Source organism: Durio zibethinus, chromosome 8 (genome assembly GCF_047325235.1).
Source record: "Durio zibethinus cultivar Kanyao isolate XHJ-2024 chromosome 8, ASM4732523v1, whole genome shotgun sequence".
Lineage (NCBI taxonomy): Eukaryota > Viridiplantae > Streptophyta > Magnoliopsida > Malvales > Malvaceae > Durio > Durio zibethinus.
The window spans coordinates 27446485-27518573 of record NC_143169.1 but is presented as its reverse complement, the minus strand read 5'-3'; the positions used below and the strand labels follow the sequence as shown (position 1 = coordinate 27518573).

Sequence of the window (72089 nt, the reverse complement as noted above, 5' to 3'; positions counted from 1 at the left end):
CCCAAGGCCAGAAGGGGTTTGGGCATAGAGGTAGCCTTGCCCACACCCTCGATGTTTTGTTAATAGGTTCGTAGGTCATTCATTAAGCAAGTTTCAACAATGATCCTTCCACAGGTTCACCTATGTAAACCTTGTTATAACTTCTCTTTCTTCTAAATGATAGGGTCTAGTGGACTTTTTATGACATCGTGGGTAGTTAACCATCCACATCACTATGATCTAAACACTTCACTAGACCATTCAATTAGTAGAAGCAGCGGGTGGTGTGTACAAAGGGTAGGGACATAGTCAACATGAGTTGATGACTTACGCTTACTAAGAATTCCTCATTGAAGACCAACAATTGCAATGATCTATCCCTATCATGATGAAATTTCAAAGATGACCCAAGCCTATCAACAAAGGCTATAGATTTCTTGAATACATCAGTTTGGGGCATGTGGCCCAAAACATCTGAAGGCATCACAAACCTATTATTGCCTTAAACTTTCTTAGCCTAAGTGGCCATAGTCCCTCTAAGAAGCTAGCCACAAAGGATCACCTCAATGTAGTTGGTTAGTAGACTGAGGTCTCATTTGATAACGAAATTAACTAAACAAATTGCTCCACCAACTAAGAATGGCCATGCACCACCACCTATAAAATCAGGAAAGAGCGCTCTCAATCTATCAATCTTTACCATGTCTAGACCTAGAAGTTTTTTTGTGTTGAGTCAAATTAAGCCTAGGTTCCACTACTAGCATGCCTTTCTATGAATTCCTTTAAGTTTCAACCTTGTGACCACACTCCCCTTAGAACCCAAAGACTTCAATTTCTCATAAAGTGCTGGCAAAGTCCTAAAAGTAACATCCATCAATCCCTGGTTAGTATTCTTTATGGTTAAGACTAAGATAGTATCTGGTTGTCTTCAAGCCCCTAACTTTTGTTCTTGATTAATGAAAACATCATTGGCAAATGCTTTCACAATTGTTCATTTTTCATAAATCTAAGAATTTCGCCTTTGACTATGAAATACAAATGCCTTCGATTATCCCTATTAATCATTACTCCAATGCCAAAGGCCAACACAATAGGATCGAAATCCTATATTGTTATCAAATCCTAATGTATACAAGCATAGGCATACTTTGAGAACTCTAATTTCTTCAAAGTAACAACATCGAAGTTACAACTCAGCCAGTTAAGGTTAGGAGCACATTATTGATAATAGGGATGAGTAGACACATGCTTACCATGAGGTGAATCAAATAACCCAACCATACCTCCAACCATGAGCTTTTTAACTACAACAACTTAAATATATGCGATTAGAGCTAGAATTACAACACCTACAAGCAGTAGACTTACCTTTTAATAGATCCTTATTAAGGGATTTAGATTGTACCCATTCCAATTACTAGACTCATAAAGCCTAGTATTGCTATTTATTGTCACTACCTCCCCTTATCAAGATTGAGTAATTAGCACACTTGCTGTCTTCCACAGATGCAGTAGCCATTTCTCATGCTTTCTCTCTAGAATCGAACCCTAATTCTCCTTTATTTGTCACCACTGTAGTAGACCACTATCCAACCATTGAAAGTTGATAAGGTAGAAATTTGAATGATGTGTCACCGACACAAAGGTCATGTGATTCGTTGAGTTATCATGAATCATTAGAGTAATGGGCAAAGCATGCATTGACCTTTTTATCCAATAAATGCATCCCTTCCAAAATTTAAGGCTTGTTGCACAAATTAGCTTTAGAGTTATTATGATTATCTGAGTAGTAAATACCATCAAACACACTATAATTGATTTAACGACCCATTTATAGCTTCACAGTCTAAATTAGTTTGTACTTAAATGTGCATGGCTAAACCTTTGAGACAAGCATATGACTACTAGTAAGATTAACTAGGTAGCATTCTTTTGGGTTGTTGGCACTGCAAGCCTCAACGCATCGACTGAGTGATGAAGAGAGCCAACATGGAGCACAAGTGTCATGCATGTTGAGCACATAAAATCATAGCATTGGATGAACAAAGGTCAAAAGCCCACACCCATAAAATTTTTTGTGTTTGATAGCATGATCGAACACCAGTGTACTAAAGTGGCCACAAAGGTTTGGGTGGTACACTTGGGACACAAAGCATGATTGGGATCTGATAGATTGTCCTTAAGGACACAAGATAGATGAGGGATGGCAAGACATCCGATTTCCATCAATTAAGCTCAGGATCCTGATTATGCCCCTAAGGTATGTAACCACACGAGGGAGATTAAAAGGGATGATGGGTCAACAATTTGATGCACCGATCATAGAGCCTACCAACATGCACAACCATAACATGACTCATATGCCCATAGTGTACAAGTGGTAGCATCCATGCACACCAGTCTACAACTCACCGAATTGATTACTCGATGACTGAATAGAGGAAATAATGTATGAGGCCATGCCGTAACCATTTAGCATGAGAAAAACACAAGTAAGGGCCATGAGACTACCCCTACCATCTAATAGGCAACAACAACATGACATCACCAATGCCTGGTTTGGCTAGGACTACATACACAAACTTTATTATCACTACCCTAGGGGGACATTCTTGATTAAGGGACTTGTTCTTGGGGGGTTCTTTGGTAGCATCGATTGCGTGTGTCATGGGCTTCAATCTTAAACCCTACAATTGTGTAGCCCTAGGTGGGAAACTACCATTGATGTATGCCTAAGTTAGCCTTTAACTGGGTTGAGTGTGCCACTCACTAAGGACTAGTTAGACCCTAAAAACAATCAAACACTATAGCACACCAAAGAGGCATTGCTAAAAGAATACAAGATCTTTTCTATTACTGGAACAATATGGCTTATGTACAAATGTGCTTAAATAGCTTTGTGGGTTCACAAGCTCATTAGATCATAAGTTGGTCCTATAGGGGATGAGGCACCCCTATTTATAATTGAGCCCTAATGGCTTAAGTGGTTATCAAAGAGCTAATGTATAGCTCTAATATACATTCTAGAGGGTTCTAAGAAGGGAATTTTTTTTAAAAAAAGTTGGTTCCAAACACTTTGTGGCACACTGAGTCCAAAAGTTTCTTGGCTCTCTCATAAAGTGCTTGCACTTTGGGCCTTCCAGAAGCTTTTTTGCCTAGTGCGACAATAACCATACCATTTTCATATTTGGCTCTTCTAGAAGGTTTTATGTCCATGCACCTATCTTGTGTCTAAGGTTATCTAGAGCCTTCACACCTACAGTGCTTGCACCTCTTTTATGCTCTTTCTATAGGCTTCTCCTTAATAGTCTTCAAGCTTAGTATTAGGTAACTCTAGCAAGGACTCATTCTTGTAACCTGGTGCTTTAGTGAGGGTCTGGCCTCTATGCACTGGTGCTTGGGCCTTGGCCTCAATGGTGCACATGAGAGGTGTGACATTTTCCTCCATCTGTTTCATTGATGCCCTCATTGTGTCTTTTTTGTAGAACCTGTCGACCTAATCCTAAAACTAGCATAATGTTTTAATTGGCTTTTAGCTTATCTTAGTATCTAGCTAACTTTTCTATTGTACCAAGTACTCATGCCTAGGCATTTGTTGCAACTATTGTACTATGTGATTGACTAAGATGCGTTCGACCTCTCGATCATAAAAGGCCTTAATGCCCACTAGTGCTTTCTTTGATTGGCCTTAAAAAGGATCATTTGAGTTTTTGTGGTTGGGTTTAAGCATACTTACATGGAAAACCATATGTACCTTAACTATAAGAGTAGCTCAAGCTTGTATGCAGCCTTGCCTACTAGCTTAAAAACTTTGAAAGCACCTTCATACCTATGAGTAAGCCTCTTATGCATCCTTGGATATCGTAGCATCAAGTGTAGCTTGACTAGTACCATGTCACCTACTTGATATTGCATGTTCCTCAACTTTTAATCAGCCCACTTTTTTGACTACTTTATGGCCTTGTGTAGACACACCTAGGCTAGATCAACTTTTTCTTGCCATGCTTTGGCAAATTTACAAGCTGCTAGGTTCAATCTTATGTACCCCAAAGTAATAGCACTGGGTGCACATGGCTACTGCCCTATCACAATCTCAAAGGGTCTTTGATTCATAGCCTCACTTTGCTAAAGATTGTATGAGAATTGAGCTATGTCCAACAATTTGGGCCAATTTCATTAGGAGGCACTAATATAATGTTGAAGGTACCTCTTTAAGAAGCCATTCACCCTCTTAGTCTACCATCTGTTTAAGGGTGCATAATGGTAGAGAACCTCAAGTTAGACCCCTGGAGCCTAAACAGTTCACTCTAAAACTTGTTAATAAATCAACCATCTCAATCATTGATGATGGATTAAGGAACACCTCAGTACTTGACTATGGTTTTAAGGAACAATTAGGTTGCTTCCTTTATTAGGCATTCCTTAGTTGCTGAAACAAAGGTTTCATACTTGGAGAACTGGTCCACCACTATGAAGATGTTGCCATACCCATCGACTTTGGGTAGTTCAGTAACAAAGTCCATGGAGACACTCTCCTATAGGTGTTTGGGAACTATCAGTGGTTCTAGGAGGTCTACTAGGGACTTTTGCTCTATCTTGTCTTATTAGCACACAAGACAAGTTCTAACATATGCCATCATATCATCCCTTATCCTAGGCCAATAATATAGGTCCTCAATAAGGACTAAAGTGTGGTGCACACCTAGATGGCCTACCCATCTGAGTTGTGAAACTCCTTCATGATTTCCTTTTATAGCTTGCTAAATTGTGGGACAAAGTTGGTTTCCTTTGGTGTAGAGTAGATCACCCTTAAGCTAGAACCATCTAGTATTCCCTTATTTCATATATTCAATTAAGGTTTTGGTTGTGGGATCTTAGATCAGCCTTTTTTTGATATGCGCAAGTAGGGAACCTTTTGGCCTACTAATCATTGCTAGTTTAGCCTTGTGGCTGAGTGTATCTGCCATGACATTGGCCTTTCTTAGCTGGTACTCCATGGTAAAATTAAACTTAGCTAGGAAGTCTTACTAGCAAGCTTGTTTATGAGTAAGCTTCTTTTGACTTTGGAAGTAACTGGTAGCCATGTTGTTGGTCATCACCACAACTTACTTCCCAATAAGTAAGGCCTTCACATACGCAAGCAATGCACCATAACAATCATCTCTTTCTCTTGGACTATAAATTAATGCTCGATCTCATTAAGTTTTCTACTCTCGAAGGTAATTGGATACCAGTCTTGCATCAACACACTATTAAAAGCAAAGTTGGATGCATTAGTGCTACCTAATATAGCTTGGTATAGTCAAGGAGAGCTAGGACTGGCTCCTCAATGATAGCTTGCTTCAGGCGATTTAAGACCTCCTGACTCTTAAGACTCTATTCCTAAACTCTTCCCTTCTTGAGAATGTCAATCAAGGGTGCCATAATGGTTGAGTACCCCTTTATGAATCATCAATAGCAATTTGCTAAACCAAGGAATGATTGCAACTCTATGACTTTGGTTGGTAGTTCCCACTCTTGGATTGCACCGACCTTGTCACCATCCATCTAGATTTGACCATTTCCCACAATATGGCCTAAGAATAAGACCTCATGCTAGGTGAATGAACATTTCTTCTTTTTTATGTATCATTCATTCTCTCTTAGTACTTAGAACACTTGTTGTAAGTGATCCATATGTTCTTCAAGTGATTAGTTATGGATAACAATATCATCAAGGTACACTATAACAAATCGATCAAAAAAGGGTTTTAGTACCTTGTTCATCAACATTCAAAAGGTTATGGGGGTGTTTATCATACCGAAAGGCATTACTAGGAACTCTATGCCTTATAGTGAGTCACACATGGTGTCTTTGGTTCATCACCTTTAGAATTTTAGATCTAGCTTGGTAAACCACCATGTTCCTCCCAACTGGTTGGACAAGTCAACAATGAGGGGAATAGGATACTTGTTCTTCATCATAAGCTTGTTTAGTGCTTGATAGTCAATGCACATCCATAAGGCCCCATCATACTTTCATGAAATAGGATCGATGCACCCTATATAACTTTTGGGGGCCTGATGAATCCCTAAATCTATAAGCTTATTGAGATATCTCCTTAGCTCTTTTAGCTTTAGGGGTGACATCTTATATGGGGCTCAGGCTGGTGGCTTGCCATCGAGCACTAATTAGATCTTATGGTCTACCTACTTTTTGGGTGGTAGTCTCTTAGGCAATTCTACAAGCATGACATCCTTGAAGGACTCCAACACCTCCAAGTGGGTGTTGTCATGCAATTCGTAAAGGTTATCATCCTTTAGGGCCACCAAGAAGCTAGGCTCTTTTTTTTACATGCCCTTCATAAGCTAGATGGTAGATACTGCTTTGGTTACGGTCTTTTGCTCTCATTTCACTGGGACAATACAATGGCATCGATGGTCTATGATACAAATGTAGTTGGTGAAAGGAACAAGGAGTTCATTGATCCTATCAGGAAAATCTAAGCCAATGACAAAGTCATAGTCATTAAGATAGATTACGTTAATGGATTCCTTGCTTTTCCACACTTTAAGTCGTAACTTGACTCCTTATGCCATGCCAATGACCAAAACCTTTTTGGAGTTAATGGTCTTGATCCATCCCACCTTTTTCTTGACCTTAAGCCCTAGTCTCTCAGCCATTCCTTTGAACATGAAGAGATTAGATATACCTATGTCCACAAGGGCTTTCAAGTGCTTCTCTGCAATTAATATTTTGATGAATATGAGCCCATTTCTCTTATGCCCCTTCTTTGCTAATATAGAACTTAGCATGATCGAACCAAGTCTTTCCTACTTGGGTTGCTCCTTGTACCCCTTGATGATGGCCATAAGCTTGGCTTTATTAGGGTAATCCTTGGCTTAGTGTTGAACATCACACAAAAAATTGGTCATGTGTCCATCCCTTATCATTGCCCATTTGTTCTTCTTCTTGTCTCCCTCATTGAAGGACTTCCATTTATGCATTGGTGTCTTACCATTGCTACACTTATCCATGTCTCCCTTACCTTTGCCCTAGCCTTTGGGGTTGGAAGACTCAAACTTGTCCCCTTTGTTGAATTCCATAAAGGATTTAATAGTAGTCACGGCTCGGATGATGTTTTAGGCACCCATCCTTATTAGCTCTTGCTTAGCTCATGGCTTGAGCCTATCCATAAATTTGTAAAGCACCCCATCCTCTCCAAGGTTGGGAATTTGAAGCATAAGTTTTAAGAACTCCACAACATAGTCACATACCTTTCCACATTAGGTGAGCCATCATAGATTGGTGAGTGCAACCTATATGACATATTATGGGTAAAACTATTGCCTAAACTCCCTTTGGAATTCCTCCCACTTTCCAATGGTAGCACCCCTATGCCTGGTCTCTTTGGACCTACGATGCCACCACAGAAGTGTGATGTTTACAAGATACATAGAGGTGGTGTTTACATTAGTATCATCCCCTTCAATGCCCATTGCATGGAAATACTATTTTATCCCTATAAGAAGTTATCTACATCCTTTGCAGACCATGTCCCCTCGAACTCCTTAGGCTTAGAAACCTCCAGCCTAGTCCTAAGAGCTATTACAAGTATACCTCCCCCTATGATTGCCTCACATACGAAGAGGATTCTCTTAAGCTACCCCATTTCCTCCCTCATGGCCTCTACCAAGGCCTTTAAGGTAGAGTTCTTATGGGTAAGGCTTTTGATTTCATCAAAAAGAGTTTGCTTTAACTTTTTTTGTGATATCTTTTCCAACTGAGACCAATTCCTCCATTTGGTCTTTATAATTGTCCCATATTTTAGCCATTACCAACTCCAGCTTGGCCAACTAGGCATCGAAGGCTGAGATCATGTCCCTACTAGTGCTTTTCTTACCCTTTCTACTAGTGCATGTCTTACAAGCCTTTTGCCCTTTATTATGCTGATGGCTCATTTTAGAAGTAAACATTATCTTGGATTGGGGTCGCACACTGTGCTTTGATACCAACTATCATTGACTTTCATCTTAAGCTTTGCAACCATGCAACCTTTGATAGGAAACTACTATTCATGTTTGCATAAGTCAGTCTTTAACCAGGTCGAGTAAGTGTGCCACCCACCAAGGACTAGTTAGACCCTCAAGAAATTGAACACTACAGTACACTAAAAAGGCATTGGTAAAAGAATACAAGATCTTTTCTATTATTGGAAAAATATGGCTTATGTACAAATGTGCTTGAGCAGCTTTGTGGCTTCACAAGTTCACTAGCTCATAAGTTGGTCCAATGGGGGAAAGGGCACCACTATTTATACTTAAGCCCCCATGGCCTTGATGGTCACTAAGGGGACAAGTGTATGGCTCTTCCATACATTTTAAAATGTTCCAAGGCCTCTAGACACATATAAGGTCAGTTAGGAAATTTTTAGTAATAAGTTTCAGACACTCTATGGCCCACTAGGTCCAGAAGGTTCTAGGCTCTCTCACAAAGTGCCCTTGCCTCGGGCATTCCATAAACTTCCCTGCATGGTGTTATAGTAAACATACCCATTTTTGCATCTAGTTCTTCTAGAAGGTTCTACACCCATGTACCTGGCCTATGTCTAGGTTTATCTAGAGCCTTTACACCCTTTACACCTATAGTGCCTGCATCACCTTTTTGGGACTTTCTAGAAGCTTTTCCCAAATGGTCTTTAGGCTTAGCATCGGGTAACTCTCGCAACGACTCATTCTCGTGGCCTGGTGTTTGAGTGAGGGTCTGGCCTTTAGGCTCAGGCACTTAAGCCTTAGCCTTGATGGTGGTCTTACAGGGTGTGACACATGCACAGGCTTGGCCAGGCCAAGGCATTTTTATGGTTGATGAGAAGGGACCATGAAACTACCAAATACCCTAAAGACTTGGCTAGACTAAGCCTATGACCACAGCTTCTACTTGCACCCTCTAGGAGTTGTTGGTTGTTTCAGGGACTTGGTCTGGGGTCTGGGGTAGCATCAACTATAGGCACAAGCTTGAGCTTGGCATAGCTAAGCCCTTTTTCCACATGCATGCCAATCGGTTGAGGCCATAGGCACTTGTAGCTCACTAAAGCAACCAATCACCGGATAGCATGACTAGAAGGCATGCACGGCTTAGATTTTACTCTAAGGATGTTGCCATGGATGTACACAATGACAGGCCCATCATGCACACCTTTGGATAATCACCCCCTAGAGAGCATGATAGATTTGATAGATTTGCTACCAATAGACATTAAAGTGTCTGTAATGGGGAACTTTTTCAAATAGGCATATCTCACACAACAAGTCCCCAGGTGCTAGTGGTGGTCAAAGCATGTGCTGACACCAAGGCCCCGCATGTGCCGATGGAGTTTGAGGGAGGTGCCCATAGCAGGGGCTAGCATGTGCTAATGGTATTCAAGGCAACTACCTGTACCAAGGGCCATCTTATGCCAATGTTGATCGAGGCATGTGCTCGCACAAGTCTAGATTATGCCAATGTTAATCAAGGCATACGCCCACACTAGGTTTAGATTATGCTAATGCTGATCGAGGCATGTGCTCACACCAAGGGCCAGCATATGCCAATGTTGGTTGAGGTAAATGTCCATACGAAGGGCCAGCTTATGCCAATGATGGTCAAGCCAAGTGCCCATACCAAAGGCTAACTTGCACTAATGATGTTTGAAGCCATGGCTAAAGTTCAATTTTAGGCCACAGTGCACGTGCTGGGCTTAAGCATGTGCTGGTGCCACATTTTTTTGGTTAGGGCAGTATCATTGGAGCATCGTCGAAGAACCTGATCGGGGGTATTCAAGCTTTCGGTGATTAGGGGTGGTAGGCTGAGGGGGCGTGCACACATAATGTGTGATGGGTGCTAGTCCTTGGCCCTTATATTGGCCCTTTATCCCTTAAGCAAGCTTGACAACTCACACCTCCTTAAAGAGCATAAGAGCTTTTACAGGTTTGCTACTAGTACCCATTCAAGTGTTTGAAATTGAGATGCTTTTTTCAAATGGCCACAAATTCTATACTTTGATTTTTTAGCTAAATTTTTTTATGGATGCCAAAAAAATACATAGATCACATATACCAAATTTGGGGCCAAAACTCTTTTTAAAGAAAATTTCAAAAAATCTTAAACCATAAAAAAATTTAAAAATCATGAAAAATAGAAAACAAGTCATCTATATCTGTGCATGGTGTTCAACAAAGCATGTGCCAATGGTGTTCGAAGGGGCTACCCATACAAAGGCCAACATGTGCCTATGGTGGTTGAAGTATGTATGAGTATAGAGGGCCAACAAGTCTTGATGGTGGTCGAGGCATGTGCATGTGTCACAAGCTGAGACTTAAGCTCCAGGCTTACGTGGCTCCAGAACACGAGAATGAACTCTTTCATGTCCTAAATCAATCTAATGCAAGAAATGATGTTAGACACTCTAGATTGTGGGGCTTGGCCTCCCAGTACACTGCAAAGTGAAAAGGCATAGTAAGTGCCAGAAAAAAGGCTAACAAAAGGAAAACAAAAAAGTTGAAGGCTTAAGTAAAGATGTTATTACTCAATGCTTCTGGTGTGTATGATAAGGGTGGGGGACTCTATATTTATAGTTGAGTTCCCCTTACATTTAGTGCCTGAGATACATTTCTAAACTCTAGAGATTTATAATCCTTTGATTTTAAGAGCTAAGATACAATCCTTAATTCTAAGGGATTTGGTGCTACTGCATAATCATTAACTCATTAAAATCATGCTAAACACCAAGACTTATAGAAGCCTCCAAATTTGATCCTCTCATAGGCATGCCCACACTTGGGCCTAACCATACAAACATACCTCAATCATCAGTGCTCCTTCCTAAGTCTGATTGGGTGCCCACGCATTGCTCACCAGTGCCACCCTTAGGCCTAACTCAATCTTACAAAACCTAAACACCTTCCTTAAGCCTCTGGAGTCTTGATCACTTCTTGCCTCATTGTTCTGGGCTAGTTTCGCATGACTTGGACCTTTAATGCACCTCAGCACATGGTCCCCTTCACTATCAAACTCTATCTTACTAGAACTGGAACTACACTCAACTCAGAGAGAACCCCACTGGTCATAAGCCGAGACTCAAACACTAGGCTCGCATGACTCTAAGACATAGGAATGGACTCTTTGCATCCCAAATCAGCCTAACACAAGAAATGGTGCATGAATAATCTAGAATGTAGGGCTTGGCTACCTAGTATGTTGCAAAATGAAAGGGTATAGCAAATGCTAGAAAAAAGGCTAACAAAAGAACAACAAAAAGGTTTAAGGCAAGAGTAAAGATGTTAGTACTAAATGGTTCTGGTGAGTGTACAATAAAGGTGGGGGACTCTTTATTTATGGCTAAGCTAGTGCCTAAGATACATTCCTAAGCTCTAGAGATTACAATCCCTTAATTCTAAGATCTAAGTTATAATCCCTAATTATAGGGGATTTAGTGCTGCTACACAATCTTTCACTTGCTAAATTCATGCTTAGCGACAGGCTTTCTAAAAGCCCCCAAATCTGGTCCTCCTAGGTTTATGATTAGGCATGCCCACACTTGGGCTTAACCATGTGCTTGCCCCTCGATCATGAGTGCTCATAGCTAGGTCTAACTAGGTGTCTGTGCATTGCTCACCACTTCTTACCTTTAGTTTTGGCTCAATCCTGCCAAACTTGAACACCTTTTTTGAGCCTTTGGAGTCTCGTTCATTGCTTGCCCCATTATTTTGAGCTAGTTCCTCATAACCTGGACCACTGGTGCACCTTAGGGCTTGGTCCCCTTAGTTGTTAGACTCTATCCTACTAGAACTAGAACTATCACTTGACTCGAAGAGAACCCCTAGGTCTAGACCACCTTGCAAACCATGAAGTTCTCCTCCACTCTTTCTAGCAACACCTTCATTGCTAAGGGGATGATGTGCCCAACTTTTACATTGGTTCCAACTCCTACACCATGAACCAATTTTCCAACATTTTGTTCCTATACCCAAACATGTACTCTATTGGCTTTCGTTGTTCTCAATCTTATGTTCTTTAGCACTTTGTTATAATAGCCTCTTTTGCCCATGATGCCAATACTTCCTATGCTTCCTTCGAGTTGCTCATGACATACTCTCTTATGAAGAATTTGGTTGCACTGTGGGACTCATGTTGAGGCACTCAGCTACCACTAATTTCCTTTCATTAGATCCTCGAGAGTTTTAACCCTTTGGCAGTCTCAACTAGCACCTGGCCGTTCTTTTTTGGGCTCCTTCTTATGTTTTTTACCATTGCCACTCTTGTATTCAGATAGCCCTTCTACCCACTTGATGGCTAAATGCTTCAAGCACTCCCTAACCTAATATGGACTCGCATGAAAATAGTAACTCAAAGGCCCTTTGCCCCTATTCGGGACTTTGTTAGTCTTCCAAAATCTAGGCTCCCTTGTAGCCATTTCCATCATTGAGGAATAAACGATGATGTCTCCCCCCTTCTGGCCTTTTCCCTTTAACCTTAGAGACTCGATGCACTCAACCTAAGTCAATGATTCCATAGCAACTCTAGCCTGACTTGACTCTTGCACACCATTTTGTTGTATCATTGCCTTTACCCATGACTTTAGTCTATCAATAAAATGCTTAGGCACCTCCACTCTCAATCCCAAGCTTGCACTAACAACAACGGTAGCTCATAATATAGCATGGTCAAACTTGAGCCTAGCTAGCTCTTCTTGCAAAGTTATCACCACAAACTCTAATGCCTCATTATACTGCATGAGCTTTTCCATTGCCTTATTCGAGGATCCCTCAACATCTCTAAACTAATCTATTATCTAAATAATGGCCTCCTTACACTTCGCTAATCGAGTGCTTGTTAGCACATATCTTGTTGAAACCTTCCCCTACTTCTTTGTAGGTAGCCACTCCTCATGTAACTTGCTTTGGTCTCTTGTATTGTTTTCTCGGGCCATGGCATAACAAAAAACATACAAACTGTTAGATCATGAATGCACAAATGAAAGGATTAACTCAACTCAAGTAGGCACTCAAGTGATCTAGTTCTAATTCTCGTAAGCCAGCACACCAGTCTGTCAACATGGCACACCATACAACACACACTATCAAGCACTAGTTTGTACACTGGCTCAACACACAAGCCTCTCGATTAGGCTCTAGTATGCACAGCTACACACCCACACATCTATACAATGTCATAAACTAGGAGCTTAAGCCTAGCTACCATAAGGCCTTAGGTGGGAAACTACCATCTATATGCTAAGTCAACCTTTTCCTTGACTTTATGTCGAACATTTTTGCCGTGCACTCCATTGGCTCCCAAAGAGCTTGGGAGAAAGCTAAGAAAGAGAGTTAAAGCAATTGTAACTTTTATTTACTTGATGCTATATACAATTGTTCAATGCCTAAGTCAATGACTTGGTTTTTCTTATTGTAGCTTCTAACTTTCTACAAATAATGAAGAGGGCCCCTATTTATACTTGATCCTCCCTAACACATATGGCCCTTATTGATCCAAGTGCGTGGCCATTATAGGCCTTCTAGACCGTTCCATAGTTCCCAAACACTTTCTAGGTTGGCTAAGGCCTTTGTAGAATCTAGCTGGTTCTAAGCTCCCTGCTAAGCCTCAGGTCTGAAAGAGTTTGGGTAATCCTACTGAGTGCTTGTGCCTAATGGGTTTCAAATCCTTCATTGTCTGGTCATTGCTCTACCCATAACTAAGGCCTTCTAGAGCCTTCCTCGTTTGGGTGCTATAGTACCTACTATTATTCTCATGCCTGGCTCTTCTGGAACACCTAGCCTACCTCTAGGTTTTCTAGACTCTTCTATACTCGTATGCCTAATGTATCTTCAAGCTAATATAGAGCCTTCTGTGCCTACTGGCTACACCAGTTTGTTGACTCATTCTAGATCTTTCTAACAAGTAGTCCCCATTCTCGATAATAGGATGCTCACCTTACGATGCTCTCGTACCTTAGCCTAGGCTTTAGTCCGTACACTTAAGCCTTGTATGTGCTTTTCAAACCTTGGTCTTAATCTTTCATGGTCCTTTGCCCATACTAACTCAAACAAGCTACATTTTTCAACCCACTTGGCTAAGGATTTGTGCACAAATCATGACATTCTCCCCTACTCATTTTAGCAATGCCCTTATTGCTAGGGAATGTCAATCATTCATAGCACATGCATGCTGGATTGATGTCCCACTCTCATCTTGATGCTCTTTGGCACACATTAGTTCTTAATACATGATAGTTCTTAGTACACCGTTATAGTCATCCCTTGTTTTGATCATGATCCCAATGTAGTTCCCATGAAACCATGCTCATCAAAGCAAGTAGTGCCTTAGCTAGTGACATGCCATTACCTTCTCCCTGTGCTCAATAGGCCTTTTGAGGCATGCAACACTCATGCTACATGGGCTTCTATGATCCTAGTTTGTCAAAGCATGCACCACCTTTATGTTTGATGTACCATTACCCTTCCCTCTACACCATGGGGTCCTTACCTTCTTCTTATGCTTAATGGGCTCTTTGAGGTGTGTAGCACACATGGGTGCAGGGTATGTAATGCTCACAGCTAAGCCATTACCCATTATGTGACAAATCATCCATCTTTAGGATCGATGACTCTTCATAGCCACAGTCACCTTACCCTCATTAGGAGCCTAAGAGATCCCCTTTTCTCAGTTCAACCACCTTCGTGACTCTTGCCATTTGACACTCCCTAAGTCTTTACAATGGCTTTGGACTTCTTTCGCTATGGCTGTTCCCTCACCTTATGTGGTCTTGAGCATAAGAAATAATTAAAGGACATGGTCACCCATACCTTTGTCCTAGATTGAACCCTTGGTCCTTGCTTTTAGATGCTGTAGTTATTCATTGGCTTCCTCTTCCCCTATTGAATTACTACTCTCATCTCCCCTATCAAGACTTTACCCTTGGGCTCAACCTTTAGCCTTAGGCTATGGAGACTTAGAACACTTAGCCTCGACCACTAACTCAACAATTACAATACTTTTGCTTCAAGTTCCATACCCTACTACTTCACTCGACTTTTACACATGGCTTTTACCCTTCTTTAGACTCCTCTCATGTGGAGTCTAGCACTTGGTTAAGATCTTTGGTGCCCTTAAACTAGCTTTTATGGATGACGATCTCTCTTTTAAACTAGCCTTTCTCCCTTTGTATATGGGTGGGTGGCCTTCATGCATATTAGCCTTGCACTCAAAGACAAATATAAAGCTCAAACTAAGGATCTCCCACATTTCCTTAGTAATACTAAAGCATCCTTATGCCCTACTCTTAGCACCTATGATCAATAATGTCTACACCACCAACCCTAATTGCTAGTCAATAGCACAATTGACACACTAGCATGCAAGCTACTTATGCAACCTAAACTAATATCAACATCGATCATAATGAAGGTTTTGAAGCCCTTTGGTTGGAACTTGCTCTGATACCAACTATCATGGGATGGGAGCTTAAGCCACCTACTATGCGACCTTAGGTAAGAAACTACCATCTGTATTCCTAAGTTAACCTTTTCCTTGACTTTTTGGCAAACACTTTTGCCATGCACTCCATTGGCTACCTAGGAGCTTGAGAGAAAGCTAGGAAAGAGAGTTTAAGCAGTTGTAACTTCTATTTACTTAATGCTATATACAATTGTTCAATGCCCAAGTCTATCACTTGGTTTTTCACACTTGTGTAGCTTCTAACTTCTTACAAATATAGGGGAGGGCCTATATTTATAATTGAGCCTCCTTGGCACATATGGCCCTTATTAATCCTAGTGTGTGGCCATCATAGGCCTTGTTGACCATTCCATAGTCCCTAAACACTTCTTAGGTCAACTAAGGCCTTTGTAGAATCCAACTGGTTCTAGGCTCCTTACTGAGCCTCGAGTTTGGAAATGTTTAGACACTTTCATTGAGTGCCTGCACTTAGCAGGTTCCAGAACTTTCCCCTTTGGTCATTGCTTTACTCATAACTAAGGCCTTCCAGAGCCTTTTTTGTCTGGTTACTACTGTACCCACTATTGTTCCCGTGCTTGGCCCTTCTAGAACCTTTGATGCCTATGCACCTAGCCTACCTCTAGGCTTCTCCAAACTATTTCGTACCTACATGCTTGGCCTATCTTCAGGATAATCTAAAGCTTTCTGTGCTTGCCTGCCCATGCCATATTTCTAAGGCATTCTAGATCTTTCCAACAAGTAGTCCCTATTCTCAGGACTAGGTTGCTCACCTTGCCTTGCTCTCGCACCTTAGCCTAGGCCTTGGTTTGCACACTTGGGCTTCATATGTGCATTTACGACCTTAGTCTCAATCCTTCCTAGCCCTTTATTTGAACCTACTCAAACAAGCTGCATCTCTTGACCTACTTGGCTGAAAATTTATCCATAGACCATGACACATAGCTTGCCCAACAGACCCTTAACACATTGCAACAAGTTGTCGAGCACCTATCCTACACTCTAGCATGCCTGCACCTAGCACACCAAGAGCATTTCACTAGCACACAAGCACAGTAGCACAGTAGCCCATCTAAGATGTGCACACCAAGCAATAAACCACCATACCATACAGTTGAATGTCTATACACATAGCAGGATGTCTACATAACTCACCATAATTCTTGCAAACCATACCAGGATACTTATACACAAGTCCCCCAACCTACACTAAGTCTAACTCTGGTTGTCCTAGCAACTCTAGATCCTTTTGTCACAAGCAGGGATTTGTTACACACTCATGAACCAAGGCTCTAATCACTACCTCTGGTCTAATCTAGGCTTCAATACCCCTTGGTATCTGGTTCTGCTGCCTACTCGAAATGTTCCCCCAAACTTGGCTTTGATACCACTTGTCATGGGTCAAAACTCAAACTCCAAGCTGACACATCTCCAGGATATAGGAATGGAGTCTTTCACATCTCAAATCAACCAAACATAAGAAATGGTGCATAGAAACTCTCGATTGTAGGGCTTGGCCACCTAATATGCTATAAAATGAAAGGGCATAGTAAGTGCCAAAAGAAAGGCTAACAAAAAAACAACAAAAGTGTTTGAGGCAAGATTAAGGACATTATCACTCAATGGTTCTAGTGAGTGTACAATGAGGCTGGGGGACTCTCTATTTATAGTTGAGTCCCCTTTTATATTTAGTGCCTAAGATACATTCCTAAGCTCTAAAGATTACAATCCCTTGATTTTAGGAGCTAAGATACAATCCTTGATTCTAGGGTATTTGGTGCTGCTACATAATCCTTGACTTGCTAATATCATTCTAAGCACCAAGCCTTCTAGAAGCTTCCAAATCTAATATTCCTAGGTCTGTGTTCAGGCATGCCCATACTTGTGCTTGATCGTGCGCCTGTAGCTCAATCACCAATGTTCCTACTTGGGTCTGACTAGGTGCCTTTGTATTGCTCACCAATGTCCACCCCTAGGCTTGGCTTAATCTTGCCAAACTTAAACACCTTCTCTAAGCCTCTAGAGTCTTGATCACTACCTACCCTATTGTTCTAGGCTAGTTCCTTAAGACCTAGATCTCTAATGCACCTCAAGGCCTGGTCCCCTTAGTTGTCAGACTTTGTCACTCAAACTAGAACTATCACTCGATTCGAAGAGTACCCTAGGGCCTAGACCAGCTTATGAATGATGACACATGCACCAAGGGTCATTTGGTGTCAATGGTCATCAAGCATGTGTATATGTCATGGTCTGTAGGCTGGTTGTCATGGGCCATGCTTTGCTTAGATTGAAACTACACTTTTGTGTAGCATTAAGACTACTTTTAGTTGAGGTTAGCCTTTCTCAAGTCTATTTCTCCTTGGACAGATCCTTTTTATCCTTTAAGCCATATACTCATGAGACCTTCTTAGCTCAAACCCGTAAAGTCACATGCAACATTCTCAAACTCAATAGGGAGGAACCCAACTCCCATCATCATAAACAACCTATGATTCTTAGGGTGGCCTAAAGCACCCATCTTTACCCACAAGCATTAAGGTTCTGAGCATCGACCCACCTAGCTCATAAGGGTGCACAACCCCAGTTCTTATGATATTATCTCATTCTAACATGGTAAGAACTTAACACCTTGCTTGCTCACATCATACATAAGCTCTTTTGCCTTGAACCTAAAAGCACAACACAAATGCTAGTTAGTAGCCAGCCCGAAGCCACACTATCTCATTCCACAAAGCTCATATCTCAAGGCTTTAATGCTTAGCCTTATTCTAGGCTACCCATATGCATGATAGACTCTTGACATGATGCCTACCCAATCTTGTGAAACTTGGGTGTGCTACCCTAGTCGTAGCACACCTTTACCAATTGACCACAAGGGTCTAGCAACGTGCCTACCTACTAGCCCGCTCATCCCTTAAGCTCAATGGTGCCCTTCCTATGCAAACACCATCTGATGATCCTTAGTTGCTCATCGAATTGGCTCAAGGAAGGGAAACCAAGGGTCATAGCAAACGTTAGTGTCTAAACTCATGGTTCAACACAAAGGCATGATACGAGGCCCGTTGGCCCTAACCATCCTTAGGTTTATCGTAACCTTAGAGGCACTATGCCATGCTCATGACCCAATGGTGCCTACCCACCTAGGCATCACATGTGCCCAGGAGTAGCTCACTTTCGACTAGCAAGGTCCTTGCATACCCCTTACCTAAGGGGTGGTGTAAAGCTGACACCAGTTATCCCCCTAAAAAGAGCATAAGAGATTTCCCAACCATTTTACTAGGAACTATAAGATTATTTGAAATGGGGACACTTTTTTCCCCAACCATCTTAGAGCCTTTCTTTAACCAACTCAGGGCCCAGTGACATGTCTCTTCACCACCATAATTCTTAGATTTCACTCGTTGATCCACGAATACATTTGTGGTTGCCTATGCATGACTTCAACTGACAGCACCCAATAGGTTACCTGGCTTTAGGGATCCCACCCATTGGCTCACACTTACCTTGCATCTTGGGGTCGGTGCTCACACTAGTTACACATACTATCAGCAACATGTTCTTAGGCTTACACTGCCCATGCATAGCTCTAGGACCACAGTCCTATCCATAAGGCCTTGTCCATTGCTTAGCTCAAGGTCAGCCATGGTAGGATCAAAGCACACTAAAGGTTAACCATGACACTTTCCCTCACTTACTTCATCGATGTCCTTATCGATGACCACACCCAACTCTCTTGTTGCATACAGTTGACATTTTCTTATATGTCTCTCACTTGTTCCCATAATGATTAGGTTAAGATCCCTTCACATGAGGCACTACCCACAGTACTCTTTGATTGTCAATGTAGATGGGTCTTATCCTAGCTCTTATGCTCCTCTGTGCTATCTCCACATATGACTACTAAACTCAAACTATTGCTCAACAAGTGCTACTACACTACTTCACCCATGATCACATCATGTTGCAACCTTGAGGCACCTCATTGATCAGGACCCTTAGTCAAATGAATGACCACTTATTTCATCACACATTGGTATGCCTTACTGGACATGACCCATCACACCAACTGTACACCTATGACACCAACTTTTTGATATTCCCTCTAGACATGGCACTTAAGTCAACTGCCCTCATACGTCACCACCCATAATAGACCCTAGCTTAGTGGCATTCAAACACTTTGATCATCTCATAACTTGGGTCCTTTTGACCCCTCTAAGGTTACCTCTTTAGGTGTGGCCCTCTAGCCAACCACCCTCATAGTGGCACCTTATTGCTTGCTATCTCAAACTTAAACTCAATGCTCAGATATCTTATAGGCTTTACTGTCTTGGCACAGCCCGACCATAAATCACAAGTCTCTCCCACTTTTAGTTGAACTCAGCTCAACTTTGCATGTAACCATGTCTGCATGATGGTTCCACAACTCATCTGCCTTGACTCTGGCATATCTCAGAGGGGAACTTAAAGCCCTCATAAAGCTAAAAGATTCATTAATGCACTTGATGACTCTGTTTACTAGTTGTTCAATCCCATTAGGCAACATTTACTTAAAAAGGTTCTGTATTTGGCTCAATCAATTGGCTCGATTCTGCCTTGCTCAAACTCATCTAGTTCGCTGACCAAATCCTACTTGAACACCAATACCATCAACTTATTCAACTCAATCAGTCCTTTAACCCACATTACTCAAGGCCTTGTCAATTGGCCAATTCTTGCTTACTCATTTCATTGAACTACACATTGTTTTGGTCTATTGACCACTGTTCTAGTCCACTGGCCACCACATCTCATAAAGCCTTCTCTTTCAGCCAACATAAAGCATGGTCCACTGATCTACACACTCTTGTGATCCTCTAACCACAAGAACTCATGGTTTGCTAACCATTACAAAATCAAGGCTTTCATCATCACCTAACTCAAACTTTTTTGCCTTTGTAGAATGGCTCTATGCTTGGATCCAAATGCTCAGCTTGTACCCCTATTAGGGCACCTGCACGACACAAAAAGTGCACATGTTAGTAACTGATCTCAATATGCATGACTCATATCCCTCAAAATAAAACTCATTCGACCCACATGGCTTTACTCAAACACCATTTCAAGATATAGTCCCCTTTTTCATATTTCAGTCTCAACATAGTTTTTCCATCCAAACAAGCCAACACCTCTTGTTAGGTAAAGCTAGACTCCCATGCCCTTTCACTTAACATCCAATAGCCTCTTCGATGGCCTTTCACTTAGGTGATGTTTTCCCATTTATCACCTCGATGGCTTATTCTTAAGCCCACATTTCCATGATATTGCAATCTCACCTCAATAGCTCTATTTGAGCTTAGCACCACCTCAAGTTCTCATTATCATGCCCACACTTGGGCCATTTTAATCCCACCACTAAGTCATACTAGGCTTTAATACCAAAATGTCATGGGCCATGCATTCCTTAGATCAAAACTATGCATCCGTGTGGCACCAAGACTACTTCTAGTCAAGGACAGCCTTTCTCGAGTCCATTTCTCCATAGATAGATCATTTTCAATCCTTCAATTTGCATACTCATGAGCCCTTCTTGGGTCAAATCTTGTAGGGTTACATGTAACATTATCAAACTCAATAGGGAGGAACCTAACTCCCATTAGCATAATCAACCTATAATTCTTAAGGTGGCCCCGAGCACCCATCTCTACTCGTAAGTATCAAGGTCCCGAACACTAACCTGCCTAGCTCTTAAGGATGTATAACCCTGGTTCTCATAATATTATCTCATTTTGGCATGGTGAGAACCCAACACCATGCTTGCTCACATCGTACACAAGCTCTCATGCCTTGAACCTATAGGCATAACATAGATGTTGGTTAGTAGCCAGATTAGAGCCACACTTGGCTCATCTTGTCCCATGAAACTCACATCTCAGGGCCTCAACTCTTAGCCTCATTTTAGGCTAGCTACATGCATGATAGACACTTAACATGATGCCCATCTCACCTTGAGGAACTTGGGTGTGCTACCCCAACTGTAGCACACCACTACTAATTGGCCATAAAGGTCTAGCAAAGTGCCCGCCTACTAGCCACTCATCCTTTAAGGATGATTTGCCCCTCCTACACAAACATCATCTCATGACCCTTGGTTACTCATCAAACTAGCTCGATGAAGGGAAACTGAAATGCATATTGAATGTTAGCATTCAAACCCAATGGTTCAACACAAAGGAGCATGACCAAAGAGGCCATTGTGCCACACTCATGACCCAATGATGCCTGCCCACCTAGACACCACATGTGCCTACAAATAGCTCACTTTAGAGTAGTCAGGTCCTTGCCTACCCACTAGCCAAAGGGGTGGTGGGGAGTTGACACCAGTCATCCCTTATAAAAAGTGTAAAAGATTTCCCAACCATTTTACTAAGAACTATAAGACTATCTAAAATGGGGATGCTATTCTTTCTAACCATCTCAGACCTTTCTTCAACCAATTTAAGGCTCGATGACTTGCCTCTTAGCCACCATAATTCTCATATTTCACTCATTGCTCCACTAACCCACTCAAGGGTGCCTGCACATGACTTCGACCAACAACACTTGATTGGCTACCTAGCTCAAAGGTGCTCGCCCGTTGGATCACACTTATTCATGCATCTTGCAGCTTAAGGCTCACACCACCCATACACACTATCAGTAACATGTTCCTAGCCTTACACTATCCATGCACAGCTCTAGGACCATTATCATAACCATAAGGCCTTATTCGCTGCTTGGCTCAAAGTTAGTCTTGGCAAGATCGAGGCACACTAGGGCTTGACCATGACACTAGTCTAAACCTAAAGGTTCCCTCCTAGTTAAAGAGTAGTTCTAGTTCTAGTGGATAAGGTCTGATAGCCAGAGGGACCAAGCCTTGAGGCCTATTGAAGGCCCAAGTCATAGGAAACTAGCATAAAATAGTGGTACAGGCAGTGAGCAAGACTCTAGAGGCTTAGGCACAGTGTTCAAGTTTGGTAAAATTTAGTTGGGCCTAGGTACAAGCACTGCTAAACATAGTTTTAGAAGATCAGATTTGAAGGCTTCTAAAAGGCCCAATACTACAGCACAATCTTTGACAAGCTAGAATTATGTTGAGCACTTAAGTTTTGTAGGCTAACTTAGCCAGATAGAGTCAATGCCCTATCCAAGTTAGCATAAAGTTTGGCTTAAGGCTAGAGCCTATGATATATGCATCGAGCATCATTTTGTGTTAATGATGGTCGAAAGGTAGATAAGTGCCTTGGGTGGGAGGGTCACAGTACACATTCTTAACTAAGTACCACAGTTATGGGCCAAGAGCTTAAGCATAGCTACTGTGTAACCTTAAGTAAGAAACTACCATCCGTATGCCTAAGTCAGCCTTTTCCCTGACTCTAAACTATACACTTTTACTGTACACTCCATTGGCTTTCTAGGAACTTGGTAGAAATCTAGGTAGGAGAGTTAAAGCAATTGTAACTTCTATTTACATTATGTTATATACAATTACGTAATGCCTAAGTCTATGACTTGGTTCTTCTTACTTGTGTAGCTTTTAACTTATCACTAATGTAAGGGAGGGCTCTTATTTACACTTGAGCCTCTTTACTATATATAGCCCTTATTGATCTAAGTGTGTGGCACTCATAGGCCTTTTAGACCCTTTTTTAATCCCTAGACACTTCCTAGGTTAGCTAAGGCCTTTACAGAATCTAGCTTGTTCCAAGCTCCCCGTGCAACCTTGAGTTTGGAAGAGTCTAGGCACTCCTGGTGAGTGCCTATGCCTAGTGAGTTCCAAAACCTTCCTCATATGGTCATTGCTCTATATCTAGCTAAGGCCTTCTAGAGCCTTCTTCGCTTAGATGCTATAATACCTACTACTATTCCTATGCTAGGCTCTTATGGAACCATTAGTGCCCTCGCACCTAGCTAGCCTCCAGTCTTCTCCAAACTCTTCTACACCCATATGCCTAGCCTATCTCTAGGTTAATCAAGAGCCTTTTATGCCTATTTGCTCATGTCACTCTTTTGAGGTGTTCCAGATCCTTCCAACAAGCAATCCCCATTCTCAGCACTAGGCTACTCACCTTACCATGCTTTCATACTTTTTCCTTGGCCCTATTCCACCAACTTGGTCCTTGTATATGCCTTTAAAACTTTGGTCTCGATCCTTCCAAGTCCTTCACTAGCACTAAATCAAATAAGCTATGTCTCTGGACCTATTTGGCTTAGGACTTATGCATGGATCTATAACATTTTCCCCTAGTTGTTCTAGCAATGCCTTCATTTTTAAGGGATGTCATTTATTCACCATACGTGCTTGCTAGATTGATGTCCCACTCTTGTTTTGATGGTCTTTGGCACATAATGGTTCTCGATACACCTTTGTAGTCATCCCATGTTTTAGTCATGATCCTAAGCAGTTACTATGAAACCAGTGCTTGTTAAAGCAAGTAGTGCCTTAGTTTGTGATATGCCATTACCCTTTCCTTACACTCAATAAGCCCTTCAGGGTATGCAGTGCTCACTGGTGTAGGACATGCAATGCTCACATCTAGGCCATTACTCTTTCTTTGATAAACCATCTATCTCTAGGGCAGGTGGCTCTTGGTAGCCACACTTACCTTACCCTCATCAGGAGCTTGAAAGATCCCCTTTTCTTAGCTCAGCTACCATCGTGACTCTTACCATTGGACTCTCTCAAAGTCATCATAATGGCTCTGAGCTTCTTCCACTATGAGTGTTCCTTGGTTTTATGTGGTCTTGAGCATAAAAAGTAGTTAAAGGATATGGTCACCAATACCTTTGAACCTTTAGTCCTTACCTTCCTATGCTATGGTTCTTCATTTGCTTACTCTTCCTTTGAGGTATTGCTACTCTTGTCTCCTTCACACAAGCCCCTACCACTAGGCTTAGCCTTTACCTTCGAGCTATGTAGACTTAGGGTATTCAGCCTCAACCACTGACTCAGCAATGGCAATACTTCTACTTCAAATCTTGTACCCTACCACTTCATTCATCTCTAACCTATGGCTTTTACCCTTTTTTGAACTTCTCCTATATGGAGTCTATCATTCATATACAATCCTTAGTGCCCATAAACTGAGTTTCATGGATGATAATCATCTTTTTAACTAGCCTTTCTTCCCTTGCATATGGGTGGGTGGCCCTCATACACATTACCTATGCATTCAACCATAAACATGAAGCTTGAATTAAAGATCTTTTCATATCATTAGGAGCACTCAGGCATCCATGTGTGGTATTCTTCGCATCAACAACTAGTAATGATCACACTATGCAACCCCACTATAAGTCAATAGCACAATTGGTACACTAGCATGCAAGTTGCTCACACAACCTAAACTGACATCAACATTGGTTATAATGAAGGTTTTGATGTCCCTATGGTCGAACCTACTTTGATACCAATTGTCATGGGTTAGTAGCTTAAGCCTAACTACCATGTGGCCTTATGCAGGAACTACCATCCATATGCCTAAGTCAGCCTTTTCCCTAACTTTGTGCTGAGCCCTTTTGCCATGGACTCTATTGGCTTCTTAAGAGTTTGGGACAAAGTTAAGAAAGAAAGTTAAAGCAATTGTAACTTCTATTTACTTAATGCTATAGACAACTGCTCAATGCCAAAGTCTATGACTTGGCTATTCTTATTGTGTAGCTTTTAACATTTCACTAATGAAAGGGAGGGCCCTTATTAATACTTGAGCCTCCCAAACACATATGGCCCTTACTGATCTAAGTGAGTGGCCCTCATAAGCCTTCTAGCCCCTTCCATGCCCTAGACACTTCTTAGGTCAGCTAAGGCCTTTGTAGTGTCCAACCTGTTCTAAGCTCTCCACTAAATGTCAGGTCTAAAAGAGTTTAACCACTCTCGTTAAGTGCCCACACCTAGCGGGTTCCAAAACTTTCCTCATCTAGTCACTGTTCTACATGCAACTAGGGCCTTCTAGAGCTTTTGAGAGCTATAACGCCTATTACTATTCTTATACTAAGCCCTTTTGGAACCTTTAGTGCCTGGGCACCTAGCTAGTCTCCAAGCTTCTCTAGACTCTTTTACACTCACACTCCTAGCCTATCTTTAGGGTAATCTTGAGCCTTCTATGTCTATGTACCTACGCCATTCTTTTAGGGTGTTTTAAAGCTTTCCAATGAGTAGTTTTCATTCTCGGCACTAGGTTGCTAACTTGGCCATGCTCTCACACCTTAGCCTAGGCCCTACTCTCCACACTTAGGCCTCGTATGTGCATTTAGGACCTTGGTCTCAATCTTTCCTAATGCTTCGCCTGCACCAACTCTAACAACCTACATCTCTCAACCTACTTGATTAGGACTTGTGCATGAACTGCGACACTAGCATCTACCAAATAGGTGTTTAAGGCAACAACCTACACCAATGGCCTACTTATACTGATGGTGGTCTAGGCAAGTTTCCTCACCCAATGCCAACATCAAGTAATGGCATCCAAGGCAACATCCTATACTAAGGGGCCAACATTTGCTAATAGTGTCTGAGGTAACAATAGGCCAGCATTTGTAGATGATGTTGGATGCAATTGTTGCACCAACCAAGGCCTATATGCTGTTGGTAATGTTTGATGCAACAACCTATACTAGGGGCCAATGTGTGCTAATAAAGTTTATTGCAAGTGCCCATACCAAAGGTGGGCCTATCCTTGTAACAAATACTAAAGGTATTTGGTTGTTGTTTATTTGACTGATTGAGGGAGGGATGTCATCAATCGATTGAATCAATTGTAATAGAGAAAACTATTTATCCCCAACCTTAGAGGGGTATGGGGTAAAAAAATGAAGTGAAGAGACTTTGGTGGCTATAAAAGGAGGGATGAATTGAAGTGACAAAAGGCTAAATTTTAGTAGATCATGGTAGCAAGGCCACTCTCCCACTTACAATACCCCGTCACATATTTAAGTCATCTATAAAGGATCTACGTACCACTCGATGGGAATTGAGCTCCAAAGATGCCTATGTAGCTTGTCCACCATAAGAGCTACACCTATGACACATGCCTTTGGGGGCCATAGGCCTTTATTATGGGTTGACAACAAGGTGATGGATGTGTGCATCACTTCTAGCTTGAATTATGACTTAAAGGTGTTCAGTCATAATCTAGCACATGGTAGCTTCATGCTGCTAGCTTTTCAACCAAGCATGATGACCAATTATGCAAATCAATGATTTTTCTCGTACTAGGTTGAATTACTATTATGATGCTACCATCAGCAGTGTAAGACTAACCTATCTCATGATGGTGTAAAACTAACTCACAATCCCTATTGGTGGGTGAACAATCCAACACTTGGTGAATTCTGCTTCAAAATGATAGAAAGAGCCAACATCGAAGGATCAAAAAGCAATGTCACTATGAATGCTTGGTTGCCACAAGCCAGTTATCTTATGGTAACTTTTTTGACATCTCTAGCTTCAAATTTTAAAGGTCTAAAGGATTGATAGGCCATGCTTTCATGGTTTTGTATTCATACTAGAACTTAATATCAAACGAGCTTTTACCCTTTTGTTTGACATGAGATTTTTGTTCTCATTGAGATCATTTTTGGACACCTGTGTTATCTTTTAACCGATGTGCTACCATAGCCAAACTCTCCACTAGACAATGTTTCCACCTAGATTGATCGATTGAGGCTAGCTTTGGGCCAAAAAAAGGGATCTTGCCCTGCCTCTAATTCATGGAATAAGTAAAATAACATTAAAAGTAATGGTATTTCAATTTTGCCCAATGGTTCCTATCATCCTACATCTCTAAAGTCATTTCACAAAGTCAAACTACAGTTAAGCTAATCTGGGTCTTTCTTTCTTATTAATTTTGTTGAGCCCATTCCCTTGGCTATGGCTTCACTAGATAGTAGATAGGGACAGTGGGAATCTTATTAATCCAGTCATGCATGTTAGTAAGATGATAAGGCATTTGGCTACCTTCAGAGAGTCATAGTTACTCCTACTATTTACCTATGCTTTGTTGAATCTTTTCACTTTAGCATTTAGTGCACTGGATAAAAATCACATTGCATGAGTATCTACAAAGACCATCACTATGATTTGTTTTATTAAATAGTTAGATTCCCCTTGTCCATTCCAATGTTAAGTTAACTGTTCATTACCTGAGGAAAGCCCCCAATGGAGCCATTCCTAGTTTATCCTTAGACTAGCATGTACTGATTCACTCTCATTGTGGGAGTGGCTTAAGCAATGTATAGACAATCGACAATTTTGAGACTAGGACCCCTGTGCCTAACCCTCAAAGCCAATCTTTTTGTCAAGGTTATGGATCCATTTTGCTAACATCCCTTACCTATATTGTTCCATCAACTAGAGGCTATTCACCTTGGAGACCATATGTGGTTATGAATATGATGAGCATGGACAACACTTGATCCTCTAGATTTTCAAAGGCCATCGGGGGCATACTGGACACCATGTGACATACAATGCTCTTCTAGCCACTAGACCCTACCTCCAATTAAGCCATTTTTAAGTTAGGGAGGTTGTTAAATAGAAAAGATAACTCTTTCTAAAGCCTCCCAATGTCTCAAACTCCCTAATCTTACTGTCAGTCATCGCATCTTGGTTTAGGAATTTTCACTTGATTACTTTTTGAAGCTTATGCTAGACACACTATCGAACAAGCTTCCCCTATCTCTTAGGATCGACTAACCCATGTGCAAGTGTTATTTACATGGAACCCTTCCCTCCTTCAACCTTTAAAGATTTCATTTGAATAATTACTACTACCACCAAGATTTGCACTAATGGTTAGTTCACCTAACTCACTCCCCTTTAGTGGTTGGAAAGGACTATGAGGTAGCCAAATACCTGAGACACTTGGCAAGACCTAGCCTATGACCATAGCTTTTGTTTGCACCACCCTAGGGAGCTACTACCCTATTTAGGGACTTCCTCCAAGTTTTGGGGTAGCATCAGCCATAGGTAAAGGCTTGAGCTCAGTATAGCTAAGACACATTTTTGTGTGCATGCTAGCCTATCAAGGCCATGGGTGCCTATAGGTCACTGAAGCAACAAGTCACCAAACAGCATAACCAAAAGGCATACACAACGTAGATTTTTCTATAGGGATGTTTCCATGGAAATACATAATGATAGGCCTATCACGTACACCTACTACCTTTATGGAGGGGAGAAGGGGACTTGAACAACCATCCCCTGAAGAGCATGAAAGATTTTACATATATAGTAGTAGTAAACATTAACGTGTCTAAAATAGGGACACTATTTTCAAATAGTCATATCCTACACTAAGAGTTCATAGGTGTCAATAGTGGTCGAGGCATATGCCCACACTAAGGCCAAGCATGTGCTAATGGTATTTAAGACAAGTGCTCATAGAAAGGGCTAGCATATCCCAATAGTGTTCGAGGTAACTGCTTGCACCAAAGGCCATCTTTTATTGATGTTGAATGAGGTAGATGCCTACACCAAGGGCCAGCATGTGTCAATGGTTATTGAGGCATATGCCCATACCAAAGGCTAGCTTATGCCGATAGTGGTTGAGGTAAGTGCCTATACCAAAGACTAGCTTATGCCAATGATGGTCGAAACATGTGCCTGAACCATACGCCAGCATGTGCCAATGATGGTAGAGGCATGTGCCTACACAATGCACTAGCATGTGCCCACACCATGCACTAACATATGCCATTGATGGTTGAGGCCTTAGTTGAAGTTTGATTATGGGCCATGATGCATATGCTGGCTTGAGCATGTTCTAGTGCTACATTTTTTAGCTTAGGGCACCATCACCAAAGCATCACTGGAGAACATAACTAATGGCATTAGGGGTTTTGATGATTTAGTGTGGGGGGTCGAGGGGTGTGTGCATAAGATTGCAATAGCTACTGGCCCTTGGCCTTTATATTGGCCCCTTATACCCCAAGGAACCTCAACAACTCACTCTCCCTTAAAGCATAAGAGCTTTTAGAGGTTTGCAGCCAGTAGCCATTCAAGTGTCTAAAATAGGTACATTTTTTTTCAAATGGCCACAAAATGTTCTACACTTTAATTTTTTAGTTGAATTTTTTTATGGATGCCAACAAAATACAAGGATCATGTATACCAAATTTGGAGCAAAAACTCCTTTTAAACAAATTTCAAAAAATCTTGAATCATAAAAAATTTTAAAGATTATGAAAAATAAAAAATGAGTCATCTTGCAATGAAACTTCACATAAAGGCTTAGGGGACCTTTATATGAATTTACAAGCCATAAAAATGACATTAGCTTGGGGTAAAAATATGAAGATGTGCCTAAACCTACCTACTACCCGATCAAGATGTGCATGGTGTGTGGCTCAGCATTTGTTAATGGTGTTTAAGGGAACTACCCACACAAGGGCTAGCATATGCTGATGGTGGTTGAAATATGTGCCAAGACAAAAGGCAAACAAGTCTTGATGGTGGTTGAGGCATTTGCATGTATCACAAGCTTCAGTCTTAAGCCTTGCAATCATGTGGCCTTAGGCGGGAAACTACCATCCATATATGCCTAAGTCAACCTTTAACCAGGCTGAGTGAGTGTGTCTTTCACCAAGGACTAGTCAGACCCTAAAGATAATTAAACACTATAGCACACTAAAAAGGCACTGGTGAAAGAATATAAGATCCTTTCTATTGCTTGAATAATGTGGCATATGTATAAATGTGCTTGAAGAGCTTTATTGGTTCATAAGTTCACTAGCTCACGAGTTGGTCCTACGGGGTAGGGGTACCCCTATCTATACTTGAACCCCCATTGCCTATGTGGTCACTAAAGAGCCAAGTTTGTGACTTTTATATACATTTTAGAGGGTTCCAAGGCCCTTAGACACATGTAAGATCAATTAGGAATTTTCTAGAAAGGAGTTGGTTTTAGACACTCTATGGTGCACTAGGTTTAGAAGGTTCCAAGCTCTCTTGGAAAGTGCCTATGCCTCAAGCCTTCCAAAAGCTTCCCTACTTGGTGCTAAAGTAATGATACCTATTTTCATATTTGGCTATTCTAGAAGGTTTTGCACCCATGCATCTAACCTGTGTCTAGGCTTATTTAGAGCCTTTGTACCTATAGTGCCTACACCATCTTTCTGGGGCTTTTTAGAAGCTTCTCCTAAATGGTCCTTAGGCTCAACAACAAGTAATTCACATACAGACTTATTCTTATAGATTGGTGCTTCATCAATGGTTTAGCCTCTACACATTGATGCTCAAACCTTGGTCCTGATAGTGCTGATGTAGGGTGTGACATTCTCGTTTATCTATTCTGTTAATGCTTTCATCATGTCTTCTTCATGAAACTTGTCAATCTGATCTTAGAACTATCACAATGCCTTAGCTAGCTCCTAGCTTATCTCACTATCCAACTGGCCTCTCCATTGTACTAAGTACTCATGCTTAGGCATGTGTTGCTTCACAATTGGCTAAGTTATGCTCAACCTTTCAATCATACGGGGCCTTAATGCCTACTGGTGCTCTCTTTGATTAGCTTTAAGAAGGATTATCCAAGTCATTGTGCTTGGGCTTAAGTATACTTACATCAAACCCTAAATGTACCATAAACCTCGGAGGAAGCTCAAGCTTGTATGCATCCTTGCCTATTCACTTTAGAACTTTGGAAAGACCTTTCTACCTATAAGTAAGCCTCTTCTACATTCCTAGATACCATAGCACCAAGTGTAGCTTGACTAGTTCCAAGTCCATTACTTGATACTACATGTCCCATCACTTTCGATCATCCTACTTCTTTAATCACTTTGCTACCTTATCTAGACACACTTAGGCTTGATCCACTTATTCTTGCCATGCCCTACCAAATTTGTAAGTGGTTGGGTTCGATCTTATGTACCCTGAGGCAATAGCACTAGATGTACATGGCTATTATTTGATCATAATCTCAAAAGGACTTTGATTCATAGCCTCGTTTCACTAAAAATTGTATGAGAATTGAGCTATATCCAACAGGTTAGGCCAGTCTCGTTGGGAGGCATTAACATAGTGCTAGAGGTACACTTTTAATAAGGCATTAACCTTCTCAATTTGCCCATCCATTTGAGGGTGCACAATGGTGGAAAACCTCAAGTCTGACCCTAGGAGCCTGACCAATTCACTTTAGAACTTGCCCATAAATTGACCATCTCGATCACTAATGATGGATTGAGGAACACCCAATAGTTGACTAGGTTCTTAAAGAACAATAGGGTTACTTCCTCCACTGGGCACTCTTTAGTTGTTAGAATGAAGGTTCCATTCTTGGAGAACCAATCCACCACTAGAAAGATGCTACCACACAAATCTAGCTTAGGTAGTCCAATAATGAAGTCTATGGAGACATTTTTCCATGGGTGCTTAAGAACCAATAGTGGTTCTAAGAGGTTGGTGGGGGACTTTTGTCATATCTTGTCTTCTTGGTACATAAGACAAGTTCTGACATATGCCTCCACATTGTCCTTTATCCTAGGTCAATAGTATCGATCTTCAACAAGGGCTAAGGTGCAGTGCACACCTGGATGGCCTATTCATCATGAGTCATGACACTCTTTTAAGACTTCTTTTCATAGCTTGTTGAATTATGGGAAAAAAAGTTAGTTTTTCATGGTGTAGCGTAGATCACTTTCAAGCTAAAATTATCTAGTCTTCACTTGTTTCATGTACTCGATCAAGGTTTAGGTTGTGGGGTCTTCGGTCAACCTCTTTTTGATATATGCCACCAAAAAACCTTCTGGCCTATTGATTGCTACTAGTTCAACCTTCTAGCTAAGTGCATCAGCCATGACATTGGCCTTTCCTGGCTTGTACTCATGGTAAAATCAAACTCAGCTAGGAAGTCTTGTAAACGTGCTTGTTTGAGAGTAAGCTTTTCTTTATTTTAAAAGCAGTTGGTCACTATATTGTAGGTTATCACCATGAACTTACTTCCCAACAAGTAATGCCTCCATGTGCATAAACGATGCACCATGATAATCGTCTCTTTCTTTTAGACCATATATTAATGTTTAGTCTCATTGAGTATTCTACTCTCGAAGGCAATTGTGTGCCGGTCTTACATCAACACACCTCCAATAACAAAGTTGGATGCATTAGTGTGTACCTTATATGGCTTGGTGTGATAGCTTACTTTAAGTGATCGAAGGCCTCTTGGCTCTCGAGACTCTATTCCTAAACTTGTCCTTTCTTGTGTATGTCAATCAAGGGTGCTATAATGGATTAATACCCATTTATGAAGTATTGATAGCAACTTGTTGGACCAAGGAATGACTGTAACTCTATGACCTTGGTTAGCAACTTCCACTATTGGATTGCATGGACTTTGTCATCATTCATCCAAATCCAGCCATTTTCCATAATATGGCCTAAAAATGAGACCTCATACTAGGTGAATGTACATTTTCCTTCTTTACATATAGTTTATTTGTACTTGGAACACCTACCACAAGTGATCCACATGCTCTTCGAGTGTTCAGCTATAGATAACAATATAATCAAGGTATACAACAATAAATTGGTCAAGGAAAGGTTGTAGTACCTTGTTCATTAGCATGCAAAATGTCATGAGTGCATTCATCAAACTGAAAAGGCATGACTAGGAACTCATATTTGTGGCTTCTATTCATTAACTTCGACTATCCTTACTTGATAGTATCCTAATTTTAGATCTAGCTTGATCAACCATTATGCTTCTTCTAGCTAGTTAAATAAGTCAGCAATGAAGGGAATGGCATACTTGTTTTTCATTGTAAGCTTGTTAAGCACCCGGTAGTTGATGCACATTCATAAAGACCTATGTGCTTCTACTAAAATAGGACTAGTACACCATATGAAGCTTTAAAGGGCTTGATGAACCTTGCATCTAGAAGCTCTTTGAGTTATTTTTTTAGCTCTTCTAGCTTTGAAGGTGACATCCTATATGGGGCTTAGGCTAGTAGCTTGGCATCAAGAACTAGCTTGATCTTGTGGTCTACCTCTCACTTAAGTGGTAGACTCTTGGCAGTTCTATAGGTATTACATCCTTGAATGACTTAAACACCTTTAGCACCTCTAAGGCGATGTTGTCTTTTCACATACCCTTGGCAAGCTAGATGGGTGATAGTACCTTGGTTCTAGTCCCTTACTCTAATTTCACTAAGATAATGCATTGGCATCGATGGTCAAAGATGCAAATGTAGTTGGCGAAGGGAACAAGGAGTGTATTGATCCTATCAAGGAAATCTAAATCAATAATAAAATCAGAGTCATCAAGAGGGTTTACCTTGATGGATTCCTTATTTTTCCATGCACCAAGTTGTAACGTGACTCCTTGTGCTAACCCATGATCAAAACCTCTTTGAAGTTAATGGTCTTAATCCATCTAGCTCTTTTATTAACCTTAAGCCCCAGTCTTTTTGCCACTTTTTCAAACATGAAGAGATTAGATGCACCTATGTCTACTAGGGCATTCAAGCGCTTGCCCATAACTGATATTTTGGTGAACATGAGCCATTTTCTCTTGTGCCCCTTATTTGCCAAGATAGAACTTAGCATGATCAAACCAAGCTTCAGTCCCTCATTCTTGAGTTACTCCTCATACCCCTTAACAATGGCCACGAGTTTGGCTCTATTGGGATAGTCTTTGGTTCAGTATTGACCATCACAAAGAAAATAGGTCATGGGTCCATCCTTGGTCATTGGTTATTTATCTTTCTTCTTGTCTCACTCACCTTTGCCTTTGCTTTTGCCCTTGGGCATGGAAAACTTAGACTTGTCCTCTTTCTTGAATTTCACGAAAGATTCGATGGCTGTCATGGCTTAGGCAAGGTCTTGGATACCCATCTTCCTTAGCTCTTACTTAGCACATGGCTTAAGCCCATCCATAATGTGAAAAGGGCCTTATCCTCCCCATGGTTGGGCAATTGAGGCATGAGTTTTGAAAACTCTCAAACATAGTCCCACACTTTTCCACATTGGGTAAGCCACTATAGCTGGGTACATGCCTTTTCCACAGCCTATTATGGGTAAAACTATTGCTTAAACTCCTTTTGGTGCTCTTCCCATGTTTCAATGGTAACAACCCTATGCTTGGCCTCCTTGGACCAATGACACCACTATAAAAATGTGATATCTACAAGATACATAAAGGTAGTGGTTACCTTAGTAGCATCTTCCTTGATGCCCATTGCATGCAAATACTACTTCATGCCTTATAAAATGTTATCAATGTCCTTTGCAAACCATGTGCCCTTAAACTTGTTTGACTTAGGAACTTTCACCCTAGTCCTAGGAGCTATTATGAGTATGCCTCCGTTATGGCTACCTCACATGTGGAGAGCCTCTTCTTGAGCTACTCCATCTCTTTCCTCATGGCCTTGACTAGGGCCTCTAGGGTAGAGTTCTTATGGGTGAGGCTTTTAATCTCTTTAAAAAGAGTTTGCCTTAACTCTTCCATGATCTCCTTTCTAGCTAAGACTAATTCCTCCATTTGGTCTTTGTGCTTGTCTTGTATTTCAACCACGACTAACTCCACCTTGGCTAATTAAACATTAGAGGCTGGGATCATGTCCTTACTAGTACCTTTCATGCCTTTCCTAATAGTGTGTGTCTTATGAGCCTTTTGCCCCTTAGCATGTTGGTGGCTTATCTTGGAAGTAGACATTGTCTTAGATCAAGATCACAAACCAAACTGTGCTCTAATACCAATTGTCATAGGCTTTGATCTTAAGCCTTGTAACCATGTGGCCTTAGGCAAAAACTACCATCCACATATGCCTAAGTTAACCTTTAATCGGGTTGAAAGAGTGTGCCATTCACCAAGGACTAGTTAGACCCTAAAGACAATCAAACACCATGGCACACTAAGAAGGCACTAGTGAAAGAACCCAAGAACCTTTCTATCATGTAACAATGTGGCTTATGTACAAATGTGCTTGAAAAGCTTTTTTGGTTCACAAGTTCACTAGCTCATGAGTTGGTTCTATAGGGAAATGGGCCACCTCTATTTATACTTGATCCCCAATGGCTTATGTGATCACTAAGGAGCCAAGTGTGTGAATCTTATATACATTTTAAAGGGTTCCAAGGCCTCTAGACACATACAAGGTCAGTTATGGAATTTTTAAAAAGGAGCTAGCTCTAAACATTTTGTGGCACACCAGGTCTAGAAGGTTCTAAACTCTCTCGTAGAGTGCCTATGCCTCAGACCTTCCAAAAGCTTCCCTACTTGGTGCTATAGTAACCATACCAAATTTTGTATCTAGCTCTTCTAAAAAGTTTTGCACCCATACACCTGACCTATGTCCAAGCTTATCTAGAGCCTTTACACTTATAGTGCCCGCACCATCTTTTTTAGGCTTTCAAAAAGCTTCCCTTAAATGGTCCTCAAGCTCAGCATTAGGTAACTCTCGTAGGAACTTACTCTCATGGACTGGTGCTTGAGCGATGGTCTGGCCTTCACGCATCGGTGCTAGGGCCTTGGTCTAAATAGTGCTTATGTAGGGTGTAACACATGCACTAATGGTGGTCAAGGCATGTTCTTGTGTCACAGTCTACAAGTTATCCAAGCCAAAGGTTCTTTCTGAGTCAAAGAGCAATTCCAGTTCTAGTGCAATAGGGTTTGACAGCCAGGAGGACCAAGCCTTGAGGTATACGCTTAGGTCATGGGAAACTAGCATAGAATAATGGTATAGGCAATGATCAAGGCTCCAGAGGTTCAGGCATGGTATTCAGGTTTGGCAAAATTGAGTCAAACCTAAGTGCGAGTGTTGGTAAGTGATGTGTGGGCACACAGTTAGACCCAGGTAAGGGCACTGATGATCAAGGCATGGGTGCAGGTCAGACCTAGGTGCAAGCATGCCTAAACATAGTCTTAGGCAAATAAGATTTAGGGCTTTTAGAAGGCCTAATATTGTAGCACAATCTTTGATAAGCTAGAATTATGCTGAGCATTTTAGTTTCATAGGCTGACTCAGGCACACAAAGTCAATTCCCTGTCTAAGGCCACATGAAGTTTGGCATAAGATCGAGCCTGCCACACATGCACCAAGCATCATTTTGTGTCTATGGCACTCTAAGGGCAAACAAGTACCTTAGGAGGGATAAAAGAGTGGTGCAAGGGTTAGGTACCTAAGTCGCACCAAGTGCCAACATTTGGCAATAGTGTCAAGGTAACAACCCCCATCAAGGGCCAACGTGGCCAATGGTGGTTGACATGTGGGTCAAAACCAAGGGCCGACATGTCCCGATGATGGTTGAGGTATGTGCATGCAATGAGGGTCATTGGGTGCCAATGATGGTCGAGGAATGCGTATATGTCATGGTTTGCAAACTGGTCTAGGCCTAAGGGTTCTCTCTAGGTCAAGAAGCAATTCCAATTCTAGTGGGATAGGGTTTGACAGCCAGGGGGACTAGGCCTTGTGGTATACTAAAGGCCCAAGTCATTGGGAACTAGCCCAAAATAGTGGTATAAGGATTGATCAAGACTCCAAAGGCTTAGGCACGATGTTAAGGTATGGGAAAATTTGGCCAGGCCTAAGTACAAGCATTGGTTAGTGCTTATATGAATTTACAAGATAAAAAATGGCATTAGCTTGGTAGAAATATGAATATGTACCTGAACCCACCTACCGATCGATCACGGTGCACATGGTGTTGACTTGAGCCGAGGATACTTGCATGTACCATGCAACCTAATATGTGTTGATCGTGTTTGTGGGAATTGCTCGCATAAAGGGCCAACATGTGCGAATGGTGGTTGACACATAGGCCGAGACCAAGGGCCAACATGTCTCGATGGTGGTTGAGGCATGTGCATGCACTGAGGGTCATTGGGTGCCAATAGTGGTGAAGGAATGTGCATGTGTCATGGTTTGCAAGCTGGTCTAGGCTTGAAGGTTCTTTTTAAGTTGAGAAATAGCTCTAATTCTAGTGGGATAAGGTCTGACAGCCAAGAAGACTAGGCCTTGAAGCCTACTAGATGCCTAGGTCATGAAAAATTAACCAAAAATGAGGCTATGGGCTATGATCAAGACTCCAAAAGCTCAGGCATAGTATTCATGTTTGACAAAATTGAGCCAAGCCTAGGTGTGGGCACTGGTGATGCTTATATGAGTTTACAAGCGATAAAATAGCATTGGCATGGCAAAAATATGAAAATGTGCCTAAACCACCTGTTGCACAGCCATAGTGTGTATGGTTCACAACCTAGGCCCAGGATACCCATGCATGGTGCATAGCCTAGCATATGCTGATGGTGTTCGAGGGGACTACCGGTACAAAGGGTCAGCATGTGCCAATGGTGATCGAAGCATATGCTAAGACCAAAGCTAACATGTCCTAATGGTAGTTGAGGCATGTGCATATGTCACAATCCATAAGATGGTCCAAGCCTAAGGGTTCTTTTCAAGCTGAGGAACAGTTCCAGTTCTAGTAGGATAGGGTCCAATAGCCCAAGAGACAAGGCCTTGAGGCCTAGGTCACAAAGAGCTAGTTGAGAATAGTGGTATGGGCAGTGATCAAGACTCTAGTGGCTTAGGCACAGTGTTCATGTTTATTCAAATTAAACCAGTCCCAGATTTAGGCATTAATAAGTGCTTACAAGCCATAAAAATGGCATTAGCATGGTAGAAATATGAAAATGTGCATGAACCCACCTATTGCTCAATTATGGTGTGCATGGTGCATGGCTCAAGCCTAGGATACCTACATGTGGTGCATAGCCCTGCATGTGCTAATGGTGGTCAAAGCATGTGCCAAGACCAAGGGTGAACATGTCCTAATAGTGGTTGAGGCATGCACATGTGTCATAGTTCGCAAGCTGGTCTAGCCTAAAGGTTATCTTCAAGTTGAGCAGTTCTAGTTTTAGTGGGACAAGGTTCGGTAGCCAGACGACCAAGTCTTAAGGCCTACAAGAGGTGTAGGTTGCAGTGAACTAGCCCAAAATAGTGGTATGGGTAGTGATTAAGACTCTAGAGGCTCATACATGGCATTCTTATTTGGCAGAATTGAGCCAAGCCTAGGTGTGGGCATTGGTGAGTGTTGATATGAATTTACAGGCCATAAAAATGTTATTGGTACAGTAAAAATATAAAGATGTGCCTGAACCCACCTACCACCTAGTCGTGGTGCACATAGTGCATAGTCTAGGCCCAAGACACCAACACGTGGTGTACATGGTCAAAGCATGTGCCGAGACCAAGGGCCAACATCTCCTAATAGTGGTCAAGGCATGTGCATGTGTCACAGTTCGTAAGCTAGTCCAGGCCTAAGGGTTTTCTCCAACTCAAGGAGTAGTTCAATTTCTATCAACATAGGGTCCAACAACCAAAATGACTAGGCCTTGAGGCCTACTAAAGGCCCAAGTCATAGGGAACTAACCTAGAATAGTGGCATGGGTAGTGATCAAGACTCCAGAGGCTCAGGCATGGTGTTCATGTTTAGCAGAATTGAGCCAGGCCTAGGTGTGAATGTTGGTGAGAGCTTATATGAATTTACAAGCAATAAAAATGACATTGGCATGACAAAAATATGAAGATGCTTCTAAACCCACCTACTACCCGATCATGGTGCACTTGTTGCATGGCCCAAGCCCAAGATACCTACATGTAGTGTATAATGTAGCATGTGTTATTGGTGCTCAAGAAAATTTTCCACACAAAAGGCTAGCATGTGCTAATGGTGGTCAAAGCATTTACTAAAACCAAGGGCTAACTTATCCAGTGGTGGTTGAGTCATGTGCATGTGTCATGGTCTACAAGGTAGTCTAGGTCCAAGGGTTCTTTTTGAGTAGAGGAGCAATCCTTATTCTTATGGGACATGGTCTAATAGACATGGAAACCAAGCCTTGAGGCTTAATGAGGCCTAAGTCACAAGGAACTAGCGTAGAACAATGGTATGGGTAGTGTTCAAGACTCTATAGGCTTAGGCACAGTGTTCATGTTTGGCAAAATTGAGCTAGGCCTAAATGTGGTTACTGGTGAGTGCTTATATGAATTTACAAGCCATAAAAATGGCATTGGCATAGTAGAAATATGAAGATGTGCTTGAACACAGCTACTACTTGATCATGGTATGAAAGGTACATGGCTTGGGTCCAGGATACTCGCACATGGTACACAGCCCAACATGTGCTGATGGTGGTCAAAACATGTGCCAAGACCAATGGCCAACATGTACCAATGGTGGTCGAGGTCTGTGCATGTGTCACAATCTACAAGCTGGTCCAAGCCTAAAGATTTTTTCTAAGTCATGGAGTAGTTCTAATTCTAGCGGGATAAGTGTCAACAATTAGGGGGACCAAGCCTTGAGGCCTATAGGAGGCACAAGTCATAAGGAACCAACCCAGAACAGTGGTATGGGTAGTGATCAAGACTCTGGAGGCTCAGGTATGGTGTTAATGTTCAGCAAAATTGAGCTTGGCCTTGGTGTGGGCATTGGTGAGTGCCTATATTTATTTACAAGCCATAAAAATGCCATTAGGATAGTAGAAATATGAAGATGTGCTTGACCCTACCTACTATCTGGTAATGGTGTACATGGTGCATGGCTCGGGCACAGGATACCCTTGCATAGTGCATGGCCCAACATGTTGCAATGGTGTTTGGGGGAACTACCTACACAAAGGCCAACATTTGTCGATGATGGTTGAAGCATGCACTAAGACCAAGGGCCAACTTGTCTCGATGATGGTTGAGTTATGTGCATGTGTCACGATCAACAAGTTGGTCCTAGCCCAAGAGTTCTCTCCAAGTTAAGGAACAGTTTGAGTTCTAGCGAGACAAGGTACAACAATTAGGGGGACCAAGCCTTAAGGCCTATAGGAGGCCTAAGTCATGAGGAACTAGCATAGAACAGTGGTATGAGCAGTGATCAAGACTCCAAAGGCTCATACACAGTGTTTAAATTTGGCAAAACTAAGCCATGCCCAGGTGCGGGCATGGCTGAATGATGCATAGGCACATGGTCAAAACCAAGTATAGGCATTGATGACTGAGATGTGAGTGCATGGTCAGGCCAAGGTAAGGGTGAATGGTCATACCTAACTGTGGACCCACTTGAACACAGTCCTAAGAGGATCATATTTGAAGGCTTCTAGAAGGCCTAACATAGCAACACAATCTTTGACAGGCTAGAATTATGCTGAGTACTTGAGTTTTGTAGGCTGACTTAGGCAGATGGGGATTGGAGCCTATAACCCATTCACCAAGCACATTTAGTGTCAATGGTAATCAAAGGGCAAATAAGTGCCTTGGGAGGGAGGTTTATGGTGTACATGCTACACCAAGTTTCAGCATTTACCAAAGAGGTGTTTTAGGCAACAACCCATAACAAAGGCCCACTTATATCAATGATGGTTGAGGCAAGTGCCAGCATCTAGCTTTGGTGTCTAAGGTAACATCTTACACCTAGGGGCCAGCATCTACAGATGGTGTTGGATGTGATTGCCTGCACTAACCAAGGGCCAAATGCTATCGATAGTCCTTGAAGTAATAACCTGCATTGGGGCTAGCATATGCCGATGGAGTTCGAGCAAGTGCCTGTACCAAAAGTGAGCCCATCACTGTAACAAATACCAAGAGCATTCAATTATTGTTTACTTGTATGCTGAAGGAGGGGACATCATCACCTAACTAAATCAATTGCAATGGAGAACACCATTCATCCCCAACCCTAGTGAGGTGTGGTGAAAATAAAAATGAAGTGAGAGGACTTCAGTGGCTATGGTGGGGGAAGGGGTGAATCAAAGCAACAAAAAGGTTGAATCTCAGTGGATCATGGCAACAAGGCCACTTTGCCACTTACAATACCCTATCGTGTATTTAAGTCATCTGCAAAGGATTTTTCCCACCACTCGATGGGAATTAAGCTCTAAGGAAGCTCGTATGGCTTGTTTGCTATGGGTGCTACATCTATGACATGTGCCCTTCAAGGCATAGGCCCCTACTACTAGTCGATAGTTGGGTGATAGATGCATGTGTCCCTTCTAACCTAGATTCTAATGTAGAGGCATTCATTCATAATCAAGCAAATGGTAGCTTCATGCCACTAGCTTTTCAACCAAGTGGGACAACCAAATGCGTGAATCAATAGTTCTTCTCATATTAGGTTGAATTATTATTGTGACACTACTATTAGTATGGTAAAACTAACCTATCTCATTACGGTGTAAACGTAGCTCACATTCCTTATTGGTGGGTGAACAACCCAACACTTGCTGAATTTTGCTTCACAATGATAGGAAAAGCCAACATTGAAGGATAAAAAAGCAACATCACTATGAACACTTGTCTACCATAAGCCAGTTATCCTTCTAATAACTTTTTTGACAACTCTAGCTTCAAATTCTGAAGGTCTATGAGATTAACAGGCCACACTTTCATAGTTTATTCATACTGGAAATCAAAATCAAACGAGCTTTTATCCTTTTGTTCCATATGAGATTTCTATTCTCGTTGAGCTCATCTTAAGACACCTGCATTATCTTTTAATAGATGTGCTACCCTAGCCAAACTCCCCACCTGACAATGTCTTTTACCATAATCAGTCGATCAAGGTTAGTCTTAGGCCAAATAGAAGGGGTTTTGCCCTGCCTTTGATTCATGGAATAAGTAAAATAATGTTAAAAGTTATGGTATTTCAATTTTGACTTAAGGCTTCCACTTATCCTACACCTCTCAATTCATTTCAAAAGGTTGGACTAGAGTCAAGCTTAATAGGGTCTTCTTTCCTTACTGATTCTACCAAGCCCATTCTTTTGATTGTGGTTTCATTGAATAGTAGACAAGGACAATGGGAATTGTGTTAATCCATTCATGTGCTCACTAATTAGATGACGAGGCATTTGGCTACCATAAGAAAGTCATAGTTAGTCCTGTCATTTACCTTCACTTGGTTGAGTTTTTCACTTTGACATTTAGAGCATTGGGTAGAAATCACATTGCATGAGTTTCGTAGTGACCGTTGTAATGCTTTTTTTTAATTAAATAGTTACATTCCCCTTATCCATGTCAATTCTGAGTTGACTATTCATTGCCTAGGGAAAGCCCTCAAGGAAACCTTTCCAATCCATCCTTGATCGGTACACACTGTTGCTAAGAGAGCAGCTCGAGTAGTGCATCGACAGCCGATGAGTTTGGGATTAGGACCCCATGCCTGGCCCTTAAAGCCAATCCTTTTCTTGAGGTTATGGATCCATTTTGCCGATTTCCCGTGCCTACATTGTTCCATTGACTAGAGGCTATTCTCCTTAAAGAGTGATGCAATTATGAATATGACCGAGCATGGAGAGCACTCGGTCCTCCAGATTTTCAAGGGTGACATGTGATGCTCTTTTGATTGCTAGACCCTACCTTAAGTTGAGCCATTCCTAGGGTGGGTAGGCCATAGATAGAAAAGATAACTCTTCCTAAGGCCCCTTTCAACACCTTTAGACTACCTAATATTGCCGTCAGCCTATGCATCCTGGTTCAGGAATTTTAACTCGATTTCCTTTTAAAGCTCACATTGGACACACTATCAAATGTGCTTTCCCCATCTCTTAGGATCGACTAACCCATGTGCAAGTGCAATTCACATGGAACTTTTCCCCTTTTTAGCATTCAATGTTCTCATTTGAATATTTGCTACTACCACCAAGATCTACACCGAGGCTACTCCACGGGGCTCATGCCCCAGGTTTTACAGTGAGCACCATGCCTTTCTACTCATTGGGGCCCAGCCTTTGCCCTTGCCCTTGCCCTGATAGTTGTGTATAGGTCACACATTTAAATGCCATCCATTTTTTAGGCTAGTTGATTTGATAGGTAAGTTGTTACACACTCAGAGGATTTCAACTTTCATGACCCTTATGCTACTGTCTTAATCGACCATCACCCTTTATGGGTTCTAGGTTATCACACAGTTGGGCACCATAACTCAGCTTTCAGTTCATCCCTTATTGTCAGTTTTGCTTACCAAAAATGGTCCACTTAGAGCTCTCAATTCTATGGCACGGCTCAATGAAGTAGCTTCACCATCCTACCTATTTAAAGTTTAAGAGTAGGTTGAAGGCATTGCACCCTTGATGCCTCTAATCATCGGCTTGACCCAATAGAACTTGCTAAGGGCTCCAGCTATCTTAAAGGAAACTTCAGAGGGAACTAGCTACTAGATGGTTCGATTAGTCTTTCGCCCCTAAACCCAAGTCAGACAAATGATTTGCATGTTAATATCACTATAGGCCTCCATAAGAGTTTCCTCTAGCTTTACCCTACTCAAGCATAGTTCACCATCTTTTCAGTCCCAACAGGCATGCTTACACTCGAACCCTTCTCAGAAGATCAAGGTCAGTCAGTGGTGCACCCATGAGGGATCTCACCAATTAGCTTCGTTGCACCTTATGGGTTTTTTAGCTTGTTGACTTGCACACATGTCAAACTCCTTGGTTCATGTTTCAAGATAAGCTGGATGAATAGCCTATAGGCCAATGTCGAGAGCATGTAAGTGCCAAGGCACACTGAGATGACTTGTGTTGCATTCCATAATTACAAAAATGACATCTCCATAGGCATATCGAAAGCCCAAGCTTACGCCGCCACCATGACCCACATCAGTCCATGCTTCGAGCCAATCTATAAACCGACTGTCGTCACTCTATGTCTAACCAAGGTGCATAGCTAGCCCCCATTTACTTCCCTCATAATAATTTCAAGCACTATTTGAATCTCTTTCCAAAGACCTTTTCATCTTTCCTCTATGGTACCTTTTTGCTATCAGTCACTCACCTGCATTTAGCCTTAGATAGAATTTATTGCTCGATTTGGGTTACATTCCCAAACAACTTGACTCACAAACTACACCTCACTGTGGGACATGGTCCAGGCACAATAGGGCTCTTACCTTTTTTAGTGCCCCCTTTTCAGGGGACTTAGGCCTGGTCTGCCATTAAAGATGCTTCTCTAGACTACAATTAGAATGCTAGGGGTGCCCAATTCTCAAGCTAGGCTCTTCTTAGTTTGCTTGCCACTACAAGGTGAATCTTGGTAAATTTCTTTTCCACCATTTATTGATATGCTTAAACATAGTGGGTAATCTCACTTGACCTGGGCTCGTGATGCAAGCATTGATCAAGTGATACAAGGGCCTGATGGGGTCCAAATAAACAATGAGTGCATGTCACAGAAGATGAGGCACATTGAGAGCTTTACCACTGATGGTTGGTGTTATCATTGCCAAGGACTCACTTTTGGGCCAACCATGATCGACAAGATCATGGAAGGTCATTGTTTACCCCTTAACCAAATGCCCAATAGGTAAGAGGTAGAAGGGCAACAATGTATGGCACCCAGGTAGACATGCCCTTAGCCTAATGGAATACGGAGCGACTTGCATTCAAAGATTCAATAATTCATGGGATTCTGCAATTCACACCAAGTATCGCATTTTACTACATTCTTCATTAATGAGAGAGTCAAGATATCTATTGCAAATAGTCATTTTGGTTTTTCATGATAGAAAGAGTCATGGTGTCACCCTCACACACATCGCAAATGTGATGGCAATGGCACACACGTTCCTTTTCATTAGGGTTCCTTAGTGTGATTTATATTAGGGGTTCATTATTCAACCACAGGCAATGATACCAATTGTGTCACCCACTTACAAGGCAAAATGAATCAACTGCTGCACATGTACGAGGCTAAAAGAGGCTTAGGACATAAAGGCACCCTCATCGCTAGATGTTTCATTAATGCATTTGCAGGTCATTTGTTGAGTAGGTTTCGACAATGATCCTTTTATAGTTTCACCTATGAAAGCCTTATTACGACTTCTCCTTCTTCTAAATGATAAGGTTTAATGGACTTCTTACAACATTTCTAGCAACGAACCATCCATATCACCATGATCCAAACACTTCATCGGACCATTCAATTGGTAATAATGATAGGCGGTGTGCACAAAGGGCAAGGACATAATCAACATGAGCTGAAGACTCATGCTTACTAGAAATTTCTTGTTGAAGACTAACAATTGCAATGATCTATCTTCATCATGATGAAATTTCAAAGATTACCTGAGCCTGTCAATCGAGGCTATAGACTTGGTCAATACATCAGTGTAGTGTATAAGCAGCCTAGAACATCTATAGGTGTCATAGATCTATTATTCCCTTAAACTTCCTTGGCCTAAATGGCCATAGTCCCTTTAAGAAGCTAGCCATGAAGAATCACCTCTGTGTAGCTAGTTAGTAGGTTGAGATCTTGTTCATTAATAGAATTAACTAGACAAATCACTTTACAAACTAAAAACGGCCATGCAACACCACCCATAGAATCAAGAAAAAGCTCTCAATCTATCAATCCTTGCTATGTGTAGACCAAGTAAGTTTCCCTGTGTTGAGTGAAATTAAGCTATAGGCTCCACTCTTAGTGGTACCCTTCTATCAATTCCTTTAAGTTTTAGCCCTGCGACCATATTCCCCTTGAAACCTAAAGACTTTGATTTCTCATAAGGTACCAAAAGAGTCTTAAATTAACATTCATTGATCCCTGGTCAACATAATTTATGGTAGAGACATGATGGTATCTGATCGTGTTCTAGCCCCCAACTTGCATTCTTGATTAATAAAAATATCCTTGGTAAATGTTTTTGTAGTTGTTTGTCTCTTATAAATCCAAGAATTTCACCTTTGACTATGACATACAAATGCCCCTAATTGTCTTCGTTAATCATTACTCTGATCTCGAAGGCCAACACAATAGGACCAAAATCCTATGATGTTATCCCATGCTAATGCATACAAGTAAGGGCCTGCTTTAAACACTCTAATTTCTTCAAAGTAGCAGTGTTGGAGGAATGACCCAGCTAGTTAAGGCCAAGGGAACATCGCCAGTAGTAGGGACAAGTAAATTGATGCTTATTGTGAGGCAGACTAGATGACTTATCCCTAGCTCTAACTATGAGCTTTTTAACTACAACAACTTAAATTTGTGATATTAAAGCTAGAATTACTATGGCTACTGGCACCAGACTTGCCCTCCAATGGATCCTCACTAAGGGATTTAGATTGTACTCATTCCAATTGCTAGACTTATAAAGCTCAATGTTGTTATTTTATTATCACTAACTCCCTGTGTCAAGATTGGGTAATTTCTACTCCTACTACCTTTCTTGGATGTGGTAGCTATTTCTCAAGCTCCCTCTCTAGAATCGAACCCTAACTCTCCATCACCCATCACCACCATAGTAGGCCACTACCCTAGCATCGAAACTTCATAGGGCAAAATTTGAATGATGCATTGCTAGCACAACACAAAGGCCATGCAATCCATCAAGTTCTCATGAATCATCAAAACAACAAGCAAAGCTCGCGTCGACCTTTTATCTAATAAATGCAACCCTTTTAGAAGTTACGATTTCTGCACGTATTAGCTCTAGTATTACTATGGTTATTCGAGTAGTAGATACCATCAAATAAACTATAACTAATTTAATAAGCCATTCATAGTTTCACAATCTGAATTAGTTTATAACACCACATAGGCCTCAACACACCAAACTAAGCAATGAAGAGAGCCAACATGGAGCACAAACATCTTGTATGCCAAGCACATAAAATGCATAGCATTAGATGAACAAGGTCGAGAGCTCATCCCTAGAAAATGTTCCACATATAAGAGCACTATCGAACACCAGTGCACCAATGTAGCCATGGAGGTTTGGGTGGCAGAATTGGGTCACAAGGCATGATTGAGTTCTGACTCGTATCCCCTAAGGACATAAGATTGATGAGGGATGGCAAGACATCTGCTTTCCATTGATTTTGGTATGCGACATAGGATCCTAATTGCACCTCAAGGTATGATGACTACATAGGGGTAGATTGAAATAGATGATGGGTCAATAGATTGATGCATCAAGCTTGGAGCCTATCAACATGTACAACCATATCACCACTCCTATGCCTATTACTACAAGTGGTAACATCCACACACACCGGTCTATAACCCATCCAATCTATTATTCGATGAGCAAGTAAATGAAACAACGTACGAGGCCATGCCACAACTGGTTGGTATGGGAAAAACACAAGCAATGTCCACGTGATTGCCCCTGTCATCTAATAGGCAACGATGGCATAATTGGGTCATGAGACATGATTGAGGTCTGACTCATAGCCCCTAAGGACATAAGATTGATGAGGGATGGCAAGACATCTGATTTCCATTGATTTCGATATGCGGCATAGGGTCCTAATTGCACCTCCAAGGTATGATGACCATATAAGGGTAGATTGAAAAGGATGATGGGTCAATAGTTTGATGCATCAAGCTTGGAGCCTACCAACAAGCATAACCGTAGCACCACTCCTATGCCTATTACTACAAGTGGTAGCATCTACGCATACTGGTCTATAACCTACCCAATCAATAATTTGATGAGCAAACAGATGAAACAACATATGAAGCCATGCCACAACTACTTGGCATGGGAGAAACATAAGCAATGTCCATGAGACTACCCTTACCATTTAATAGGCAACAATGGCATGACACCCCCAATGCTTAGGTTGGCCAGGACTGTACACACAAACTCTGTTGTCACCATTCGAATAAGACATTGGTCGATTTAGAAACTTGTTCCTAAGGCCTTGGGCAGCATCAGCTGCATGCACGGGCTCGATTAGGCCTAGGCATTTTTATGGTCAATGAGAAAGGACCATGATATTACCAAATACCCGATAGACTAGGCTAGACCAAGCCTGTAACCCTAGCTTCTGCTTGCACCAACCCAAAGAGCCATTACCTGATTCAAGGACTTGGTTTGGGGTTTGGGGTAGCATCAACTACAAGCATGGGCTTTAGCTTGGCATAGCTAAGCCCTTTTTTTACATATGCATGCCAACCAGTCAAGGCCATGGATGCTTACAGGTCACCAAAGCAACCAATCATCGGACAACATGGCTAAAAGGCATGCATGGCCTAGATTTTACTCTAGGGATGTTGTCGTAAATGTACATAATGACAGGCCCATCATGAACACCTAAAGAGCATGAGAGATTTTATAGATGTACTAGTAGTAAATATTAAGGGGTCTAAAATGGGGGTGCTTTTTCCAAATAGGCATATCCTACACCGAGGGTCTGTATGTGCCGACGGTGGTCAAGGCATGTGCTCTCACCAAGGCCTAGCATGTGTTGATGGTGTTTGAGGCAAGTGCCAGTAGCAAGGGCCAACTTGCGCCAATGGTGTTCGAGGTAACTACCTACATTAAGGGCCATCTTCTGTTGATGCTAATTAAGGAACGTGCTCGCACTAGGTCTAGATTGTGCCAATGCTAATAGAAGCATATGCTTGCACTAAAGGTTGGCATGTGCTCACACCAAGCGCTAGCATGTGACAATGGTGGTCGAGGTAAGTGCCTATACCAAAGGCCAGCTTGTGTCGATGGTGGTTAATGCAAGTACTCGTACCAAAGGCCAGCTTGTGCTGATGATAGTTGAGGCATATACCCACACCATGTGCCAACATGTGCCGTTGATGGTCAAGGCCTTAGCTAAAGTTTGATTCTAGGCCACGATACACATGCTAGCCTCGAGCATGTGTTTTTGCCTAAGGCACAATCTTTGGAGCATCATCGGAGAACCTGATCAGTGGCATTAAGGGTTCTAATGATTGATGGTGGAAAGCCAAGGGTGTGTGCACATGATGTGTGATGGGTATTGGTCCTTGGCCCTTATATTGGTCCCCTATCCCCTAAAGAGACTCAACAACTCATACCTCCTTAAAGAGCATAAGAGCTCTTATAGGTTCATAGGTAATAGCCATTCAAGTGTATGAAATGGGGATGTTTTTTCCAAATGGCCACAAAATCTTCTACATTTTGATTTTTCAGCTAAATTTTTTATGAATGCCAACAAAAATACAAGCATCACGTACCAAATTTAAGGCCAAAACTTTTAAAAAAGTTTCAAAAAATCTTGAACCGTGAAAAATTCCAAACATCATGAAAAGTAGAAAACAAGTCATCTTGCCATGAAACTTAACATGAAAGCTTAAGGGACCATTATATGAATTTACAAACCATAAAAATGGCATTGACATGGCAGAAATATGAAGATGTCCTAAACCCACCTACTGCTCAATTATAGTGTGCATGGTGTATGGCTTAGGCCTAGGATACTCGTATGTAGTGCATAGCCCAGTATGTGCTAATAGTGTTTGAGGGAACTACCCATACAAGGGCCAGCTTATGCCAATGTTGATCGAAGCATGTGCCAAGACAAAAGGCTAACAAGTCCTGATAGTGGTCAAGGCATATGCAAGCACTGAGGGTCATTTTATGTTAATGGTGGTCGAGGCATGTGCATATGTCATGATCCACAAGCTAGTCTAGGCCCAATAGTTCTCTTTGAGTCAAGGAGTAGTTCCAGTTTTAGTGGTACTAGGTCTAACAACTAGAGGGACTAGGCCTTGAGGCCTATTAGAGGCTCAGGTCTTAGGGAACTAGCATAGAATAGTGGTATGGGTAGTGATCAAGACTCTAAAGGCTCGGGGATAGTGTTCAAGTCTGGCAAAATTGAGCTAGGCCTAGGTGAAGGTGCTGGCCCCTTTAACCCATGCTGTTGCCATTTTTTATGTTTCTTCTGAGTTACTTGTGGCACCTTCTCTTGTGAAAAATTTGGTTGTACTGTGGAACTCATGCTGTGGCACTCTGTTGCCATTGGTCTCTCTTTATCGTCTTTTTGGTAGGTCCCAATCTTTTAACAGTCTTAACTAGCACCAGTTGCTCCTCGTTGGGCCCCTTCTAGGGTTGTTTACCATTGCCACTTTACCTTTGGACAACCTTTCTTCCTGTTTGATGGTTGAAAGCTTTGGGCACTCCCTAACCCAATGTGGACTGGCATAAAAATAGCAACTCATGGGCCCCATGCCTTTGCTGATAGTTTGTCGATCTTGCTAAATCTAGGTTTCCCCATAGCCTTTTCCTCTCTTAAGGAATTACCATCAGTGTCTCCCTACTTTTTCATTTTTCCTTTTGCCTTGGCAACTTGGTGCACTCAACTTGAGTCAATGATTTTATAGCAACTCTAGCCTGACTCAACTCTTGAACGCCTTTTCATTATAGCTTGACCTTGACCCATGGCATTAGTCTATTATTGAAATGCTTAGGCACCTCCACTCTTGGTCATAAGCTTGCATCAACAACCACAGTAGCTCGTAATGTAGCATGGTCAACCTTGAGTCTAGCTAGCTAGCTCTTCTCACAAGATTGTCACCATGGACTCCAATGCCTCATTACATTGCATGAGCTTCTCTAGTACCTTATTCAAAGGTCCCTCAACATCTCTAAACCAATCTATTATTTGTAAAATAGTGTCCCACACTTCGCTAATCGAGTGTTTGTTGGCACATATCTTTCTGAAGCTTTCCCCCACTTGTCTATAGGTGGGCACTCCTCAAGCACCTCTTTTTAGCCTCTTTTCTGGTTTTCCCTAAACATGCTATAGCCCAAAACATGCTTGCACAACTTACCACAATGCTTGCACACCACACTAGGATGCTCGCATGCAAGTCCCCTAACTTGCACCAATGCCAACTCTAGCTCTTCACACTAATTTTAGCTTTTACGATAACTCTAGCTCCTCATGTCATTAGTAGGGATCTATTGCACACTCTGAACTAAGGCTTTGGTCACCACCTTTGGATTGATCTAGGCTTTGATACCCCATGGTATTTGGTTTTGCTACCTACTCCTAGCTCCCTCAAACTGGACTTTGATACAACTTGTCATAGGCTGAGACTCAAGCTCCAAGATCGCATAGCTCCATAATAGGGGAATGAACTCTTCTACATCCCAGATCAGTCTAACACAAGAAACAATGCATGATCACTCTAGACTATGGAGTTGGTTGCCCAATACATTATAAAACAAAAAGGCACAACAAGTGTTTGAAAAAAGGCTAAAAGAATAGTAAAAAGTTTAAGGCAAGAGTAAGGATGTTATTACTCAATGGTTCTAATGTGTGTGTAATGAGGATGGGGGACTCTCACTTTATAGTTGAGTCTCTCTTATAATCAGAGCCTAAAATACATTCTTAAACTCTAGAGATTACAATCTTTGATTTTAGTGGATTTGGTGCTATTGCATGATCTTTGACTTGCTAAAATCATGCTAAGTACCAGGACTTCTAGAATACCCTAAATATAATCCTTCTAGGACTGTGTTCATGCATGCCTAGACTTGGGCCTAACCATGCACCCACACCTTGATCATTGTGCTTTTACTTGGGTTTAACTGAGTGCCCACCCATTGTTCACTAGTGCCTGTCCCTGGGCCTGGCTCAATCCTGCCTAACCTTATCCCCTTTCTTAAGCCTCTAAAGTCTCGATCAGTACTCACCCCATTGTTCTAGGCTAGTTCCATGTGACTTGAACCTTCAATGCACCTTATGGCCTGGTCCTTTAAGCTATCAGACTCTATCCCATTAAAACTTGTACTGTTACTCAACTTGGAAAGAACCTCTAGGCTTGGACCAACTTGCAGACCATGACACATGCATTGAGGGTCATTGGGTGGTGATGGTGGTTGATGCATGCACATGTGCCATGATCTGCAAGCTAGCCCAAGCCTAGGGGTTCTTTTTAAGTTAAGGAGCAATTTTAGCTTTAGTGGGATAAGGTCTGACAACTAAGAGGACCAAGCCTTGAGGTGTACTAGAGGCCTAGGTGACAGGGAACTAGCCTAGAATGGTGGTATGAGTAGTGATCAAGACTCTAGAGGCTCAGGCATGGCTTTCAAGTTTGCCAAAATTTAGCTAGGACCAAGTGTGAGTGTTGGTGAGCACTTATATGAATTTACAAGCCATAAAAATGGCATTGGCTTAGAAAAATGTACAAATTGCTTGAACCCACCTACTGCTCAATTGTGGTTCCCATGGTTCATAGCCTGAGCCCATGATAGCATGACCCAGCATGTGCTGATGGTGTTCAAAGGAACTACCCACACAAAGGGCCAGTATGTGCTAATGATGGTCAAAGCATGTGCCAAAACCAAGGCCAAACATGTCTCGATGGTGGTCAAGGCATGTGCATGTGTAATGGTCCGTAAGCTGGTCTAAGTCTAGAGGTTCTCTCTGAGTTGAGGGATAATTCTAGTTCTAGCAAGATAGGGTCCAACAGCCATGAGAACTTGTTCTTGAGGCCTACTAGAGGCCCAGGTCATGGGGAACTAGCCTAAAATAGTGGTATGGGTAATGATCAAGACTTTAAAGGCTAAGACATGGTGTTCATGTTTGGCAAAATTGAGACAATCCCAGGTACAGGCATTGGAGAGAGCTTATATGATTTTACAAGCCATAAAAATGGCATTAGCTCTACAAAAATAAGATATGCCTAAATCCACCTACTGCTCAGTTGTGGTGCACATGGTGCATGGTTCAAGCCCAGGATACTTACACATGGTGCATGGCCTAACATGTGCCGATGGTGGTTGAAGCATGTACCAAGACCAAGGTCTAACATATCCCAATGGGGGTCGAGGCATGTCCATTTGTTTGTTCTTTTCAAGATGAGGTGCAATTATAGTTATAGTAGGATAAGGTCCAACAGCTAGGGGGACCAAGCCTTGAGGCCTATTGGAGGCCTAGGCCATGGGGAACTAGCCCAAAATAGTGGTATTGGCAGTGATCAAGACTCTAAGGCTTAAGCACAGTATTTATGTTTAGTAGAATTGAGCCAGGCCTATATGCAGGCACTAGTGAGCACTTATATGAATTTGCAAACCATTAAAATGGCATTGGCATGGCAGAAATATAAAGATGTGCTGGAGCCCACCTATTACTTGGTCATGGTATGGATGGTGCATGGCCGATGCCAAGATACCCGCACATGATGCATGGCCCAACATGTGCCAATGGTATTTGAGGAAACTACCTATACAAAGGGCCAACATGTGTTGATAGTGGTCAAAGCATGTGTTAAGTGCAAAGGCCAACATGTCTCGATGGTGGTCGAGGCACGTGCATGTGTCATAGTCCATAAGCTGATACTAGCCTAGGGGTTCTCTCTATGATGAGGAGTAATTCTAGCTCTAGTGAGACAAGGCCTGATAGCCAAGGGGACCAGGCCTTAAAGCCTATTAGAGGCCTCGATCATGGGGAACTAGCCTAGAATAGTGGTATGGGCAGTGATCAAGACTCTAGAAGCTTAGGCATGGTGTCCAGGTTTAGTACGATTGAGCAAGGCCTAGGTGCAGGCATTGGTGAATGATGACTAACACACAGTCAGACCCAAGTGCAAGCAGTGATAACCAAGGTGTGAGCACATGGCCAAACCTAGGTGTGAGCATGCCTGAATATAGTCATAAAAATAGCAGTATATATAGGCTTCTAGAAGGCCAAATACTATAGCATAATCTTTGATGATCTAGAATTATGCTAAGCACTTGAATTTTGTATGCTGATTAAAGCAAATAGAGTCAATTCCCTATCCAAGGTTGAACAGAGTTTAGCTTAAGACCAAAGCTCATGACACATGCACTGAGCATCATTTAGTGCCAATAGCGATCGAGAGGCAAACAAGTGCTTTAGATGGGAGGGTTATGGTACACATGCCACACCAAGTTTCAACATCTGCCAAAGAGGTGTTCAAGGTAACAACTATACCAAAGGCCCACTTATATAGATGGTGGTGGAGGTAAGTACCTGTGCCAAGTGCTAGCATCTAGTAATGGTGTCCTAGGCAACATCCAATACTAAAGGGCCAACATCTGTTGATGGTGCCCGAGTCAACAATTGGCTTGCATCTATTGATGGTGTTGGATGTGATAGCCCACACCAACCAAGGGCTGGATACTATTGATGTTGTTCAAGGTAAGAAACTATACTAGAGAATAGTGTGTGCTGATGGAGTTTAAAGCAAGTGCCCTCACCAAGGGCAAGCCTATCCCTATAACAAATACCAAAGGCATTCGACCTTTATTTACTTGGAAGCTTGAATAAAGGATTTCATCACTCAACTGAATCATTTGCAATGGAAAACATCATTCATCCCTAACCCCAAAGGGATGCAGCATAAAAAAATGAAGTGAGAGGACTTTGATGGGTGTGTGAGGGGAGGGATAAATCGAAGCGACAAAGGACTGAATCTTAATGGATCATGGCAGCAAGGCTACTCTGCCACTTACAATACCCAATTGCATATTTATGTCATTTGCAAAGGATTCTACTCATCGCTTAGTAGGAATTAAGCTCCAATAAGGCCTACGTAGCTTGTCCGCAGCAGAGGCTGCACGTATGACACATGCCCTTAGGGGGCCATGCATCCATGTTGTAGGTCAGCAATTGGATAATGGGCACATGCATCACTTCTAGCCTAGATTTTGACTTAGTCACATTCAATCATAATCTAGCACACAATAGCTTATTACCCTTAGCTTTTCAACCAAGCACGACGACCAATTGTGCAAATCAATAGTTCTTCTCATTCTAGATTGAATTACTATTGCAACATTGCTATCAATAGGGTAAAACTAACCTATCTCACAATGGTCTAAACCTGGCTCACATTTCATATTGGTGGGTGAACAATCCAACACTTAGAGAATTTTGCTTCACAATGATGGGAAGAGCTGACATCAAAAGATCACAAAGTAATGTCACTAATGAATACTTCATTGCCACAAGCTAATTATCCCTATGGAAACTTTTCTAATGCCTTTAGCTTTAAATTTTGAGGTCTAAAAGATAGATAGGCCATGCTTTCATGGTTTATATTTGTACTAGAAATTAGAATGAAATGAGCCTTTTCCCTTTTGTTCCACATGAGATTCTTATTCTTATTGAGATTATCATAGGACACCTGCATTATCTTTTAATAGATGTGCTGCCCCAACAAACTCCCTACCTGACAATGTGTTCTGCCTGGATTAATCGATCGAGACAAGCCTTACATCCAAAAGAAAAGAGTTGTGCCCCACTTCTGATTCATGAAATAAGTAAAATAACATTAAAAGAAATGGTATTTCAATTTCGTCAAAGGGTTCTCACTTATCCTACACCTCTCAAGTCATTTCACAAAGTTAGACTAGAGTCAAGCTCAATTAGGTCTTCTTTCCTACTGGTTATGCTAAGCCCATTCCCTTGGTTGTGGTTTTGTTGAATAGTCGATAAGGATAATGAGAGTCTTATTAATCCACTCATGTGTGTCACTAATTAGATGTAGAGGCATTTGGCTACCTCAAAAGAGTCATATTACTCCTATCGTTTACCCGCGATTGGTTGAATTTCTTCACTTTGACATTTAGAGTGCTAGGCAAAAATGACATTGAGTGCATATCCTTAGGGACCATCGCAATGCTTTATTTTAATTGAACAGTCAAATTCCCCTAATCTGTACTAGTTTTGAGTTGACTATTCATCACATGGGGAAGGACCTCAAGGAAGCCATTCCTAGTCCATCCCTTAGACTACATGCATCGAATTGCTCTCATCATGGGGGTAGCTCGAGTAGTGCATTGGTAGCAAAAAGGTTCAAGACTTGGACCCCCATGCCCAACCCTTAAAGCCAATCATTTTCCCAAGGTTAGAGATCCATTTTGTTGACTTCCCTTACCTATATTGTTCCATCGACTATAGCTTATTCAATTTGGAAACCCATGCAATTATGAGTACAACTGGGCATGAATAGCACTCACTCCTCCATATTTTCAAGGGCTGCTAGGGCAAATAGGACATAATGTGACATGCATTGCTCTCTAGAAAATGGAACCTACCTCCGATTAAGTTGTTTCTAGGGTGGGTAGGTTATTAAATAGAAAAGATAACTCTTCCTACGGCCCTCATCGATGTCTTTGGAATCCCTAATGTTGTTGTTAGCCATTGTGTCCCAGTTTAGGAATTTTAACTCAATTTCCTTTCAAAGCTCATGTTAGACCCATCTCTAAGGATCGACTAACCTATGTGCAAGTGTTGTTCACATGGAACCTTTCCCTTCATTAGCCTTCAAAGTTCTTATTTGAATATTTGCTACTACCACCAAGATCTACACCGATAGTCTCTTTACACAAGCTTGTGCATTGAGTTTTATAGCAACCATCATACCCTCTTACTTATCAAGGCTTAGCCCTTGCCTTGATGATCTAGTATAGGTCACGTGCTTAAGCACAATTTATTTTTGAGGCTAGTTGATTTGACAGGTGGGTTGTTACACACTCCTTAGAGGATTTTGACTTCCATGATCACTGTCTTACTATCTTAATCGACAACACCTTTGAGGGTTCTAGGTTAGCATACAATTAGGCATTGTAACCCAACTTTTAGTTCATCCTATGTCACCAATTCTACTTACCAAAAATGGCCCACTTGAAGGTCTCAATTCCATGGAGCATGTCAATGAAATAGCTACATCATCCTACTTATTTAAAGTTTGACAATAGGTTAAGGGCATTGTGCTCCAATGCCTCTAACCATGGCTTTACCCAATAGAACTCGCTAAGGGCTCCATCTATCCTAAATGAAACTTTAGAGGGAACTAGCTACTAGATGGTTCAATTAGTCTTTCATGCCTATACCTAAGTTAGATGAATGATTTACACATCAGTATCATTGTGGGCTTCCACTAGAGTTTCCCCTGGCTTAGCCCCACTCAAGCATAGTTCACCTTAATAGGTAAGCTCACACTTGAACCTTTCTCAGAAGATCAAAGTTGGTCGGTGGTGCACCTATGAGGGATCCCACCAACCAACTTCTTTACACCTTATAGGTTATCTAGCACGTTAACTTGCACACATGTCAAACTCCTTGGCCTACGTTTCAAGACAAGCTAGATAGGGAGCTCGCAGGCTGATGCCAGGAGCACATGAGTGTCGAGGCATGTTGAGATGATGTGTGTTGCATTCCACGATCATAGTGACAATGTCTCCATAGGCATATCGAAAGCTTAGGGTTGGGCAGCCACTACGACACATGTCAGTCCATGCCTTAAGCCAATCAATGGATTGGCTCTCACCATTCCACATCTAACTAGGGCACATCATCGTCCCCCATTCATCTCCCTTTCGATAATTTCAAGCACTCTTTGACTCTCTCAAAGTCCTTTTCATCTTTCCCTTATGGTACTTCTTCACTATTGGTCTCTCACTCGTATTCAGCCTTGGATGAAATTTACCACCTGATTAGGGCTATAGTCCCAAACAACTAACTCGTAGATAGAATCTCATGGTGCGATAGGATCCAAGCACAATAGGACTTTCACCCTCTCTAACACCCCTTTCTATGGGACTTAGGCCTAGTCTATCACTGAGGACGCTTCACCAGACAACAATTTGGACTCTAAGGGTTCTCGATTCTCAAGCTAGGCTTTTTCTGGTCCGCTCATTATTACTAGGAGAATCCTGGTAAGTTTCTTTTCCTTTGCTTATTCATATGCTTAAACTCAATAGGTAATCCTACCTAACCTAGGGTCATGATGTGAGCATCGACTGAGTGATGTGGAGGGTCCAATAGGTTTAGTTGGATGAGTGCATGTCACTGGAGATGATTCACACTAGGAGCTTTAGCATTGATGGTCATAGGGCTTTGATTGCCAAGGACTCATTTTTGGGCCAACCATAATAAACGAGATCACTGGAGGCCATCTTTTACCCTCTTACTAGGAGCCCGATGGGTGAGAGGTTAGAAAGGGTGATGATGCATGATAGCCAGGCAGGCATGCCCTTGGTATAATGGCTAAAGGTGCAACTTACATTCAAAGAATTAATGGTTTATAGGATTCTAAAATTCACACCAAGTATCATATTTCGTTGCATTCTTCATCGATGTGAGAGTTAAGATATCCATTATCGAGACTCATTTTGGTTTTTCATGACAAAATGAGTCATGGTGCCACCTATGCATACATTACAAATGGGATTGTGACAGCACACGCACTCTTTTTCATTATGGTTTCTTAGTGGGATTTGTGTTGGGGGTTTGTTATTTAGCCCTAGGTGATGATACCAATCGTTTCACTTGCTTGGGAGCTAGAATGAAGTGACCATCATGCACATCTAAGGCCAGAAGAGGCATGAGGCTCAAGGCACGGAGGCATCCTTGCCCTCTCGGTGTTTCATTAAAACATTTGTGAGTCCTTTGTTAAGCGGGTTTTAACAATGATCCTTTCATAGGTTCACTTATGAAAACTTTTTTATGATTTCTCCTTCCTCGAAATGATAAGATTTAGTGGACTTCTTATGACATCGGAGGCTGAGCTCTCATTCATTAATGAAATTAATCAGACAAATCACTCCACCAACTAAGATTAGCCATGCACCAGCACCCATAGAATCAAGAATGAACTCTAAGTCTATGAATCCTTACTATGTCTGGACTTAGTAAGTTTCTTTGTGTTAAGTCAAATTAAGCTGTAAGCTCCACTCTTGGTGGTGCCCTTTTATCAATTCCTTTAAGTTTCAGCCTTGAGACCATACTCACCCGAAACCGAAAGACTTTGATTTCTCATAAGGTGTCATCAGAGTCCTAAAAGTAACATCCATTGATCCCTGGTTGGCATCATTAATGGTTGAGACTAGGATGGTATCTGATTGTCTTTGAGCCCCCAACTTTCATTCTTGATTAATGAAAACATCCTTGGCAAATGCTTTTGCAATTGTTAATCTTTCATAAATCCATGAATTTCACCTCTGACTATGAAATATGAATGCCCCTAATCATCCTTGTAGGCACCAATTTTGTTCTTCTTTTTTTTATTATTATATAATTTTGTTATTTTTTTATTATTATATAATTATGTTTATTATTATTATTATTATTATTATTATTATTATTATTATTTAAAACAAAAGGAAAAAAAGTCAAAAAAAAGTTTTAAAAAAAAGACTTTGATTTCAACTTTAGTAGCCGAAATCAAGCTGCTAGAGTGGTCCAAATTTCTTCTTGACATTGCCTAACGTGGTAGCATGAAATTCGATGACCAAAAGTCACCGAATAGATAGCCAAATTTTCCATAAAAGGATCCCAAAAGATCTAGGATCTTGAATCTCAAAAGCTCTATAAATAGAGCTAATCTTTGCAAGTAATGGACAAAAAAAAAAGAAGAACAATAAAAGGGAATACACAATAAAAAAAAAACAAAAGCAAACAAAAAAAAATTTTGAGAATGAAATTCTCAATGCATGAGGCTGTAGATTTTTTTTTAAAAAATCTGGGCTTGGAAAGGTGTTTAGAAAGCAAAAAGGATCATTGGAGGAATTTTTGGGAAGTTTTGAAAATTTTTTTAGGTCACTAGAAACTGAAAAAGTTTGAATTTTACGACGACTGTTGAATTTTTTGACACAAAAATCTAGAAAAGTTTGAATTTTTCGATGACCGTTGAATTTTTTTGGCCACCAAAATCTTGTGATCTTTGAATTTTTCAGTGTCATTGAAGTTTCCAGCCATAAATGCATGGCAGCAACCGATCCAAAACTGGGCTCCACGGCAGCTGACATAGGGTTAGGTTTTTTAGAGAGAGGAGCTCCGGGTAAAGAGAGAAAGGGGAAAGGAGAAAATAAAGAAAAAAACCATAAGTAGGCCTTTTATAGGCCCTTCAAAATGACTTTGTTTTGGACGTCTGGACCAAATTCGACCCACGCAGGATCCGCACACCAACCCGACCCATTTCATAGGTTTTTCTTTTTCTTTTTATTTTCCATTTTGATTTTGATTTTTATATTTTATGTTGATTTTTATGTTTTTTTTATTATTGTTATTTTATATTATTACTGGTAATAATTTTTTAAAAAACAAATAAATAAATAGAATAAAATTTGAAATTGAAATAAAATAAAGACCTAAAAAAATATAAATAAAAAATTTAACAATAATAACTACTTAAAGGAAATTAATTTTATTACAAGCAAAAATATTATTTAAATTTCACCAAAGTGTTGGGATAATTTTAAAAAATAACTTTTGCTAAAAAATAAATAAAAATTGACAAATAAAAAAATAAATTGTTTAAATGAATCTTTTAAATATAATTTTTTAAGAAAGCTAAAAAAGTTTAGTTTTCTTTAATTATTACAAGTAAAAATAATTTTTCAAATTTCACCATAGAGTTGGGATAATCCAAAATTTTATTTCACTAAAATAAAGATTGATTTAAACAATGTAAAATAATAATAAAAAATGAAATTAATAATAATTGATATTTTGAATATTTAAAAATATAGAAAATTGAGAGAGTTCGATTTTCTTCAATACAAGTAGGAGATTAACATTTAGATTTCATCGGTGAGTCGGGATAATCTAAATTTCTTCTTATAAAAAATAATTAAAAATAAAATAATACAAAATTTTAAAATAACCATAATATTTAGATTTTACCAAAGAGTCGAGATAATCTTAAAATTTGTTCAAAATTTTGGGAACTCACCAAAGAGTCAGGATGTTCTTAAAATCCTTTTTAAATAAATAATTAAAATATCTTATGATGAAGTTTCAAGAATTTTGTGAATGGTCAATTTTCTTGAAATATTTTCTAAATAGTGATTTTCTATAAATTCCACCAAAGCATTGGAGAATTTATAAAATACGAAATAATAATAATATTGTTAATTTTGAAACAGAGAAAAATGTTTTAAAATAATTTTTAGAAAATTAAACTTAAATAAAAAAGACCCCGTTATCAAAATTATAGGATTACACTCGTTTAGATGGTATCGTTCTTCGAACGGGTGACGTGAGGGTGCTAATACCTTCCTCGCTCATAACCGTACTCCTGAACCTAATCCTGATTTCACAGACCTAAATTTCTTTTAGTAAATTTTAATTAATTTTAAATTTTTTTTACTAAAAGATGATATTTTGGGTGGCCAATCACACTCTATAAAAAGAATGGTGGCGGCTCTGAAAATTTTCACCAAGTCTAGTGATTGAGTCCCCTCGGACGAAAAATCATTATGACAGCTTGGCGACTCCATTAGGGACAAATGAGAGTCAAGCCAAAAATTAAACATGCATCATCTGAAATTTGATTTTATGGTCTTTTCAATATTTAATTTTAATTTCTTATCTCCGAATATTAAAATTTTTTTTTGGTTTCATTTGGTATTTATATGTTATTATTTTATATTATTGCTAATTATATTGTTAATTTTATTTGTTACATTCCCTCACACACGTGCACATTTGCATTCATGCATGAGCTCTACACCTAAGCTCCCAAATCTGTCCCTTTTTAGGAAGGAGTAGAGTACCTACACTTTCATGAGGTTATAATGCCTCCGCTTGGGCTAGCAAAATACTTCCACTCAAGTTGAACCCTTTCTGTCGACAACCCGTTATGGGTAAGGATCGAGGGCCTTACTAGTCCAGAGTAGACGGCAATGAGGATTAATTTGGGAACCTTTTTAGCCTATGTTAATTACCAAACCATGCATATAGTGAACCTTAAGAAACCAACCTTAGATAGGGCCATACCATTTTTTACTATACCGTAAATTAGGACACATGAGGGAATATTTATTTTAATGTGATTACTGACCCTATTTTGTTTTGATCTCCTTTTGTTTCATGATCATTCATCATCATAAACACTTGTATATGGGATGTTCTTATCAATATGCCAATATCAATAAGAAGATTTTCAGTCTTGATTTGAAAACACCATCATGATGTTCTCAACTTCAAAGCTCACTGTGTGTGAATAGACCAATGTGGTGATAACTCTATCATTAGAATCCCAAAGTAGAATGGGAAATTGTTTGAAACAATCTAAATAAGAAATTTTACCTAAAGAAATCAAGTTGGGACTTTAACAAAATGACATTTCTGAGTTGGTTGAGATCTGGCACTGTGTAACAACTTCTAGGAAAAAGGCTTTTGACAAAAAATATGGTCACATTGCTTTACTGCTTAAGGTGCCTACAAAAAATCAATTGATAAAAGCTTTAGTTCAATTTTAGGATCTTGCATACAGATGTTTCATATTCAATGAAATAGATATGACCCCGATGATTGAAGAGTCTACACATTATTATGGTTGCATCTTCCCAATCCAGACAAAATCTATTGGCAAAGTCCAAAACATGGATCTCGAAAGAAACTTGCCTGTATGATGGAGGTCCCCACTCAGAATATGAACTCGTATATCCAAACAAAAGGGAAAAGTAATTCCATCCCATGGGAAATCTTACATGATTACATTATCAAACACTTAGAGGATGAATGAGGCATAAGAATGATAACTTTGGCAATTTATGGCTTGATCATTTTTCTAAAGGTCCTGGGGCACATTGAGGTATCAGTGATTGACTTTCTCAAGTAGGTGGACAATAAAATCAATCATGTTCCTTTTATACTGGTAGAAACCTTTAGAACATTGAATCATTGCCAAAGAAGAGGAAAACGTTTCATAAGGTGTGTACAGTTACTCTACGTTTGGGCAAAAAGTCATCTTCAACATCCTATAGGTAAATTCATCCTACTTATAATAACAAAAGTAGGCCAATTGAAGAATGCTACAATGCTGAGTGGCCAGAATCAAAGACCAAGAAAGTGTAGGTATTGATTTTGCTAGATCTCACTAGTGCTCAGGTTATATGGAGAGCTTCATGGATACCACGATAAGCCATGTTATACAGGTGTGGTGACAAGCCATGGGTTCCACTCTTAGCACCGTAGGGAGGTATAAGCTATGCGTTGGCACTAGTTCATCGGCAATTAGGGTTAGAGCAATTTGTCCCAATTACTCATGGGCTTCAAGAATTGGAATTCTCTTTTGAGGAATCAGGATTTATGGGAAAGATAAAAGAGATTATCAAAGAGTGGAAGCAAACTCAGAGAGTAGATCATGGGGGATATACAGACAAAGCCATATCTAAATATTTGATATGGAGAAGTCAACGGGTCACAAGCAAAGTTGGTCTTAAAGAAAACAAACCATGCCACCAAAAAGACACCCATTGTGAAAAGATTCCTGAGGATATGAAGATTATGAAGCGCAAATTTGAAGAAGAAAAAAAATATATGAAAGCTTGAAAAGAAGAGGCTTCAACATGAGATTAATGTGTGGAAAGACAAGATTGATAACAATGAAGCAAAATTTTGAAGGTTTAAAAGAGAATAAGAAGAGATCTTTGAAAGCTAGCATAAGTCTATCGCCACAATGACTACAGAGCTTGAAAAATCTAGGAAAAATGCAGAATAGCTTAAGTCCAATTTATTATCTAAAGAAAAAGAGCTTAGTCAATCTATGGAAGAAACGAAGGTACTACAAGGTCTCATAGATGACTTGAAATAGCAAATGCATTATCGATGTGAAGCCATTGAAGTTTTGAGAGAGGAACAAGATCAATTTGAACATAGAGCATAGTATTGGAAGGAAGAATATTAGTTGAAAGAATTTCAAGCCACTTATCTAGTAGAACAAATAAGAGAAGCCAGCTTCAAAGCAAGAGACATGGCCCAAAAAGCTAAACAAATGAAAGAAGAGGTTTACCTAGGATAGCATAGCCAATGCTTGACCAATTTTCTAGAGAATGCTTATGAGCACTACAAGCATGTAGGGTGCTTCTTTTGAAAATTTTAATATTGTAATGGAAAAAGTATTTAGTAAGGATAATGTGAAGTTATGATATGGTGGTTCAAGTTTAGACTTAAAATCTTTTGCAAATGTTGGATGTATAATAAGCACATCATTTGCATTCATGCATCATATGTGTGTTTCACTTTTAAAAAAAGTTGTATCATGACTAAAAAAAAGAAACCTCAAAATAACAAACCTTAAAGAGTTTCCTTTAACTCAATTAGGTGCAAGGATAGTTAGGCCATTAAGAAAACATATATCAAACCACTCGTCATCGTTACAACACTCATTCACATTTTAAAATCATAGAAAGCGAGCAAGCATCTAGAATAAAAAGGATAGAAAAAGCTCAATTTGATATGCAGGAGCAAATGATTAGGTCTCAACAAGAATTGATAGAATAAATTACTAGAACTTAAGAAGAGACTCGGAAAGAAATGGCTGCAATGATGGACATGATGAGGAAAATGACCAAAGGAAAAGGGGTTGCTTAAAAAGTAACTACTAAGAAAGAGTTTCAAGCCTAAGAAAATACTAGTGATAGGGAAGATCTATTATATCCACTAGGGTTTACTCCACCCTATGCTCAAACCTCTCATCAAATGCATCCATAAATGACATAGCCTGAAAGGCAGTCACATGCTCAGTTTAATTTACCTTCTCTCATGGTTCAACCATGTTGTCAAGGACATGTTGGTTTAAATATTGGGGCAAGTCATGTTGAACCCATTATGGTCTTAGATTTAGATGACCCAAAAGAACGGGAAAAACTAAAGAAAGGTATGCTCGAACAATCTAAGAATACAAAGGCACAGCAAAAGTTAGATCTCTTGGAAGAAAGCTATGAGCTGTTGAAGGTGTAAATATTTTTGGTACAATTGATGCCAGTGAACTCAGTTTGGTTTCAGATTTGAAGTACCAAAATTTGAAAAATATGATAGAACCAAATGCCTTCAGGCACATATCACTATGTTCTATCAAAAAATGACTAGGTATACAAACAATGACAAGTTGCTTATCCATTATGTTTAGGATAGTCTTACTAGATCTGCTGCCAAATGGTATATTCAATTAGACAAGAGTTGTATTCATTCATTGAAAGATCTGGCCAAAACATTTATTACTCAATACAAGCATGTCACAGACTTGGCTCCAAATAGATCGTCCTCGTAAAACATGGAAAAGAAAGTTAATGAAAATTTTCAAGAATATGCCTAGAGATGATGAGATATTGCCATTCAAGTTCAACCTTTTTTCACCTAGAAAGAAATAATATTCTATTCATCAATACTCTTCGAGCACCATATTATGACAGGCTCATTGGTCATGCCATGAAAAACTTTGCTAATACGGTGATTACGAGAGAGATAATAGAAACTGCCATTAAAAATGAAAAGATTGAGGGAGGTGATGTTTCTGGATCAAAGAAAGGAGGACCATCCAAGAAAAAAAAAGCAAAAGTGCAATCTATACCACTAAAAAACCAAAACCAAGACTTTTTATCCCATACCATTCATATCTTGTATACCAACCTTCTTACCCAATCATTTCTAATATTTCCCAAGACCCAAACCATTACTAACCAATGCAAACCCAGACACCTACTTTCCAAGCCAATGTTTGGTCTTGAGCACCTTTATCATGACCTTTCCCTTAGGTGAATACCACAGATTTTAATCAAAAGGAACCTTGAAATAATCTAGAGCAACAATGATTTGACCTGATTCCTATGACATACACAAAATTATTCCCTCAGTTATTCCAAAAACACTTGGTGGCTCGACAGCCCATAAAGCCTTTGAAACCTCCATATTCGAAATGGTATGATTCTAAAGCTTTCTGTAACTATCATTACATAATTCAGGGCCACTCCCTAGAAATTTGTACTGCTTTCAAATGTAGGGTGCAAAGCTTGATTGATAATGAAATTTTAAATTTCATAACTAAGGTCGAATCAAGTATAGAGGCCAATCTGTTACCTAATCATGGTGGAGGATCAGTAAATGCTTTAAATAGTGAGACAACTCAAAATATTAAAAGAAAGGTAAGCGAGATCAAAACCCTATAGATGAAATATTTGCTACCCTTTATGAAAGTAAATATGATTCATCCAATACCTAAAAAACTCAGATAATGGAAATTTCTCATATAATTCATCTCACACTTGTGAATTCCATATGTGGATGGTTGGTCATTCGCTTCAAGATTATAAAGCATTTCGATAGGAGTTGTAGAGAATGATGGATTCTTTCTTGGTTGAATTTTATGAAGAACATGAAGAAAGTTCAGTGAATGTTATGATGGAAGAATCATCTAAAAATAGGCCTTACCGACTGAATTTTGAGCCTGTTACAATTTTCTATGAAGAAAAACCAAGTGTTAAGGTTAATAAGCTAGTTCACATGAATTTTGAACCTGTCACGATCTTTTATGATGAAAAATGGAGTGCTGAAATTAACAAACCAGTTTGTACAACTATGCCAAAGGTGATAATTGAGGTCCCAAAGGTGATAATTATTTTATTCTAAATAATTTTGCACAAATAGAAACAATTGTTTTATGACAAAACAAAAGGTCACAATGATTTCAAATAGATAATTCTTCAAATGGACATAACTATTTGAACTTGTTTAGTAAACAAATTTATTTCTTAAATCTCCTACCTATTAATTTTCAGAATATTAATAAATTAGTATTTTTTTTATTCCCAATAAACTTGTATGAATAGAAACAATTGTTTTATGACAAAACAAAATATCATAACTATTTTAAATAAACAATTGTTCAAATAGTCATAACTATTTGAAGTTGCTCTGTAAACAAATTTATTTTTTAAATATTTTAATTATCAATTTTTGGAATATTAATAAACTAGTATTATTTTATTTCAAATATGCTTGTATGAACAGAAACAATTGGTTTTTGACAAAATAAAAGATCATAACTATTTGAAATAGATAATTGATCAAATATTTATAACTATTTGAATGTGTTCAAAAAACTTTTTTTTTCACTCATTAATTTTGGAATATTAAAAAATTTGTATTATTTTATTTAAAATAACTTGTATGAATAAAAAAATTATTTTATAACAAAACAAAAAGTTATAGCAATTTGATATAGATAATTGTTCAAACAATCATAATTATTTGAACTTGTTCAGTAAACAAATTCATTTTTTAAATCTCTTGCTTACTAATTTTTGGAATATTAATAAATTAGAATTATCTTATTTTAGATAAGCTTTTACGAATAGAAACAATTCATTTATGAAAAAACAAATGGTCGTAACGATTTGAAATAAATAATTATTCAAATAGTCATAACTATTTGAACATGTTCAGTAAAAAAATTCATTTTTCAAATTTTTGTTTATTAACTTTTGGAATATTAATTAATTTATATTATTTTGTTCGAAATAAGCTTGGATGAACAAAAACAATTGTTTTCTGACAAAAAAAAGGTCATAATGTTTTTAAATAGATAATTGTTTAGATAGTCATAACTCTTTGAACTTATTCAGTAAATAGATTCATTTTTCTAGTTCTCTTACTCATTAATTTTTGGAATATTAATAAATTAGTATTATTTTGCTTTAAATAAGCTTATGTTAACTTAAATAATTATTTTATTACAAAACAAAAGGTCACAATGATTTGAAATGGATAATTATTCAAATAGTCATGACTATTTGAAATTGTTTGGTAAACATATTTATGTTTTAAATCTTTTGCTTGTTAATTGTCAAAATACTAATAAATTACTATTATTTTAATTTGAATAAGCTTGTATGAACATAAATAATTATTTTATGACAAAACAAAAAGTTATAATAATTTGTTGTTCAAATAGTCATAACGATTTGAACTTGTGTGGTGAATAGATTTATTTTTTAAATCTTTTACTTATTAATTATCTTGTTAGTAATAAATTTGAATTATTTTATCTGAAATAGGCTTGTATAAACAGATGAAATCTTTTTATGACAAAACAAAAGGTTATAGCAATTCCAAATAGATAATTGTTTAAATAGTCATAATTATTTAAACTTGTTCGGTAAATAGTTTTATTTTTTAAATCTCTTAATTATTAATTTTTGGAATATTAACAAATTAGTATTATTTTATTTTGAATAACCTTATATGAACTAAAATAATTTTCTTATGACAAAACAAAAGTCATAATAATTTGAAATAGATAATATTCAAATAGTCATGACTATTTGATCTAGTTTGGTAAACATATTTATGTTTTAAATTTTTTAATTATTAATTGTCAAAATAATAATAAATTAGTATTATTTTAATCTAAATAAGCTTGTATGAATAGAAACTATTGTTTTATAACGGAACAAAAAGTCAAAACGATTTTAAATAATTAATTGCCTAAATAGTTATAACTATTTGAACTAGTTTGATAAAAAGATTTATTTTTAAAATCTCTTATTAATTTTTGTAATATTAATAGATTTGTTTTATTTTATTCCAAACAAACTTATATGAACAAAAACATATTTAATGACAAAACAAAAGGTTGTAACATTTTGAAATAGATAATTATTCAAATAGAGGACTGGTGAGGTAAACACAATTATTTTTTAAATCTCTTACTTATTAATTTTTGCTATATTAATAAATTCATTTTATTTTATTTCAAATAAGCTAGTATGAAATGAAAAAATTGTTTTATAACAAAACAAAAAGTCATAACAATTTGAAATAGATAATTGTTTATATAGTCTTAACAAATTGAACTAATTTGACAAACAAATTTAATTTTTAAATCTCTTAGTTATTAATTTTTGAAATATTATTAGATTAGTATTATTTTATTTTGAATAAGCATGTATGAACATAAATAATTATTTTGTAATAGAACAAAAGGTTTATTTTGTAAATAATTGATTTGAAGTATACAGTTCTTCAAATAGTCATAATTATTTAAACAAATTCAGCAAACAAATTTTTTTAAAATCTCTTACTTATTAATTTTTGAAAGATTAAGAAATTAGTATTATTTTATTCTGAATAAGTTTGTATGATATAAAACAATTGTTATATGACCAAACAGAAGGTAACAACGATTTGAAATAGATAATTATTGAAATGACGATAATTATTTGAACTAATTTGGAAAACAGATTCACTTTTTAAATCACTTATTAATTTTTAGAATATTAATAAATTAGTATTATTTTATTTCGAATAAGCTTATAGGAACTGAAGCAATTGTTTTGTGACAAAACAAAAGGTCATAATGATTTTAAATAGATAATTGTTTAAATAGTTATAACTATTTTAAATAAATAATTGTTCAAATAATTATAACTATTTGAACTTATTCAGTAAACAGATTTATTTTTTCAAATCTTTTGCTTTTTAATTTTCCAAATGTTAATAAATTTGGATTCTATTATTTCGAATAAGCTTGTAAGATATGAAATAAATATTTTTTTATTTAACAAAATATCAAAACAATCTGTAATAGATAATTATTCTAATGGTTTTAATTATTTGAATTGGTGCCGCAAGCACATTTAGTTTTTAAATCTCTTATTAATTTTTGAAATATTATTAAATTAGTATTATTTTTAATTGGATAAGCTTCTATGATAAAAAAATTTATTTAATGACAAAACAAAGATCTTCACAATTTGAGATTGAAAGTTGTTTAAATAGTCGTAACTATTTGAACTAGTTTGGTAAATAAATTTATTTTTTAAATCTCTTACTTATTAAATTTTTAAATATTAATAAATTATTGTTATTTTATTTTGAATAAGCTTGTATGATTAAAAACAATTGTTTTATGACAAAACAAAAGCTCATAACGATTTCAAATAGATAATCATTCAAATGGCCATAATTATTTTTACTAATTCAGTAAACAAATTTATTTTTTAAATTTCTTACTTATTAATTTCAAATATATTAATAAATTAATATTATTTTATTCTATTTAAATTTGTACTAACTGAAACAATTGTTTTATGACAAATCAAGTGGTTATAACAATTTTAAATAGACAATTACTTAAATAGTAATTACTATTTGAACTCGTTTGGTAAACAGATTTATTTTCTTGAATCTCTTTTTGTAATTAATTTTTTGAATGTTAATAAATTAGTATTAATTTATTTTGAATAAGCTTGTATGAGCTGAAAGAATTGTTTTATAACTAAACAAAAGGTTAGAATGATTTGAAATAGATAATTATTCTAATAGTCTTAACCATTTGAACTTATTCGATAAACAAATTTATTTTTTAAATCTTACTTATTAATTTTTAAAAAATTATTGAATTAGTATTATTTAAATCCTAATAAGCTCGTACGAACAAAAAAAGAAGGTTATAACAATTTGACATAAATAATCATTCATGTAGTCTTAACTATTTAAACTCGTTCGATAATTAGATTTATTTTTTAGTTTTCTTGGTTATTAAATTTTGAAATATTATTAAATTAATATTATTTTATTCTGAATAAAATAGTATGAATGGAACCAATTGTTTGATGACAAACTAAAATGTTATAATGATTAGAAATAGATAATTATTCAAATAGTCAAAACTATTTGATAAGCAAATTTACTTTTTAATTCTCTTACTGATTAATTTTTTAAATATTAATAAATTAGTGTTATTTTCTTTTATATTAACAAAAACAATTATTTTATGACAAAACATAAAGTAACAACGATTTGAAATAAATAATTATTCAAATAGTTATAATTATTCAAACTAATTTGGTAAACAGAATTATTTTCTAAATCCCTTACTTATAAATTTTTGAAATATTAAAAATTACTTTTATTCTATTTCGAATAAGCTTGTGTGAGCTAAAATAATTTTTTTATGATAAAACAAATGGTCATAACAATTGGAAATAAATAATTATTCATATAGTCTTAACTGTTTGAACTAGTTTAGCAAACAAATTTATTTTTCAAATATCTTAGTTATTAATTTTCAGAATATTACTAAATAGTATTATTTTATTTTGAATAACTTGTATGGATAGAAACAATTGTTTTATGATAGAATAAAAGGTTATAACAATTTAAAAGAAGTAATTATTCATATAGTCATAACTATTTGAACTGGTTTGGTAAACAGATATATTTTTAAATCTCTTATTAATTCTTGAAATATTAATGAATTAGTATTATTTTATTTCAAATAAACTTGTATGTTGAAAACAATTGTTTTATGACAAAACAAAAGGTAATAATAATTTGAAACAAATAGTTGTTCAAATTGCCATAATTATTTGAACTGATTCGGTAAACTAATTTATTTTTTAAATCTTTTACTTATTAACTTTTGAAATATTAATAAAGTAGTATTATTTTATTTGGATAAGATTTTATGAACTAAAACAACTATTTTATGACAAAACAAATGGTCAAATGATTTTAAATAAATAATTGTTTAAATAGTCACAACTATTTGAACTTGTTCGGTAAATAGATTTATATTTTCAAATCTCATGCTTATTAATTTTTTGAATGTTAATAAATTAGTATTATTTTATTCCAAGTAAGCTTGTATGAATTGAAGTAATTATTGTATAACTAAACAAAAGGTCAGAGCAATTTGAAATAAATAATTATTCTAATAGTCTTAACTATTTGAACTAGTTCAGTAAACACATTAATTTTTTAAATCTCTTATTAATTTTTGAAATATTATTAAATTAGTATTATTTTTATCCGAATGAGCTCATATGATAAAAAATAGTTGTTTTATGAGAAAACAAAATCATAATGATTTGAGATTGATATTTCTTCAAATAGTCATAACTATTTGAACTAGTTTGGAAAACAACTTTAGTTTTTAAATCTATTGCTTATTAATTTTTGAAATATTAAAAAAGTATTATTATTTTATTTCAGATAAGTTTTTATGAACTGAAACAATTGTTTGTGACAAAACAAAAGCTCATAACAACTTTAAATAGATAATTGTTCAAATAGTCAAATCTATTTAAACTTGTTCAATAAATAGATTTATTTTTTTAAATCTCCTACCTATTAATTTTCAAAATATTAATAAAATTGTATTATTTTAATCTAAATAAACTTGTATG

The 72089-nt window shown here is 38.9% G+C and overlaps 1 non-coding gene and 6 pseudogenes across 1 annotated transcript; all 7 read right to left on the bottom strand.

The window, feature by feature from the left end:
- Positions 1 to 97: 97 nt before the first annotated feature.
- LOC149517784 (18S ribosomal RNA) lies at positions 98 to 1903 on the bottom strand (annotated as a pseudogene).
- A 24411-nt stretch (positions 1904 to 26314) lies between these two features.
- On the bottom strand, positions 26315 to 27813 carry LOC149517783 (25S ribosomal RNA; annotated as a pseudogene).
- Positions 27814 to 41191: 13378 nt separating this feature from the next.
- Positions 41192 to 44545, bottom strand: LOC149517782 (25S ribosomal RNA). Its single transcript, XR_016344423.1, has one exon. It is a non-coding gene; the product is annotated as a 25S ribosomal RNA (ribosomal RNA).
- A 227-nt stretch (positions 44546 to 44772) lies between these two features.
- On the bottom strand, positions 44773 to 44928 carry LOC149517781 (5.8S ribosomal RNA; annotated as a pseudogene).
- A 290-nt stretch (positions 44929 to 45218) lies between these two features.
- On the bottom strand, positions 45219 to 47002 carry LOC149517780 (18S ribosomal RNA; annotated as a pseudogene).
- Positions 47003 to 54554: 7552 nt separating this feature from the next.
- On the bottom strand, positions 54555 to 57899 carry LOC149517779 (25S ribosomal RNA; annotated as a pseudogene).
- A 228-nt stretch (positions 57900 to 58127) lies between these two features.
- Positions 58128 to 58283, bottom strand: LOC149517778 (5.8S ribosomal RNA; annotated as a pseudogene).
- Between the last annotated feature and the right edge of the window lie 13806 nt (positions 58284 to 72089).